At 38.3% G+C, this 72,089-nt stretch overlaps 2 protein-coding genes across 2 annotated transcripts; both read left to right on the forward strand.

Annotated features, from left to right (window-relative positions):
- The first annotated feature begins 28,807 nt into the window (after positions 1 to 28,807).
- LOC140760155 (caffeoyl-CoA O-methyltransferase 5-like) lies at positions 28,808 to 30,170 on the forward strand. Its single transcript, XM_073096991.1, has 5 exons — positions 28,808 to 28,986; positions 29,099 to 29,178; positions 29,267 to 29,411; positions 29,494 to 29,625; positions 29,711 to 30,170. The coding sequence occupies exons 1-5, from the start codon at positions 28,894 to 28,896 to the stop codon at positions 30,002 to 30,004; spliced, it is 744 nt and encodes a 247-aa protein (XP_072953092.1). The 5' UTR covers positions 28,808 to 28,893; the 3' UTR covers positions 30,005 to 30,170.
- A 22,502-nt stretch (positions 30,171 to 52,672) lies between these two features.
- Positions 52,673 to 53,974, forward strand: LOC140760312 (caffeoyl-CoA O-methyltransferase 5-like). Its single transcript, XM_073097234.1, has 5 exons — positions 52,673 to 52,833; positions 52,961 to 53,040; positions 53,119 to 53,263; positions 53,340 to 53,471; positions 53,552 to 53,974. The coding sequence occupies exons 1-5, from the start codon at positions 52,741 to 52,743 to the stop codon at positions 53,843 to 53,845; spliced, it is 744 nt and encodes a 247-aa protein (XP_072953335.1). The 5' UTR covers positions 52,673 to 52,740; the 3' UTR covers positions 53,846 to 53,974.
- The last annotated feature ends 18,115 nt before the right edge of the window (positions 53,975 to 72,089 follow it).

Raw genomic sequence — 72,089 nt, forward strand, 5'->3', positions numbered from 1 at the left:
GAATATTTACCCTTTCTTGTTTGATGTGGCTAGTGAGTATCTTAAATTTTGGGTCAAAATATTATTTAAGGTGGGCTGAGTTTTAATTCCTAGGGAGTTAGCTTGCATGGGGGGTGGTCGGCCTGGTATGGCGCATCTCTTCTTTGTTACCCCCACATCTCCTCTCAATCTCTCTACATCTCTCTTACTCACTCCCTTCCCTCCCCCACCCCATCGAGCCTCTCTCTCCTCAATTTTGTGTATTGTCATTGAACAAAGCTTACTGCCAACCATGTCGATGAGTTCCTCAATGAGTCCTCTTCCTCTCTACTCATTAATTTGGGTTGTATAGACCTTGTTTTCTCTTTTGCGGCTGCTCATTGCATAAGGTCAAGTGGAGAAATTGGCTGACTAATAGTTGTTAGTTGGTGACCTTTGGAGTCAAGGAGTTAGCCATGGCAGTGTGCCACAATTCAAACACTATCCTGACCACCGGGAAAGCTTTGATGAGCCTAAGCGTGTTGATAGGCTTAGCTCCAATTTGGACTACATGTCCTCTAATCATCAACCCTCCATAGACTTTGATATCCACCCTATCCCCTTCCTTGACTGTTCTCCCACTTGCTTAGCCCCTTGTCATGTTGCCCTATCGTTCCTCGACGTTTAAGCCATTGTGGTTCTATCCTTCATCTTCCCCCTTTTGTTGGTTATTATTCATTACTTAGTAGAAGTGGTTGTGCCTCAAGACTCCTCCATGACAACCCCTTCCATCTTCGCTCACTCGTTTTGGTTGTCCAAGAATAGGGACTCGCTAGCGTCTTTCTCCCTATTCCAATCTATGTGTTTGAGTGCATGTAAGTAGAAGGAAAGGGGGGCTGAACCCCTCCTTGGTGATGGGCTGCTCGAAGCCTTAGTGGTTGGGTTAGGCCAGCTTGAGCCCATGCCCTTGCGGGCTTAGCTAGCTTGGCTCAAGCCTAAGAGGGAACTATAGGCTAATGATACACTTAGGATTCTAATTAATTAGCTAAATTCAGCTCTGCGCAGTTTCAAAAAAATATTCGTACAATATTCTACGTATATCCAAATAATATCAAACTAGTTGGATAAGATCTCCAACCTCTAGATCTACAATTTTGATATTCATAACTTCTCCAGATTCAGAATCTATTTCTAACAAAACGAAAGCTTAATATGAGAGGTAATATCTTCTTATCATTTTTTCCCACACTTCCTTTTAGTTTTTTTTTGTTTTTATTAACAAAGAGACGAGATACCTTGAAATAAATAATTGTCCCGATGGAACCTTCTACCGGGGATTGACCATTGATACACGGCACAAACCATAAATTTTTTTAATTACTTATTTTATTGATTTTTATTTATTGTTAGGATTTGTTATAGTTGTTTAATTTAGTTGATGAGTCTCTAGGGTGAGCCTCTATATATATGTGGAGGAAACCTTGTAATGCCCCCGCCCGGCACGGCACGTGCACGCCCACGCGCCCACACGGCACGTGCGGCGCACGCGACAGGTCGGGCGGGGCCCGCCACGCACGGATACACTCCTGTGCACATACAATCATGACATCATCAAATAACACCTGCTAACATATCCATGATCACATAATCCATCACCAAATAAATCATACTCTTAACCAAATAAACCTGTTAGTATATGAATATCAAAGTCCACAATAATATACACTAGACCGTCACATAATCTGGCAGGACCCACACAGGCCACAACAAACCATCAAGATATAACTAAAATAACTAATACAAGGGTACACTATGATTCGACCTGTATTATACAAATCATCGTCTAATATAAAAGAGTACAAATATCAAATATTGGTACAACTCAATTTCTATATAAACTATCATCTATACCATCTCGCATCTATAGCTCACCTCATCATCGCTCTAAAATATCTTCTCAAGTCGCTATCACGTATCACAAATCTGAGGGGTTAGAAAAGAAATAAAGAGAGTCATGAGCAAAAGGCACAGTGAATAGACCTTACCCCGAATCAATGATGCCAAACAGAGAGTAAATCATGTACTGGATAATATGAATCAGAAAATAGTATGATGTCATGTATGAACATATATATATATGTATCCTCAATGACATATATATGAATGAAATCAGTTCTCATGAATGACCATATTATATCCTCAACCGAAATTATATAACATCACCGAATATAACACCATATCATGTATAACAATTATGATCCAATGATACTAGTCACAACAATGATGATGCATGATGCATGTAACGCCCCTCGCCCGGCACGGACACGTGCACGCCCACGCGCCCACACGGCACGCGCGGCGCACGCGACAGGTCAGGCGGGGCCCGTCACGCACATATACACTCCTGTGCACATACAATCATGACATCATCAAATAACACCTGCTAACATATCCATGATCACATAATCCATCACCAAATAAATCATACTCTTAACCAAATAAACCCGTTAACATATGAATATCAAAATACACAATAATACACACTAGACCGCTACATAATCTGGCAGGACCCACACAGGCCACAACAAACCATCAAGATACAACTAAACAACTGATACAAGAGTACACTATGATTCGACCTGTATTATATAAATCATCGTCTAATACAAAAGAGTACAAATATCAAATACTGGTACAACTCAATTTCTATATAAACTATCATCTATGCCATCTCGCATCTATAGCTCACCTCATCATCACTCTAAAATATCTTGTCAAGTCGCTATCACGTACCACATATCTGAGGGGTTAGAAAAGAAATAAAGAGAGTCATGAGCAAAAGGCACAGTGAATAGACCTTACCCCGAATCAGTGATGCCAAACAGAGAGTAAATCATGTACTGGATAATATGAATCAGAAAGCAGTATGATGTCATGTATGAACATATATATATATGTATTCTCAATGACATATATATGAATGAAATCAGTTCTCATGAATGACCATATTATATCCTCAACCGAAATTATATAACATCACCGAATATAACACCATATCATGTATAACAATTATGATCCAATGATATTAGTCACAACAATGATGATGCATGATGCATGCCAACTACTAGATAATCATATCGTGCCCAGAATTTTTTTTTTTTTTTTTTTTTATAGATTGGGTTGTTACAATGCATGCCAACTACTAGATAATCATATATGTCAGAGCCAGATATAATTCACATATCTCTCACTATCACAATTATCCGTCTCAACTCTGAATATCATCCACCATGCTGGACTACGGTACCCGGCCCCAAACTCGATACACATCATGTCACAAGCTCAGAGCATACCCTGTCATACGCTAAGAGTATCTCTGTAGATAAATCATACCCTGCCATACGCTAAGGGTATCTCTGAAGAAAGTAATCATACCCTGCCATACGCTAAGAGTATATCAATGATAGTTGTACCCTGTCATACGCTAAGAGTACAACTATCAGCCATCACCATACTCTGCCATACGCTAAGAGTATGTCCAGTACCAGTCCGGACCAGATACCGTTCCAGCCATCACATCACATCACATCACATCACATACACATGTACTTTTATGATTTCCTATACATGATAAATCATATGCATATATCCAGTACGACAACAGATCATACAACTCAGGAATTTAGGTGGTAAAGAAGTCGAGAGAAAAATGATGTAATGCAAACTCCAACCATGTATCTAACACATGCATACTCATGCTAATCTATCACATGCATACTCATGATAGAGATCATCCCGACATAAAACCATAATAGCATAATCATCTCCAATCATCTCTATATATCACCAATGTACTCATATCACAGATCAGTCTAATCAAATGCATGATAAAATATGCTTGACTGAAATCATCTCTATATAAAGTCATATAATCATGCTGGAAGCCAAAATTATGCATGTACATAATATGTAATATATCCTAATTTGAGAAAGGGATCTAGGGGATAAGACTACTCACCCTGATCAGAAGCTATAAACCACGCATCTCTCACGTCCGTTAGTTAACCGAGTGACCCTCATCTCTAGCAAAGTCCACGGGGTCTCAAATAAGGGGTTCGGGATCTGAAAATATTTAAGTAACATAAAGTTAGTTGTTTATCCCAATATAATCCGTTCGAGTAAAATATGATGAGTTATTAGATTTTAGAATTTCTACTTATTTTTTAATTAGCTATATTTTTAAATATAAATATAGATAAAAACCTAATTATAATTAAATTATATCTTGATTAATTAGGGACTATGTAGTCATTATCTTATTTGTTACAAAATAATAATGTATAATAAATTATTAGAATTATTTAAAATGTATCTCATGAAAATATTGGTATATAAATTTGATAATTATAATTTACAAATCTATATATTAATCTAATAGAGATATAAATAAATAATCATGAGTATTACTTATATTTATACCTAATTAATCATTGATTATACAAATTACAATTAATACTAATCATATTGAAGAGTATATTATTATTAAAATAATTAATGTCTAAATAATCTATTTGCATTAATTAAGAAAGAAAAACCTAAATAAATAACATCAAATAAATAAAGAGATAAATAATTAAGACACTGCTACAGTGCTGGGCTCGGCCCAGCACTGCCTGCTACAGTGCTGGGCCGAGCCCAGCACTGTGCAGAAAAAGAAAAGAAGGGTGGAAGCTGAGGAGGGAAAAGAAAAAGAAAGAAAGAAAGAAAGAAGAAGAAGAAGAAGAAGAAGAAGAAGAAGAAGAAGGGAGGAGGGGAGGGAGGTGCGGACCCGGAATGCAGGGAGGGCACCGGCAGCTGGTGGCCAGCCAGCTGCCGGCCTCTCGCCGGCGGCTCGGCTCCGACGGGCCCGAGCTCAAGGTAAGAAAGAGAGAGAGAGAGAGAGAGAGAGATAGTGAGAGAGAGAAGAAGAGAGAGGAAGAGAAAGAGCTCACCGGCGCTCGTGGAGGTGGCGGCGGCGGCGATAGTCCGGCCTCGGCGAGAGAGAGAGAGAGAGAGAGAGAGGTTTAGAGAGAGACCAAACGGGAGAGAGAGATTTAAAGAGAGAGAGGGAAGGCGGTGAGGGCGGTTTGCGGCGGCGCCGGGGCCCGCCGCGGCTAGCTGGTCGCAGCCCATTGGCTGCGGCAGCGGCAGCGGGCACGTGGCGCCCCCACCACGCAAGCTGCATGCGCAGCTTGCATGGGCACGAGGCCGGCCACAGTGTGGCCGGTCGCGTCGTGCCCAAATTTTTTTTTTTTTTTTTTTTTTTAAGATTGGGTTGTTACATTTTCCTTCCCCCCTTATAAAAATTTCGACCCCAAAATTTAAATCACATTGGTATTGTAAGAAAATCTACAAATCTAGTTCTATTACCTTCCCATCAAATCGACAACTGTATAATCTTACTGTTTCAAATCTATAACTTATACCACCACAAGTAGCTCTCTTACAAAATTAAATTTTCTAGATCTAAGCCATATTCTACTCCAAAATACCTCAAGCTATACCAATTTATCACTTTTCCTCCTAACTACAATAATACACATCGTAATGCAATAATCACTTATGGTAATATGATACAACCTATTTAGGTAAATTATCTTCAATCTGTTGAATATACACTCCGATCCCAAACATACTCAATGGATTATTCCTCAATACAATCACTAATACCAAGTAGAACGATAAATACAAGTTATTTCAAAACATCTGAAATACTTAACTCATGCTTCTCTTCCTAAATAAATAATCTCACTAATCTAAACATACTCAGCATCATCCGATATCCTCATAAAATTTAGGCGATAGCACAAACTCTCTTATTTAAAGTGCACTGCTCATATGCTTAAACTATTATACAAATTACTAGGTAAATCAATATAAGAGATCATACCTATCCATATAAGACTACAATATCAACGTGTATTCATAATACATTCTTCAGAATAACATACAGTGCATCAAATCCGACCTATCAATGTAAATCCTAATGCAACCTCAATCGAAATTTATATCCTCTTCTAATTCTCCACATTATCTTCCTTCTTAATCTGCAATATCTAAAAGGATTTAACTATCTCAAGAAACATACATGATAAACTTTATAATGATCTTTCTATCAATCACTTCTATATCCAAACTATTCATTCCTCGATTCATATAATTCCAGTTTAATCATTATTTAGTTAATTACGATCACTACTAGTATATCCACCAAAATATCACTTAATGATAATGATATTCAGATCCAGAGACTATCTACTGAGTTCTACGAAGTAATCTAATAATCTCTTCAATATCTCGATAGATATAATATTCAATTCAAAATATTAATCCATTGCCACACAAATATTTGTTAATCCATCATACTTGATCTTTTAAAAAAAAATACAGAAACACATCTTAAACAAATCCATAAAATCATTATAAATGAACTAAAGTTACTAAAATTAACCTCCTGAATTCATAATGCTATTATGATCTGCTAATAAACTAACTGACACTAACTGATTCCTATAGATTAGAAGACATCCAACAATATAGATAACAACATTCTCACATCCTTAACTTTGCAATTCATTAAACGATCAAATTTCCACAAACTATAATAGAACCAATCATGAAATCATTATCTTCCAATGAAATGTCTTTATCTTAAGACTTAAATGTAAACTTGTAAGTCTTTACAATCATTAAATCAATCTAATTATTCAAAAAGGCTCGCTCAATAACCTCTAGTAATAATCGAGCATGTAAGCCAATGGTTAAACAATTTCTAATATAATCACTTTCCTATACATCATTATCTGTTTATCATCTAGCAGTATAATAAACATCCATCGATACATTGTACATGAAATATCATAGTCCTCTATATTCCTTTCATTATCGTCCTATGAAGCAATTAGTTCAACTTCCAAACCATCTCTCAATCATAACAAATAATCAAGTCTATAGGCTCTATGAATAACGCTATCAAATTAGCTCACCAATTAGTATCATTGAAACAACTAACATGTCAAAACACATAATATCTCAGTTTAACATCTATACTAACATATCTCATTCCTAATTAAACCACTTAAACCTCTTATTTCTTCAAAAGTCTCAATTTAATAATCTATCACATCCTCTATACAAAGTCCATTATATATACTGCACAATTTAATCGTATAGAATCATCAATATCCCTCTACAACATCATTAATATCACCTAATAATCATAATAAAATAAGTCTGTATACTTGTAATTAAAATTCATCACCCAACATACACGATCTTCAAGTTAAAATATTCTTATCCTCTAAATCAATTTTCAAAACTAAACTAATAACCATAATATAGTTTCACTGCCATACAAGATATATCCTGAGACTATCAACTTTAGCAACTATCATCACCCGATATAATTCCTTTCATTATTATTCTTTCAATCTACTCAAATTCACACAGTCAGCAACTTCTAAACTAAACCTACTATCATGCCATCCAGAAAGATATACATTACTTCTCAGTTACTAACACCACTCACAAACTAATAACTGTATCCATGACATATTTCTTATACCCGTTACCCTATTTGGTAATTAACTCAAAAGTTTAAATGAGACGTTAATCCTCTAACAATATTGTTAGTTACACATATCCCTACTGAATCACTCATCTTATCGATACAATCAAAATTTCATACCTACTAACACAAACATCTTGCAAACATAATTTATCATACTAGTCATCCGAAAATTATATTCTATATACAATCTATAATCATCTATATCACAACACATAATTTCTTTTCCACTATACAAAATCATCATATGTTTTACTCATCCATCCACCATCCATAATTATAACCTTCATAAAGATCAAAATAGTCTCTCTACACATATATCTCTTTACATCAATCTCCTAATATCAAATATATCCATAAAAGATCAAAAATCCAAAAATATGCTATATCTGCTCAGAATAATTTCAAATCTACTTATAATAATTCTTCTGTACAAAATTCATATCTCCACATATTTACAAATTTCTACACTTTATCACAATATATGAACAACTCCATATATCCAATATTATGCTCCACAGACTATGACACCTCAATATCAATATTAATGCATGATTTTAATAATACCTCTTCCTATTCATTAGTCGCTCAGATAACTTCTCAATATGCCGAGCCCAGCACTGTGCAGAAAAAGAAAAGAAGGGTGGAAGCTGAGGAGGGAAAAGAAAAAGAAAGAAAGAAAGAAAGAAAGAAGAAGAAGAAGAAGAAGAAGAAGAAGAAGAAGAAGAAGAAGGGAGGAGGGGAGGGAGGTGCGGACCCGGAATGCAGGGAGGGCACCGGCAGCTGGTGGCCAGCCAGCTGCCGGCCTCTCGCCGGCGGCTCGGCTCCGACGGGCCCGAGCTCAAGGTAAGAAAGAGAGAGAGAGAGAGAGAGATAGTGAGAGAGAGAAGAAGAGAGAGGAGGAGAAAGAGCTCACCGGCGCTCGTGGAGGTGGCGGCGGCGGCGATAGTCCGGCCTCGACGAGAGAGAGAGAGAGAGAGAGAGAGAGAGAGGTTTAGAGAGAGACCAAACGGGAGAGAGAGAGAGATTTAAAGAGAGAGAGGGAAGGCGGTGAGGGCGGTTTGCGGCGGCGCCGGGGCCCACCGCGGCCAGCTGGTCGCAGCCCATTGGCTGCGGCAGCGGCAGCGGGCACGTGGCGCCCCCACCACGCAAGCTGCATGCGCAGCTTGCATGGGCACGAGGGTGGCCACAGTGTGGCCGGTCGCGTCGTGCCCAATTTTTTTTTTTTTTTTTTTTTTTTTTAAGATTGGGTTGTTACAAACCTTATGGATGATGATGAAGAATGCTATTGGATTAATGATTTCTTGCCTCCTATCTTCTCTCTAGACTTCTCCCTTCTCCTTCTTCACCATCCTTTCACATCTATTGTTGGCAAGGTTTCTCCTCGCTTCTAATCTTCCTTATCTGTTAAGTCATCCCTCTTCTTTGGGATCTCAACCACTTCTTTCTCTTCGTCTACTTCCCTTAATCGCTTCCACAATCTACTCTCATCTCCATATCCATCCATAATCATAACATCCACTTCACCCGTCATCACCACCATCACCCATTTATTCCATGTTTTTGTTTCTGCTACCGTTTGAATCTGCGAAGGGCATAAATATGAAAGTTGTAGATTAGGAAGCTACGGATCCAACCCAATTAATTTTATAATTTTCTAACTACCGGAGAATATCTGAAGAATATTTTTCCATGGTTGCGCGAACTGATTCATGTAATACATTCAGATCTTGAAAAATCTTAGCGTAGCGTATCTTTGGTTCCAGATCTCATCAATTGGTATCAAAGCATAACAGCTAAGCATAGCTCGGGCCCAAGAGTGGGTTGTGAGTTGGGCCTAGCCTGAGCTTATCACTAGTTACTCTGCTCTTGGTTTTCTTTATAATTAGATATCACTATTTGTTTAGCTCTTGGTTTTCTTTATAATTATCTTTTAAATACTAACAATTAGTAATAGCTTAGTATTTTGCCTTAAATCTCCCAAGAATTAGCGCACACCCTTAAATAGACTAGAATAGAGTAGAGTATTCTTGTCACCAGAAAAAAATAGTGATTCTAGGCAATTGGACTAATACCATGTCACTAACACACATGTAATACCACAAACAGTGTGATCTCTACATCTCGATGGTACTCGATACCTCCCTAAATTAGGGTAAAAGGCAAGAAATTTATATTAGGGTTAAATAAATTTTACCATTTGATACTTATGCTCAAAATCACTTTACCTCCCTCTACTTCAAAAAGTTTCAAACCAATCTCTATACTTACATCTAAATTGGTACCGTTAAATTTTCTATCTAAATTAATGTGGAGCGCCCAAATAATTTTAGAAACTAAATGGCAGGATCAGTTCCCTCATTTTCTAGTTTTTTATGGTAAAAAATGCAGTTTTCTCTTTTATATAAGCATTTCTTTCTCTTTGAAATCCAATTTTCTTCTTTTGTTTTTTTTTGACCCATGGCTATTTTCATGGTCTCCTCGCAATCTCAAAACTCTACTTAGGAAAGAAGATAAAGTTGCCCAAATAAAAAGTAACTAGATCAAAACTCTATGATACGATTTGGACTTCACTGACGTCGTCTCGAGTATGGATTCACTTTAGGAGTTTCTTTGTTTCTTGTTTTAATATTTAATTTCCAAGAACATAAGTTTTCTGTAAGTCGCGTTCGAACACGGTTGTGAACGAGGTTGTTAACGGGTTGTGAGAGTGTGCATTATGCATTCGAACGCACTGTGAACGCCTACATCGCGTTTGCAAATCTAGAAAAGTGGGAAATAGGCGTGTTCGATCACGCATTCAAACGCCTGCAGGGTATTCGAACGCCTGCAACGTATTCGAACGCCTGCATCGTGTTTGCAAATCCAAAGAAGAGCGAACTCGGTGCGTTCGAACGCGGTCTGGCGCGTTCAAACACAGTCGCGAAATTGTATTGTTTAGGGTTAATTTTGTTAGGTTTTTATTTGTTGGCAATTGTGTACAAAATATTCTAAGTGTAATTTTTCATGTATATGAGCTTTACACAAGTCTAGAATATCTCTGGTTTGAAGAATTGCAAGATTAGTGGTGAAAAGCTATTGAGTTCACACCGCGTTCACAACCGCGTTCGAATAACCGCGTTCGAATGCGGTGCGTTCACAAACGCGTTCGAACGCGGGTACTGCGTTCACACAGACCGAGAGTAGCATTCACAAATGCGTTCGAACGCAACCTGAAGAATTCAAGCTGTTGCGTTCGAACACACTTGGGCCCGTTCGAACGCACCTGAGATTAAGTCAGGCCGTTCGAACGCACCCGGGTCGCGTTCGAACGCACCCGGGTCGCGTTCGAACGCACCTATGAAGTTTGCAATTTATTAGATTTTCGTGAGTACGGATAAGACTTGGATTTGGCTCTATCTTGAAGATCATATATAAGGATTGTGATGCCCTATCTCTAGGGTAGTTGAAGAAGCATTATTAAAGGAGATTTCTTGAGGCTACATCGGTTCTTCAACAAACAAGGTTCTTCTCATTTACAAGAATTTAATCTTTCGTCTTAAGAGCTATCTAGACGAAAGATCAATCTCGAGGGCTATTGAGATTGGACTTCAATCACAAGAAGCAGTGAATCGTGGGTTCCAGCGATCAAGACTGAGAGGAACAAAGTCGTTTGGATCGACGGGTTATTTTGTGAGTCAGTCTTGTAATTGCTACTATCATAGTGATTAGTTTTGATCCGAGTTTGGATCTGTGGTTTTTTTCTTGTTTTGGATTTTTCCACGTTAAAATGTTGGCGTTCATCTCTGCTTTCATTCTTAATATTTCTTCGGATTTTTACTTAAGCGAACGAGCGATATCATTGCCTAGTGTTTAGATACATACGTGTGTTTAGGGATTTTTCAATTGGTATCAGAGCAGGTTCTCTCACCCTTTGAGAGAGATCATATAGGCATGGATTTTCATAGAGATGGACCCTCATCTATTAGACCTCCTATTCTAGATGGATCAAATCATGGATATTGAAAAGCTAGGATGAGAGCTTATTTGAAGTCTATAGATGAGCGAGTATGGATGACCATTGTGAACGGTTGGAGTCCACCAATGTACATGGTGAATGATGAGTTTATTGAGAAACCGATTGAGTCATGGGATAAGATAGATTATGAAAAAGTTGGCTGGAATAGAAAAGCAATAAATGCAATTTTTAGTTGTGTTTCCTCGAAAGAATTTAGAAGAATTTCTACTTTTGAAATAGCAAAAGAAGCCTGGACGATCTTAGAAACAACTCATGAAGGAACTATGGCTATGAAACTTTCAAAACTTCAGAGGTTGACTACTAATTTTGAAACCCTACGTATGGAGGAGAATGAAACATTTGATGAGTTCTATGCAAAGCTGAGTGATATAGTCACCTCTAGTTTCAACCTAGGAGAGAAAATTCCTGAAAACAGAATTGTCCGTAAGATCCTTAGGTCTCTTCCAGAAAGGTTTCAGGCAAAAGTTAGAGCTATTGAGGAAAGTAAGGACATCAACTCTATGAAAGTTGAACAATTGGTAGGAAATCTACACACATTTGAGTCCAGTCTTTCAAAAGCGAGAAAGTCCAAAGGGATGGCTCTATCCACTATTGAACAAAATTTAGAGGAGCCTGATGATGAAGGTGATTTAGATGTTGAGATGTTGGCTATGTTTGTCAAAAAGTTCAATAAATTCTTTCGGAAGCCAACCAAGTTGAATGCTGAAAATAAGTGGTAGCAACAACAATGTCAAACAGAAAAATAAGAATTCTGAGAATAAAGTTCAATGTTTTGAATGTTCTGGTTTTGGACACATCGCACAAGAATGCCTTAATCGTCTTAAGAGAAAGGGTAAAGCTATGAAAGTTACTTGGGATGATTCTGAGAAAGACGAAGAAAACTTTGTAGCCTTTGCCTCTTCTCTGCTTAATACCGACTCTGTTGTTGATACTGATAGTACAGATGATTTTGATATGCTACCAACTGAGGAAGATGAATCTGAAATTCAAAAGGCATATAATGACTTGTACCTGGAGTCATTTAAACTCAAGAAAAGCAATCTTAGACTACTTCAACGACTCAAGGTAATTGAACCAGAAAGAATTCAATTTGAGAAGAAGTACAAATTGGAGCTTGAACGTGTCAAAGACTTTTCTAAACAACTTGACAATGCGAAAAATAAAATGAAGGCTGATGAAATTGAACTAGAGCGATTGCATAAGGAAGTTACATTTCTAAAAGGAAAGAATAAACTGGACGAGATTCTAAAAGCTCAGATCTCTGGAAAAGATAGGTATGGTGTTGGATATACTAGTAATTCAAATAATAATAAAATTATTTTTGTTTTTGTATGTATACAAAAGGAAGAATACCTAAAGCCATCAATCGCATTTTCAAAGCAATCCTGGATGAATCCTTCTAAACTGAAGTTGAATCTACAAACTGGTGAATCTTCGACGGTACCAAAGGTAAACTCTAGTCACACTCCTCGACGAAAGGTGAGTAGAAAAGGGTTTGTTCCGACATGCTATCATTGCGGCATTCTAGGGCATATTCGATCCCATTGCAAATTTTTGCAAAACCCTAGAAGTGCTTTCATTTATGAGATGAAAACAAAGGCCATATGGGTCAAGAAAAGTGATTTGAAATGTTATGTTGTGCATACAACCTTGAAAGCCTTAAATTCTAATTTGTGGTATTTAGATAGTGGCTGTTCAAGATATATGTCGGGTGACAAGTTTTTATTTTCTAATCTCGAAAAACATGAATGGAGAGTTGTGATATTCGGAGATGGTAATTCATCCATGGTAATAGGTAAAGGAAAGGTAAGTACTCTAGGGATTCCTAGTCTCAAAAATGTTCTTTATGTTAAGGGCTTGAAAGCAAATCTACTGAGCATCAGTCAATTTTGTGATGAAGATTATGAGATAAAATTCTCTAAAAATGATTGTACTATTCTAGATCATGATGGTAATATTATAGGTTATGGATCTAGAACATCTGATAATTGCTATGTCGTTGGAACTTCACATAAACTGAAATGTAACAGTGCCTCTTTCGATATTGCAGATCTATGGCATCAACGTCTTGGACATGTGAATCACAATGAATTATTTACTCTATCCAAACATGAAGTGGTAAGAGGAATACCTAAGATGAAAGAAATGTCAAAAAGAGTGTGCGGTTCATGTCAAATTGGAAAACAAATTCGTATCTCACACAAGAAGATAAATGCAGCTATCACTGACCGTGTGCTACAATTAGTTCACATGGACTTGATGGGTCCAACAAAATCGGAAAGACTTGGAGGTAAGCGCTATATATTCTTAATGGTCGATGATTACTCTAGATATACCTGGGTTGCCTTTCTACGTGAGAAGTCTGAAACCTTTGAAGTTTTTAAATCACTATGCTTAAGATTGCAGAATGAAAAATCTACAACCCTAGTTAGGATTCGTTCTAATCATGGTAGAGAATTTGAAAATAAAATTTTTTCTATATTTTGTGATTCTCTTGGTATTCAACATGAGTTTTCAGCTCCTATAACTCCACAACAGAACGGGATTGTTGAAAGAAAAAACCGAGTTGTGTAGGAAATGGCTAGGGTTATGCTTCATGCTAAAAATGTTACTCAAAGATTTTGGGCAGAGGCGGTCAATACAGCGGTACATGTGATAAATCGTGTTTATCTAAGATTAGGTACAAAAATAACTGCTTATGAAATCTGGAAAGGTAAGAAACCTAGTGTTAAATATTTTCGAGTTTTTGGTAGTAAATGTTATATCTTGCGTGATCGAGAATATTTAACTAAATTTGACACTAGAAGTAGCGAAGGAATCTTCTTGGGGTATTCGAATAATAGTAGAGCCTACAGAGTATTTAATCTTAACACTTCTACTGTTATGGAATCTGCTAATGTTATGATAGATGAATCCACAACCGACTTAACTGAAACTACTCCTATTTCTGTTTCTGCAGATATATATTACGAAGAAATAGGAAAGGAGCTTGATTTGGAAATTGAGAATCATGACGAGGACAAAGTTGAAATGAACAAAAATGACTGCAACGTACTGGAACCATCTGCCAGAGTGAAATCAAATCATCCACTGTAACAAGTGATCGGAGACGTGAATGAACCAATTAAGACAAGACGACAAATCCAAAGTGAGGTATCATTTACTTGTTATACATCTTCTTTTGAACCTAAAAATATGAACGGGAGTCACATTTGTTTGCTGTGAAACGTATCATAAAATATGTCAGTGGCACAGTTGATTTAGGTATCTGGTTTACTTATGACTCGGGTGCTATCATATCGAGATACACGGATTCTGATTGGGCAGGTTCATGTGATGATAGAAAAAGTACTTCAGGTGGATGTTTTTATGTTGGAAACAATCTGGTTGCTTGGCATAGTAAGAAACAAAACTCGATATCTTTATCTATTGCGGAGGCTGAGTACATTGCAGCAGGGAGTCGTTGTTCTCAGTTACTATGGATGAAACAGATGGTCAAGGATTATGGCATTGAACAAGATACTATGGTGCTTTATTGTGACAATATGAGTGCTATTAATATATTGAAAAATCCTGTTTAACACTCGCGTACAAAACATATTGATATCCGACATCATTTTATACGCGAGTTAGTTGAAGACAAAACATTAGCACTAGAACATGTTGAGACGGAGAAACAGTTGAGCGATTTGTTTACAAAACCTTTGGATTTATAGAGATTTGAGTATCTTCGTACTTCTTTAGGGATTTGTGCTTTGGACTGATTTTATTGAGATTTATGTTCTTTTTAGTTTGCAAGTTTTTTTCGTTTCATATTTTTTAGGTTTTCTTTTACTCTAAAATTTTCTTTGGTTTTAGTTTCAGATTTGCCGAGAGTTTTTGTCATAAAAAATTGATGCAGTCCTAGATTCAATAATATACTCTTGACATAAAAATATGATTTTTCTCTTGATTATGAGTTATTATAGTCAATTTTGTCATCTTGTAGTATATTGTATCAATTTTGATTTTGTCACTCCCTCAACTTCTATTATAATGAAACTAATTTTAATGCACTCATAACATATGCGTATTCTTAAGTGAACATGATATCATGAATTATTTTTTTAAATAGCTCACTATTAACCTTGATTTGCACAGTTTGACCTCATGCTTAGTCATCAAAAATTTGTTCATAAAAGATCAATGAAAAGGGCTACAATGAGTTAGTGTGAAAGCCGTCTTGTTTAGAGTCCAATTTGACTCAGTATATTATTTGCAAAATTAAAAAAAATGACATATGTGAATTTCTTCCTGCACATTATTGATTTGTACTACAAGAAAAGGGCTACCTACTCATGTGTGAAAGCCATCATTGCACATATATGTTTCAGTATAAAAAAAAAATACAGGAAAAATTCCTGTTATGTTATGGAGAATAAGTCGAAAAGTGCAAAATTTCAATACTAAGTCGGTTTAACTACTGTGTTGCATCATTGTTTATATAGGAAAGTTTGTTTAAGAAGATTGGTTCATGTTATCTATGCTCATCTTGTATTTGCATATGCATATCATTATGATCAATCAAGATTAATTTAATTTTGAGTGATGCATTCGAATTGATTATAATATGTTTTTGATGATTTGATTGATCTGTGTATGACTTATTTCATTTGATTATCATATTCTATGTCTTGAATATATTTTGAAATTCTAGAAGTGCATCTCCAAAAAGATTTTTGATTTGTTTTAGTTTAAAATAAAAAATAAAAAATAAAAAATAAAAAATAAAAAATAAAAAAAGTGGGCGTTCGAACGCAGATTTTTGAGTTCGAACGCGATGACTGGCGCGTTCGAACACGTAGACTGGTGCGTTCGAACGCACTCGTGGGTTCTTTAAATACTGCGTCCGAACCCAAGGGTTTCATCTTCCATTTTCCAAACCCTAAAAACCCTTCATTTTTCCCTTCTCAAATCTTCAAGATCTTGGTGTTTTTCATCGAATTTTTCACTTCAAATCCTTTTAGAGGGTAGTTCTCCTCCGGATCTAGCATCTTTCGACCAAATCTTTGAGTTTTTCTTCACTTTTGCAAGGTATGATCATCCATCATTTTTCCTATTTTTTATTCAATAAACATGCTTGATCTTGATTGATTCTGTGCGTTTTCACGTTTTGATCACGTTAATGTTAACACCTTGATGTTTCTTGTGAGATTGAACGTGATATCTTTGAGTTTTCAAGAGAAAGATGGGTTTCATTTAGGGCCTTCATGGTTTCTAAAATTTTTTGAAATTCTTGCTTTTTTTTTTGGTTGCTTTGGGCTTGTATTGAATCTTGCAACTTGTTTCTTTCTCAAGAATGCCTAAAAAAGTGACAGTGACCAAGAAACCAAGGCCGCCTTCGTCACTGTCTTCGGCTCCAAAATTTTCTTCATCAACGGCTGTCGGGCGCTACAAACACAATTTTGGCACTCGTCCTGTTATCTGTGAAAGACCCGTGGTTATTTCTGATTTTTTTGAATTGGGGATTGAACAGATCTTTACTGAGCGTGGATGGTTATCTGTGTGTCGGATGAGCGGGACTACTTATGTGGAAGTTGTTCGGGAATTTTTTAGTAATGCCACGGTTTTAGATCGCTGTATACGTTTGACTGTTCGTGGTGTGTCTGTATACTTGGACTCATATGTTATTCGTGCTGAACTTCATCTTCCTGATGGTTAGTTCCAGTATCCAACGTCTGCTCCACTTCCTGATGTCAATGAATATGCTGGTACTGTACTGATCAAAGGGGAACTTTGGAAGGGAAACATGATGCCGCATGCGAAGCTGACATCCGTGGCTCACATGCTTCACCTTTTTTGTCTGTACAATGTCACCCCTAGGACTCGACATTCCAGTATCAGTCTAGATCGTGCATTCCTTCTTCATGCGATGTTATCTAGAGTCTCTATTGATTTGGCTGCCGTGATTTATGATTCGATTCTTACAGCTGCATAGAAAGAAGCACCTCATGAGGGGTTACCGTTTGGCATCTTTATTACAAATTTGTGCACTCAGAGTGGGGTGCGTGTGGATGTTTCGGAACCTTCCCTTACTTCGCAAAAACCATTGGATCGGATTACTCTTAAGCGGAGTCAAGCTCACGACCAGTCGTCTCCTCTCAAGCCATCCTCTTCCGCCGCTGGTCGTTCATCGCACCTCGACAGTTCTGATGATAGCTCTGACGATGACTCATCTCACACTGAGGGGGAGTTACCACAGTACTCTGACCATTTCGATCAGTTTAGTACTCAAGTGCAGGATCTCCATTCGGCAGTGAATGATTTACGAACTGAGCAAGCTCGTCAGGGGACTATTCTTGACTCTGTGTTGACGATTCTTCATTGTCAGTTTCCTCCGAGTTCCTAGTCTTTGGCATTTGTGTCAAAAAGGGGGAGAGTGTCTAGGTGTCTAGGTGTGTAGGGGGAGTATGGGCATAGGAGGAGTTTATTAGAGTCGGAGTTTATGAGAGTCTTTAGAGTCTTAGTAACTGTGAAACTTTGTGTGTGAATTGTCTACTTAAGTACTTTTGAACTTATGCTCCATTGATAACTTGTGTTAGGATTGTTTATTCCTTTCAAGTTATTTTCACTTGATCTTGGATTGGTATATGTTTATTTGCAGGGATTGATGTGCAAAATATTCTAGACTTGTTGATTGCTCAGTTTGAAGTCTTTGTAATATCTTGTAACATAGGTGTTTTGTCACAAATTGCCAAAGGGGGAGATTGTTAGGTTTTTATTTGTTGGCAATTGTGTACAAAATATTCTAAGTGTAATTTTTCATGTATATTAGCTTTACACAAGTCTAGAATATCTCTGGTTTGAAGAATTGCAAGATTAGTGGTGAAAAGCTGTTGAGTTCACACCGCGTTCACAAACGCGTTCGAACACGGGTACTGCGTTCACACAAACAGAGAGCCGTGTTCACAAACGCGTTCGAACACGGGTACTGCATTCACACAGACCGAGAGCAGCGTTTACAAACGCGTTCGAACGCAACCTGAAGAATTCAAGCTGTCACGTTCGAACGCACTTGGGCCCGTTCGAACGCACCTGAGATTAAGTCAGGCCGTTCGAACGCACCCGGGCCGCATTCAAACGCACCTATGAAGTTTGCAATTTATTGGATTTTCGTGAGTACGGATAAGACTTGGATTTGGCTCTATCTTAAAGATCATATATACGGATTGTGATGCCCTATCTCTAAGGTAGTTGAAGAAGCATTATTGAAGGAGATTTCTTGACGCTACATCGGTTCTTCAACAAACAAGGTTCTTCTTGTTTACAAGAATTTAATCTTTCGTCTTAAGGGCTATCTAGACGAAAGATCAATCTCGAGGGCTACTGAGATTTGACTTCAATCACAAGAAGCAGTGAATTGTGGGTTCTAGCGATCAAGACTGAGAGGAACAAAGTCGTTTGGATCGACGGGTTGTTTTGTGAGTCAGTCTTGTAACTACTACTATCATAGTGATTGGTTTTGATCCGAGTTTGGATCCGTGGTTTTTTTCCCGTTTTGGATTTTTCCACGTTAAAATCTTGGCGTTCATCTCTGCTTTCGTTCTTAATATTTCTTCGAATTTTTACTTAAGCGAATGAGCGATATCATTGCCTAGTGTTTAGATACATACGTGTGTCTAGGGATTTTTTCAAATTTTAAGTTGTTTGGTTAGCCTCTAAAAGAGATGTGGATGGCAACTAGAGATTATTATTGAAGAATTGAGTTTTGCCTTACCTCCTTCGTCTTCTTCGCTCCCGTTCCCTCAATCCCTGGCTATGCCGCTTCTAACCTCTCTCGACCAGCCAATCACCCTTGACCTCTCCTCCTTCTTCTTCCAATCTATCCAACACTGCCCTAACCCTTCCATCAACCATAACCCCGCCACCACCACTTTTCACTGGTGCCACCCCATTAACGCCGGTCCTCCACTAACCACCATCATCTAGGATCTCGTGCCTCCATGCACGGATCCTAATCAGGCCCCTTGACGTTCGTCCACTAATCGGACGATATATCGAGATCCCCACATTTGATTCGTCTGAAACTTGATTTGTTGGAAAACTTTTTTCTGGGGCTACAACATATCCAAATTTCACGCGATCCGATTGTAACGCCCCCGCCCGGCACGGCACGTGCACGCCCATGCGCCCACACAGCACGCGCGGCGCACAAGACAGGTCGGGCGGGGCCCGTCACGCACAGATACTCTCCTGTGCACCTATAAACATGACATTATCAAATAACACCTACTAACATATCCATGATCACATAATCTATCGTCGAATAAATCGTACTATCAATCAAATAAATCTGTTAACATATGAATATCCAAGTCCACAATAATAAACACTAGACCGCTACATAATCTGGCAGGACCCATACAGGCCACAACAAACCATCAAGATACAACTAAACAGTTGATACACGAGTGCTATAAAAATCTGACATATACTATATAACTCATCATCTGATACAATAAGGTACAAATATAGCAAACAACGATACAACTCAATGTCTGGTTAAACTATCTTCCATACCGTCTCGCATCAATAGCTCACCTCATCATCACTCTAAAATATCTTCTCAAGATATCTCAGGTCGCTATCACGTACCACAAATCTGAGGGGTTAGAAAAGAAATAAAGAGAGTCATGAGCAAAAGGCTCAGTGAATAGACCTTACCCCGAACCAGTGATGCCAAACAGAGAGTAAATCATGTACTGGATAATATGAATCAGAAAGCAGTATGATGTCATGTATGAACATATATATATATGTATCCTCAATGACATATATATGAATGAAATCAGTTCTCATGAATGACCATATTATATCCTCAACCGAAATTATATAACATGATGAAATTACCATATAACATCACCGAATATAACACCATATCATGTATAACAATTATGATCCAATGATACTAGTCATAACAATGATGATGCATGATGCATGCCAACTACTAGATAATCATATATGTCAGAGCCAGATATAATTCACATATCTCTCACTATCACAATCATCCGTCTCAACTCTGAATATCATCCACCATGCTGGACTACGGTACCCGGCCCCAAACTCGATACACATCATGTCACAAGCTCAGAGAATACCCTATCATATGCTAAGAGTATCTCTGTAGATAAATCATACCCTGCCATACGCTAAGGGTATCTCTGTAGATAAATCATACCCTGTCATACGCTAAGGGTATCTCTGAAGAAAGTAATCATACCCTACCATACGCTAAGGGTATATCAATGATAGTTGTACCCTGTCATACGCTAAGAGTACAACTATCAGCCATCACCATACTCTGCCATACGCTAAGAGTATGTCCAGTACTAGTCCGGACCAGATACCGTTCTAGCCATCACATCACATCACATCACATCACATCACATACACATGTACTTTTATGATTTCCTATACATGATAAAACCATAATAGTATAATCATCTCCAATCATCTCTATATATCACCAATGTACTCATATCCCAGATCAGTCTAATCAAATGTATGATAAAATATATGCTCGACTGAAATCATCTCTATATAAAGTCATATAATCATGCTGGAGGCCAAAACATGCATGTACATAATATATAATAAATCCTAATTTCAGAAAGGGATCTAGGGGATAAGACTACTCACAGTCTGATCAGAAGATACAAACCACGCATCTCTCACGTCCGTCAGGTAACCGAGTGACACTCATCGCTAGCAAGGTCCACGGGGTCTCAAATAAGAGGGTTCGGAGTCTGAAAATATTTAAATAATATGATGTTAGCCGTTTATCCCATTTAGAATTCATTGGTGTAAAATATAATAACTTATTTGATTTTATTAAATAACTTGATATACCTTATATATATATAATTATGATAACCTTATTCAATTATATGGCAATTATTACTTTTACTTAACTAGTTACTAATCATACATATATTAATCATTATTCATAAATATAAAAATGATTATCTGAGTTCAGCATTTTATTGCATAGAGAATAATATATAATAATAATGATAAGTTGCTAGAAACACATTGTATACTCAAATGTATTAAATATATGCATATATAAGCATACATAAACATTAATAGAAACTTATAAAATTTAATTATTTTTAATAAAACTAACTATATAAAATATAAGATTATTATCTATATGATTACATGTATTAATCTAATAAACAGTGGTTATACTATATATAATCATATGCAAGTACTTATAACTATAATTAATAAATTATTATACTAATAATACTTAACTAATACTTATGCTAGAGAGTATAAATTATTAAAATAATCTATCATCCAGATAACTGATTCACCTAAATTTTAAAAACTAAATCGTATAATTAATATAAACAAATTAAAAAGGGAGCAATCCCTTGTCACAGTGCTGGGCTCGGCACTGTTTGCTACAGTGCTGGGCCGAGCCCAGCACTATTGCAGAAGGGAAATAGCTGAGGAAGATGAAGAAGAAGAAAGAAGAAGGAAGAAAGGAAGAAGAAGAAGAGGAGAAGAAAAGAAAAGAGAAGAAGGGAAGAAGGAGGAGGGAGGTGCGGACCCGGGCCGGCGGGGAGGGCACCGGCAGCTGGTGGCCAGCCAGCTGCCGGCCTCTCGCCGGCGACTCGGCTCCGACGGGCCCGAGCCCAAGGTAAGAAAAAGAGAAAGAGAGAGAGAGAGAGAGAGAGAGAGAGAGAGAAGAGAGAAGAATAGAGAGGAGGAGAAAGAGCTCACCGGCGCTCGTGGAGGTGGTGGCGGCGGCGATAGTCCGGCCTCGGCGAGAGAGAGAGAAAGAGAGAGAGAGAGGTTTAGAGAGAGACCAAACGGGAGAGAGAGAGAGAGAGATTTAAAGAGAGAGAGGGAAGGTGGTGGGGGGGGCGGTTTGCGGCGGCGCCGGGGCCCGCCGCGGCCAGCTGGTCGCAGCCCATTGGCTGCGGCAGCGGCAGCGGGCACGTGGCGCCCCCACCACGCAAGCTGCATGCGCAGCTTGCATGGGCACGAGGCCGGCCACAGTGTGGCCGGTCGCGTCGTGCCCAGAATTTTTTTTTTTTTTAGATTGGGTTGTTACACCGATGGTGGAATCTTTCGAGATCTTATTTCAAAGTTCCATGCTAGATCTAGTCCAGATCAGAGAATTGGAAGAGATCGAACCTTAGCCAAAGGGGAGATTATATCAAGCTTGGTATCAGAGCCACCGTTCCTCGGACAAGTACTTCCTATGACGACTACCAAAGCCATGGCTGCACGACGAGATGATGAAGAAGAAATTCTCCCAATAGAGGAGGGGGAAACGGTTGCGGGGACTACCACCCACGGAACCACCCGATCTAATCGAAATACGGAAGAACCTAGTGTTCAAACCATGTTGGGGTCTCTTTCCAAACAAATGGCCATCAACAACCAGATGATGATGGAGATGATGCAGGAATTACGGGTGACGAGGGAAGCCATGGCGAACGGGAACGCACCATCGACCCCACGACGTGAGTCTACTTCCATGAACCCACCGCCACCGGTTCAACCTTTGCAACCACAAGAGCCGCTGCTGCCACCACCCTATGGGCAGAGGCAAGCAAGGATGGTTCCACCAGGCTCAGTTGCAGGTGAACCCATCCGACGAGAGAACCACTATGGAGATCACCTTGGAGATCAAGATCCATGGGCGGGTCAATACAATCTGGAACCACGGCGAGAGGGATCATCAACCCTTCATGGTGCATCCTCCCCTGGTTAGACAAGGACTTGGACATGATCCGGAACGAGACAATGGCATCCATGGACAAGTCGTGCGTCTTGAATTTCCTAAATTCAAAGGTGGCGACCCGATTGATTAATTGTATAGGGCGGAGTAATTCTTCGCATACCAAGGTACGGTAGAAGAATACAAGGTGACGCTTGCGAGCTTCCACCTTGAGGATGTGGCACTTCATTGGTTTCGGGCAACCAATGCCATTGAGGCTATTGAAACTTGGGCTGACTTTTGTGCCAATATCACACGGCGATTTGGAGCGTCGGGGTATGAAGACTTTGATGCTCTCCTCTCAAAGACGATGCAAAAGACCACGATTGGGGCATACCAAGAAGAATTTGAGAGGATAAGTAGCCAATGTCATCCACCATGGACAGATCAGCAACTTTGCAGCACCTTCATCTCCGAGCTGCAGGGAGACATACAAGCCGATGTGAGGGCTTTAAGGCCTAGAACCTTAAAGGAGGCCTTCAAAGATGTGGTGCTTATGGAAGACAAACATAGGGCCATGAAGATACACATGAAATAGAGTTGGACGAGCCAAGAGAGCCGCAATCAAGCTCAACCAACCATAGCGGCGGGAAATATTACTAAAGTATCGAGAACCCCTGCTGCGATGGTGCCTCCTCGAGCACCCTTGAAGCCATCCCAAGATGTGAAGTACATACCTCGAGGTCTGAGACGAGCACTCACACCTGCTCAAGTGGAGGAACGAGGGGCGAAAGGCTTATGCTTTCATTGTGATAAGAAGTTTGTGCCCGGGCATCACTGCGCTAAACCGATGGGATTGGTGATGCTAATTGATGGATTAGAGGAGGCTGAGGATGAGTTTGCAACTAAAAATGAAGGTGTGGCTAGACATCAAGGAGAAGAAGCTGAGGAGTAACCCGTGGAGGACATGATAGCCGAAATCTCCATCCATGCCTATTCTAGGACAGCTGCACCAAAGACCTTGCAGGTGAACGGTGTAGTCAAGAAAATTACAGTGAAAATCTTGATTGACACCGGGTCCACCTGCAACTTCATTAACAAAAGGCTCCTTAGGAAGATTGGGCTCGAGTCGAAACCCACAAAAGGGTTTGACGTGACGATTGGAGATGGCACCACATTGTAAGCGGATTTTATTTATGGAGGTGTGGAATTGAAGGTACAAGGCCAAACTTTCACATTTGACCTTTATCCGTTGGCCTTGCGAGGTGTCGACATTATTTTGGGGACTTAATGGCATCAAAGCTTGGGGCCCATAACATTTGATTTTTCAAACCTCACACTAACATTTCGGAGGAATGGACAAAGGGTGCTACTGAATGGAAATCAACCGCGACAAGAACCGACATTGCAACCACTTGTGGGCTTTCCTTGTGCAGGGGACTGAGCTCTACTATTGCAAATGGCTGTTGCTGAACCAAAACATCCACCACCAAGGAAAATAGCCGCTAACATGCAAGAGCTACTACAGGAGTTCCAGGATCTCTTCGAGGAACCCTAAGGACTGCCGCCAACCCATCAGCACGACCATCGCATCCAGATCATTCTACGGGTTGAACCAACAAATGTTCGACCCTATCGGTACTCGCATGTCCAGAAGGAAGAGATTGGTAAATTGGTGGTGGAAATGCTCGAGTAAGGGATTATTCAACCGAGTAGAAGTGCTTACTCGTCGCCGGTGCTGCTGGTTCGGAAGAAAGACGGGAGTTGTTGGTTTTGCGTCGACTACCGAGCCTTGAATGCAATTACTGTCAAGGACCGGTATCCAATACCGGTGATCGAGGAGTTGCTGGATGAGCTCATAGGGTTGACCTACTTCAGCAAACTTGATTTAAGAGCGGGATACCATCAAATCCGCGTCGACCTGAAAGATGTGCACAAAACGGCGTTTCGAACTCATGATGGCCACTATGAGTTCCGAGTTATGCTGTTTGGGCTCACCAATGCACCGGCCACCTTCCAAGGACTGATGAATGACCTTTTCCGGCCACTCTTGCATCGGTATGTGCTCGTCTTCTTTGACAATATTTTAGTGTATAGTAGGAATTGGAGCGAGCACTTGTGACGTGTACGGGAGGTATTAAAAATCTTGCGACAAAACTAGTTAAAAGTCAAGATGAGCAAGTGTCTTTGGGGAGAGTCACGAGTGGAGTACTTGGGGCATATAATCTCAGCAAGAGGAGTGGAAGCCGATCCAAGCAAAATCAAGAATATGGTGGACTGGCCGATTCCTACTAATCAGCGGGAATTGAGGGGATTCTTTAGGTTGACGGGGTACTACTGGTGATTCTTTGCCAACTACGGCAAAATTGCTGCCCCGCTGACCTCCTTACTCAGAAAAGGTGGGTTTCATAGACGGGCAAGGCGACAGAGGCCTTCGAAGCCTTGAAGACAGCTATGTCTACCGCTCCGATTCTAGCACTATCGGATTTCAGCAAGTCCTTTGTGGTGGAATGCGACGCTTCGAGTGAGGGCATTGGAGCAGTTTTGATGCAAGAGGGCAGACCCATGGCATATATGAGCAAGGCATTGTCAAACCAGTCGCGACAGCTATCCACCTACGAGCATGAAATACTGGCAATTCTACATGCCGTCACTAAATGGCGACCCTACCTAATTGACCAACGGTTTACTATCCATGCGGACCAGCGTAGCTTACCCTACTTCATGGAGCAACATGTGGACACCCCAGCCCAACAACGGTGGGTTACGAAACTCCTTGGGTATGACTACGAATTAATCTACAAAAAGGGGATCGAGAATCGGGCGACCGATACCCTTTCACGCCAACTAGACACAAGTGAGCTTGCCTCTTTTTCAACACCAACATTTCCTCTATTTTCAGATGTGTGAGGAACCAATGCAGAAGATCATACCGTGGAGGAGCTTGAGTCAAAGTTCAAAGATTGCTTCCCAAATTTCAAACCTTGAGGACAAGGTTGCGGAAGCGTGATGGATTGATACAATTCGGACTTCACCGACGTCATCTCTAGCATGGATTCACTTTAGGAGTTTCTTTGTTTCTTGTTTTAATGTTTAATTTCCAAGAACATAAGTTTTCTGTAAGTCGCGTTAGAATGCGGGTGGAGTGAGTTCGAACACAATTGTGAATAGGTTGTAAGAGTGTGCATTGTGCGTTCGAACGCCTCGTTCGAACACACTGTGAACACCTGCATCGCGTTTGCAAATCCAGAGAAGAGCGAACTTGGCGCGTTCGAACGTGGTTGGGCGCGTTCGAACGCGATCGGTGAAATTATTTTGTTTAGGGTTAATTTTGAGTTGTTTGATTAGCATCTAAAAGGGATGTGGATGTCAACCAGAGATTATTATTAAAGAATTGAGTTTTGCCTTACCTTATTCGTCTTCTTCGCTCCCGTTCCCTCAATCCCCGGCGACGCCGCTTTTAACCTCTCTTGACCGGCCAATCACCCTAGACCCTTAAGGGCGGCCCTCTCCTCCCTCTTCTTCAAATCTATCCAACACTTGTCCTAACCCTTCCATTAACCATAACCCCTCCACCACCACTTTTCACCGGTGCCACCCTATTAATGCCGGTCCTCCACCATCATCTAGGATCTCGTGTCTCCATCCACGAATCCTGATTAGGCCCCCTGATGTTCGTCCACTAATCGGACGATATCTTGAGATCCTCAATCTGATTCACCTGAAACTTGATTTGTTGGAAAGCTCTTTTCCGGGGCTACAGCATATCTAAATTTAACGTTGTTCTGACAACGAAATCTTTCGGAATCTTATTTTAAAGTTCCGTACCAGATCTAGTCCAGATCAGAGAATTGGAAGAGATCGAACCTTAGCCAAATGGGAGATCGTATCACTCTATCAATTTTGCATAAGAAATCAATGAGGTATTTTGGTCATTTGGCCGCATGTTGTTAATTTAGATAGAAAATCTAACAGTATCACTTTGATGATAAGTACAAGGGCTAGTTTAAGATTTTTTGAAGTACTCATATAAAATAATTTTAAGTATAAGTATAATGGGGTAAGATATATTCGACCTTATAGGGCCTATGCTTGATGTTCTAATCTATGGATCCTGGATAATCAAGCACAATGTTTGTTAGACTTAGATGACGATTGGATTGTTGACTGACGAGAGTCAAATCTTTTAGAATATTTAAATTGGACATTGACTGTCGTCGTAATATAAGCTTTGTAAGAGTTCACCTAGTAGAGCATTGGATGTATTTATTTTCCTATAGTGTAATATTTTATAAGGGGTTATGTGTTTTTCTCCCTTACTATATTTTACTTTCAGCATGTACTATTGTATTTAGAGACTCTACTGCTTTTGTATTATTGATAGACATATTGCAACTTGTGGCTATTTCTGCTATTTTGATTAGTTGCGGTGTTCATTGTATGTTAGGGGTTTTGTATTATTGATAGACATTGACTGTGGTCCTAATGAAAGCCTAGTAGAGCATTGTCGTCGTTATCATCGTTGTCGTCGTTATAATGGAGCCTATTTATTTTCCTATAGTGTAATATTTTATAAGGGGTTATGTGTTTTTCTTCCTTACTATATTCTATTTTCAACATGTACTATTGTATTTAGAGACTCAAACGCTTTTGTATTATTGATAGGCTTATTCCAACCTGTGGGCCCTACTTTTATTTCTACTATTTTGATCAGTTCTGGTGTTCATTGTATGTTACTAGCCTTCTCGGCCTCCGCGTGAATCTTATGTGAGGGCAATCTCACGTGAGAGGCAAGTGACAGGTTAAGGATGTTTAAGATAAACTCCATACGGAATAAAGAGGAGGAAGAGAAAAACATATTAGACAACACAATACTTGCAAGCTTACAAGCTACCAAGCTACCAAGCTACCAAATAGAATATTATTTCTTACTAAAAAAAACTATTTTTTTAATATTTTAAACTTTAACTAATTATTTTTTTTAAACATAATATTTTCATCTAATATCATTAAAGTCAAAGGGTATTTTGGGTATCATATCAAAAGTTATATTTATACTGTTAGTCTAATTTATAATTAAACACTATATTTTCTTAACCTAGTTCAAACTATCTGCTACATTTTCTTAGCCTAACCGTGTTCCAGACGTAAAACGATTGAAACCAAACAGACCATACAAGTCTATTATTAAATCGAGAGTTTTGCCCCCATGTAGCTACGCAAAGCTTAGGCTCAGTTCTTTTTCCGTCAATTTATCGTCAACGTAACATCGTTGTCGTCGTTATCATCTTTGTACGTTTATGCAACGCCGGTCAGCTCCGTTCTTCCCCAACGAAATATCAGTGGAAAATAGGGTGCGGAGAACGACTTTTGTCTTACTAGCTAACTAGAGTTTAGTTAGATGGCTTTGAGCAGACGTAGTATGCTCAACGAAAGTTCTAACTGGTAGCCAGAAACTCGGTCAAATAAATAGCTCTCCTTCCCCGAAAGATATCTCTGTCTGCATTATATAAATCCCCTGCCTCCCCCTCTCTAATCCTACCAATAACGAGAGCTATTTTTAAAGAGAGAGAATTTTATTTAGCACAGAGGCTGATGGAAGCAAAGATCAAAGCAGAGGGATTGGATCCACCGACTGACAAAGATAATGGACCCAAGAGCTTACTCCAAAGTGAAGCTCTTTATCAAGTACTATTGTCTTTCTACTCTCTTTTAATTATATCGATGGAATTAAACTTCCCTTGATTCTAATATCTTTAGTTTGAAATTTTAATATTATTATTCTCTCATGTAATTTTAGTACATACTGGAGACGAGTGTGTATCCTCGCGAGCATGAGTGCTTGAAGGAGCTCCGCGAGATCACCTCCAAACACATATGGTACTTCTCATTTGATATGATCGTTTAAACTAATTCGCTGGACACGAAACGAAGAAAATTTTTACAATTAACGTGGAAATTCCAACAGGAGTCTCATAGCCGTCTCCCCTGACGAGGGGCAGTTCTTGAGCTTGCTTCTGAAGATGATCGGCGCCAAGAAGACGTTGGAGATCGGCGTCTTCACCGGTTACTCCCTTCTTGCCACCGCCCTTGCCCTCCCCGACGACGGCAAGGTAATCAATCTTACGGCCTTCTTATGGATTGAAGCAATATAATTTAAAACTAATTATGTAAAATAAATATTTTCGGTCACAGATCCTGGCCTTGGATATTGACCGGCGGAACTACGAACTGGGGCTTCCTGTAATACAAAAGGCCGGCATGTCACACAAGATCGATTTCCGCGAGGGTCCTGCGCTGCCCGTCCTCGACAAATTGCTGGAAGATGTGAGATTCTCTGCCATCCATTCATTTATGGAAACTTGAATTTTATTGCGGCGATTGACGTGTGTTGAATGTGAGTGGAGCGCAGGTGGAGAACCATGGGACGTTCGACTTCGTGTTTGTTGATGCGGACAAGGACAACTACCTCAACTACCACGAGAGGCTGCTGGATCTGGTGAAGGTGGGCGGCGTGATCGGGTACGACAACACGCTGTGGTTTGGGTCGGTGGCGCTGCCTCCCGACGCTCCGCTTCCAAAAACACTAAGCTTTTACCTGCCCTTCGTCAAGGAGGTCAACAAGGCTCTCGCGGCCGACCCTCGTGTTGAGATCTGCCAGCTGCCGGTCGGCGATGGCATCACTCTTTGCCGGAAGATCAAGTGATCGTAATCTACACGTTATTGTTCGTCCTACTTAATAAAGACACAATCTGTCTGTCTTTCTACCATGTTGTGCTTCATTTTTTTGATTCGTCAATGTTAGGTATTAATCATTGGATCATAAAATTCATATTAAAACAATGAGTAGAAAGAGATTTGATTTGCAGAAACATACATGAATCTATTGGTGGAGAAAAGTAAGCATGAGATATCCTTGTGATAGTCTTCCAAATCTATTCTTAATGAATATCACAAGATTTTTAAAAAAAGATGAGATATGTGAGAAAAAAATCGCTAAGCTAAAAGTGGGGATCATTGCCACTTAAAGTGAAAACTACCATTTAGCAAATATAGTTTTCTTTGTTTCTAATTTTACCCCCCATAGAAAAAGAAATTATATGATGGTATCTGCTCATAAATTTCATGACACTTATACTCTTAAGCCAATTAATAATTAATTAGATCACTTAATTTTAGACATTTAAATGATAGCCTACACATTTTAATTATTTACATATATCCCAATTATTAAAAATAATATAAATTAATCTAATAATCTCCCACTAGGCTATATATGTAATCTAACAAATGTGTTTAACTTTATGAGCTCAATAATTTACTATCATTATCTTAGAGTATATTTGGACAATCTCGTCAGTCAACTGTATTGGTATAGTATCAAAGCAGTCTTCGTTATATTAATCGAAATTGGATCCATCAATGGTGACATATACCAACATAACTAAATGACATAGATCAATCATAGATGTGTAGTATAGAAATTGCATGCAATGTGATCCATCCATGCCTATTTCCAACTTGTCCTACTTTACTTTATTGAGATCATTATTTAAAAAAAGAAAAACTTAATTGAGTGCAATAAACTCAATATTTTATTTTTGAAGAAAATAATCCAAATATATAGAAAATATTCAAAATGTAAGATAAATGAATAAACAAAAAATAATACAAATTCCCACTAAAACTACATATCTTCAAACAAAACAATAGCCATATGAGTAGTTTTCTTTTTTTTCTTTTTTTTTTTGAATCAAGGAGCTATATTACAACTAATTAAAAGGAGATCAATTACAAAATCTCTTATCCTACCGAAGTAAGCCCTCTAGCTCCTCCAGCAAATGAAAATCACTACCACACCATGCGCCTGGCCACTAACATACCCTTCTTGCTAACCCAATCTGCAGTTGCGTTCCCCTCCCTGAGGATATGCTTGAATGACACCCTTCTGAACTGCTCAGTTAATAGCTTATATTTTGCTACCATGCCTTGTAACTTCTAAGGCGTTGGTCTTTTGCCCATTTAGCATGTTCATCGTAGCCTCCGCATCCAGCTCTATAATGACCTTGTCCCCTCTACCCCGAGCTTCTTGGAGGCCCGTTATAATACCCATATGAGCAGTGTGCTCATGAAAAGAACTTGGGTGATAACCATATTATAAGCGGATCCACTATAATGGGGCTTGTCCCAATATGCTCTATAGATATCTATTCACTCTGCACTCCTTTTTTTTTTTTTACAAGTAAAAACTTAATATCAATATACTTTGATTTTGTGGAGATCATGTTATTATTGAAACTATTGACTTATTGTGACAAAATAATTTGAGTAGTCTTTCAATACCCTCCAAATTGCGTAGCATAGTGACAAAATTCTGCATCCATATTCTGTTATTGGATGCCTCATAACATGCTACAAAACTATACTGCTATGGTGGATGAAGCTATGAGTGTTTGCTTGATAGACTTCCAAGAAATAGCTCTACCAGCCAATAAGTCAACATAGCTAGATGTGGATCTACTACTATCTTAGTATCTGGCAAACTCTAAGCCAGAATACTTAATGATCTCTAACTGATCTGATCTACTATATGTGAGCATTCACTCTTTTGTTTTCTGTAAATACCTCATAACCCGCTTGGTTGCTTTTTCAATGATCAATACTAGGGTTACTCTAATATCTGCCTAATATGCCAACAATGTATGCAATATCTGAACGCGTATATACCTGAGCATATATTAGACTCCCTATAATTGAAGCATAAGGAATTTTCTACATTTCCTATCTCAAATATTGACCTATTTGTGGGATAATAAAACTTGTAACTCCTTGATCGCTCAGCATAGCCAATAAAATAGATGCTTACTGTTTTGGAATTCAATTTCCTTCAATGTGGCATATAAGACCTCGCTCAGCTAGACATCCCCAAACATGTAAGTACTTTAGACTAGATTTTTGGTTGGTCCAAAGCTTATTATGCGTTTTTGTAGCCATTTTAGTTGGCGCTCGATTTAGGATATAAGCTATTGTTTTGAGAGTTATACCCTAAAGTGACTCTAGTAAAGTAGAATGACTAATCATACTCCTTACCATATTTTTATATGTCTAGGTTCATCTTTCAGATACACCATTCATGCGAGGTGACCCTGGTATGGTGTATTGTGGACTATCCCACATACCTCTAAGTATTTATCAAATGGTTCTGGACGTTGTTTGTCTAATCCATTATATCCCCTAAGTTCATCCGCCAAGTCTATGTTCACACTAATGAACATTGGTTGACTCGGTCCTGCCGTGGTTGCCCCAAAGGAATCGGTCTCATAGTTAAAGTTATCATGGATTGAGTCTTCCCTTGTCTATGTGTTCTCTATTAATTTCCTTGTTGATGCCATCTTCCTTGTTTCCACCATTAATAGAGGTCTGAGGTTCACCTAGCTTTGATACTAATGATAGGCTACGAAATGATTCCTTTAAGATCTGGATTGATTGTAGAAAGCAGTCCATGTAACTAAAGGAAAATATTCACCAAATATTATTCTATAGTCAAAAAATTATGAAAGTAAGTTAGATCGATCCATAACTTTCGTATCTACATTTTTTATATTTATAGCCTTCTCAGATTCGAACTACAACTGGGACAAAAATATGATATAGTGGGAATGAAGGTGGTAGTGATGGATGCAGTAGATGTTAGGGTTATGGATGGTAATGGAGATGAGGGTTGATGGTTGACGTTGTTTAATGGATAAAGATGAAAGGGAAGAAGTGGTCGAGATCTCAAGAAAGAAGGAGGACTCAACAGACGAGGGAGATTAGAAGTTGGGAGAGACCTTACCAACGATAAAGATGGTAGGTTGGTGAAGAAGGAGGAAAGAGATTAGGGTAGAGAGAATAGAGAGAGGATAGAGGAGGCCATAAACCAATATTCATTAAGCATTATGATTTTGGCTGCCATCCATACCTTTATAGAGTCTAGCCAATAAGCCAAAATAATAATTATTAATCTTAATTCTAGTGGACTCCCACCGAAATCATTGCCAACTCGGGTGGATTCGGACACCTTGATAAGGCATCGACAACACTAGTTTTGGTCCCCCTTTTATACACCAACTCGTAGTCATATCCAAGTAGTTTGGACACCTAGAATATTTTGTATACAATTGCCAACAATTAAAAAACCTAACAATCTCCCCCTTTGGCAATTTGTGACAAAACAACTAGATTACAAGATATTACAAAGAATTCAAAATGAGCATTCAACAAGTCTAGAAGATTTCGCACTTCAATCCCTACAAATAATAAAAATATACCAATCCAAGATCAAGTGAAAATAACTTGAAATGAATAACAATCCAAACACAAGTTATCAAGCAAGCATAAGTTCAAAAGTACTTAAGCAAAGTTATTATGCAGTAAACATAGACAAGTAAACTCTAATAAACTCCCCCTATGCCAACACTCCCCCTACACCAATAAACTCCTAAATTTTAAACTCACGTCTAAACTCACACATTCTCCCCCTTTTTGACACAAATGCCAAAGACTAGAAACTCGAAGGGAACTGACGATGAAGAATCGTCAACACGGAGTCGAGGTAGGTGATGAAGGCAGCCTTAGTTTCTTAGTAACTGTAGCTTTTTTTTTAGGCATTATAGAGAAAGAAAAAAGTCGCAAGATTCAACATATGCCCAAAGCATACAAAAAAATAACAAGAAATCCAAAAATTCTAGAAACCATGAAGACCCTAAATGAAATCCATCTTCCACTTAAAAATGCTAAGTTATCACGTTCAATCGCAAAAGAAACATCAAGGTATTAATTTTAACATGATCAAAACTCGAAACTACAAGAAATCAATCAAGATCAAGAGACTTAATTAAATAAAAACTAAGAAAATTGAGGAATGGTCATACCTCACAAAAAGTGAAGAAAATCTTGAAGTTTCGGCCAAAAGACTTTAGATCTGGAGGAGAACTACCCTCTAAAGAAGTTTGAAGTGAAAAATTTGATAAAAAAGATGAAAATCTTGAAAATTTGGGGTTTTTTTTTTAAAATCAGTAAAAATAAAAAAAATCTTTTTGGAGATGCACTTCTAAAAATTTCAAAATAGATTCAAGACATAAAATATGACAATCAAATGAAATAAGTTATACACAGATCAATCAAATCATCAAAAGCATATTATGATCAATTCTAATGCATCACTCAAAATTAAATTAATCTTGATTGATCATAACAATAAGTATATACAAGTTGAGCATAGATAACATGAAACTATCTTCTTAAACAAACTTTCCTATTTAACCAATAATGCAACACAGTAGTCAAACCGACTTAGTATAAAAAATTTTACACTTTTTGACTTATTCTCCATAACATGACAAGAATTTTTCCTGTAATTTTTTTTACTAAAACATATAGGTGCAATGATAGCTTTTATACATGAGTAGGTAGCCCTTTTCTTGTAGTACAAATCAAACAATGTGCAAGAAGAAATTCACATATATCATTTTTTTTAATTTGCAAATAATATACGAGTCAAACTGGACTCTAAACAAGACAGCTTTCACACTAACTCATTGTAGACCTTTTTATTGATCTTTTATGAACAAATTTTTTATGACTAAGAATGAGGTCAAACTGTGCAAATCAAGGTTAATAGTGAGCTATTTAAAAAAATAATTCATGATATCATGCTCACTCAAGAATACACATAACGCACGTTATGAGTGCATTAAATTTGGTTTCATTATTATAGAAGTTGAGGGAGTGACAAATTCAAAATTGATACAATATACTACAAGATGACAAAATTGACTATAATAACTCATAATCAAGAGACAAATCATATTTTTATGTCAAGAGTATATTATTGAATCTAGGAGTACATCAATTTTTTTTTATGACAAAAACTCTCGACAAATCTGAAACTAAAACCAAAGAAAATTTCAGAGTGAAAGAAAACCTAAAAAAAACGAAACGAAATAAAAAGAAACTTGCAAACTAAAAATAACACAAATCCCAATAAAATCAGTCCAAAGTACGAATCCCTAAAGGTGTACGAAGATACTCAAATCTCTGTATATTCAAAGGTTTTGTAAACAAATCTCCCAACTGTTTCTCTGTCTCAACATGTTCGAGTGCTATTATTTTGTCTTCAACTAACTTGCGTATAAAATGATGTTGGATATCAATATTTTTTGTACGCAAGTGTTGAACAAGATTTTTTGATATATTAATAGCACTCATGTTGTTACAATAAAGCACCATAGTATCTTGTTCAATGCCGTAATCTTTGACCATCTGTTTCATCCATAGTAACTGAGAACAACAACTCCCTACTGAAACATATCGAGTTTTGTTTCTTACTATGCCAAGCAACCAGATTATTTCCAACGTAGAAACATGCACCTGAAGTACTTTTTCTATCGTCACATGAACCTGCCCAATCAAAATCCATATATCCCAATATGATAGCACCCGAGTCATAAGTAAACCAGATATCTAAATCAAATGTGCCACTGACATATTTTATGATACGTTTCACAGCAAACAAATGAGTCTTCTTAGGTTCAGACTGAAACCTAGCACACACACCGATACTAAATGCAATGTCTGGTCTACTAGTAGTTAAGTACAAAAGACTATCAATCATGCTCCTATATAGTGTCTGATCAACACTTTTTCATAAAGTGTCTTTTCTAGTTTGGTAGTTGTACTCATATGAGTTCTAGCATGTTTTGCATTGTTACATTTCAGATTATATGAAGTTCTAATAACATAGCAATTATCAGATGTTCTAGATCCAAAACATATAACATTACCATCATGATCTAGAATAGTACAATCATTTTTGAAGAATTTTACCTCATAACCTTCATCACAAAATTGACTGATGCTTAGTAGATTTGCTTTCAAGCCCTTAACATAAATAACATTTTCAAGAATAGGAACACCTGAAGTACTTACCTTTCCTTTACCTATTACCTTGGATGAGTTACCATCTCCAAATGTCACAACTCCCCCTTCATGTTCTTCGAGATTAGAAAATAAGGATTTGTCGCCTGACATATGTCTTGAACAGCCACTATCTAAATACTACAAATCAGAATTTAAAGCTTTCAAGGTTGTATGCACAACATAACATTTCAAATCACTTTTCTTGACCCATATGGCCTTTGTTTTCATCCCATAAATGAAAGCACTTCTAGGTTTTTGAAAAAATTTGCAATGAGGTCGAATATGCCCTAGAATGTCGCAATAAAAGCATGTTGGAACAAATCCTTTTCTACTCACCTTTTGTCGAGGAGTATGACTAAAGTTTACCTTTGGTGCTGTTGAAGATTCAACAGTTTGTAGATTCAACTTCAGTTTAGAAGCATTTATCCAAGATTGTTTTGTAAATGCGGTTGATGACTTTAGGTATTCTTCCTTTTGTATACCTGCAGAAACGAAGACAGTTTTATTATTATTTGAATTACCAGTGTATCCAACACCATACTTGTCTTTTCCAGAGATCTGAGCTTTTAGAATCTCGTCAAGTTTGTTCTTCCCTTTAAAAAATGTTACTTCCTTCTGCAATCGCTCTAGTTCAATTTCATCAGCCTTCATCTTATTTTTTGTATTGTCAAGTTGTTCAGAAAGGTCTTTGACACGTTCAAGTTCCAATTTGTACTTCTCCTCAAATTTATTTATTTTCTGGTTTGATTACCTTGAGTCGTTGAAGTAGTCTAAGATTGCTTTTCTTGAGTTTAAACGACTCCAAGTACAAGTCATTATATGCCTTTTGAATTTCAGATTCATCTTCCTCAGCTGGTAACATATCAAGATCATCTGTACTATCAGTATCAACAATAGAGTCAGTATTAAGTAGAGAAGTAGCAAAGGCTACAAAGTTTTCTTCATCTTTTTCAGAATCATCATCAGTTTCATCTGAGTCATCCCAAGTAGCTTTCACAGCATTACCCTTCCTTTTGAGACGATTAGGGCATTCTTGTGCGATGTGTCCAAAACCAGAACATTCAAAACATTGAATTTTATTCTCAGAATTCTTATTTTTTTGTTTGACATTGTTGTTGCTCACACCTGTATTCGAACTCATATAATTCTTCTTTTTTACAAAGGCTTTGCTTTTCTCAAGTTTTTCAGCATTCAACTTGTTTGGCTTTCGAAAGAATTTATTAAACAATTTGACAAACATAGTCAACATCTCAACATCTAAATTACCTTCATCATCAGACGCCTCTAAATTTTGTTCAACTGTGGATAGGGCCATCCCTTTGGACTTCCTTGGTTTTGAAAGACTGGACTCAAATGTTTGTAGATTTCCTACCAATTGTTCAACTTTCATAGAATCGATATCCTTACTTTCCTCAATAGCTGTAACTTTCGCCTGAAATCTTTCTGGAAGAGACCTAAGGATCTTACGGACAATTCTGTTTTCAAGAATTTTCTCTCCTAGGTTGAAACTGGAGTTGACTATATCACTTAGCTTTGCATAGAACTCATCAAATGTCTCATTCTCCTCCATACGTAGAGTTTCAAAATTAGTAGTCAACCTCTGAAGTTTCGAAAGTTTTACAGCCATAGTTCCTTCATGAGTTGTTTCTAAGATCGTCCAGGCTTGTTTTGCTATCTCATAAGTAGAAATTCTTTTAAATTCTTCCGAGGAAACATAACTAAAAATTGCGTTTATTGCTTTGCTATTCCAGCCAACTTTTTCATAATCTGTCTTATCCCATGACTCAATCGGTTTCTCAATAAACTTATCATTCACCATGTACATTGGTGGAGTCCAACCGTTCATAATGGCCATCCACACTCGCTCATCTATAGACTTCAAATAAGCTCTCATCCTAGCTTTCCAATATCCATAATTTGATCCATCTAAAATAGGAGGTCTAATAGATGATGGTCCATCTCTATGAAAATCCATGCCTATCTGATCTCTCTCAAAGAGTGAAAGAACCTGCTCTGATACCAATTGAAAAAACCCCTAGACTACACGTATGTATCTAACCTTTAGGCAATGATATCGTTTGATCGCTTAAGTAAAAGTCGGAAGAAATATTAAAAACGAAAGTAGAGATGAACACCAAGATTTTAACGTGAAAAAACTCAAATAGGAAAAAAACTACGGATCCAAATTCAGATCAAAACCAATCACTAGAATATTAGCAGTTACAAGACTGACTCATAAAACAACCCGTCGATCCAAATGACTTTGTTCCTCTAAGTCTTGCTCGCTAGAACCCACGATTCACTGTTTCTCGTGATTGAAATCCAACCTCAGTAGCCCTCGAGATTGATCTTTCATCTAGATAGCCCTTAAGACGAAAGATTAAATTCTTGTAGATGAGTGGAACCTTGTTAGTTGAAGAATCGATGTAGCCTCAAGAAATCTCTTTCAATAATCTTCTTCAACTACCCTAGAGATAGGGTTTCATAATCTTTATATATGATATTCAAGATAGAGCCAAATCCGAGTCTTATCCGTAGTAATGATCTTCAAGATAGAGCCAAATCCGAGTCTTATCCGTACTCACGAAAGTCCAAGATTTTCAAACTTCATTGGTATGACTTGATCTCATCAACTTTGCTTTAATAATTTTGCAATTCTTCAAACCAGAGATTTTCTAGACTTATGTAAAGCTCATATACATGTAAAAAATACACTTAGAATATTTTGTACACAATTGCCAACAATTAAAAAACCTAACATTATCAATTTTTTTATCACTTACTTAGTATGTAACAAGTTTTATTTAGCTTAGTACGAGGTCAATGATGTATTCGGAGGTGACAATACAACAGAGGATCAAACTATTAAATAGAGACTAACTTATCTAGATATAATTATGTAAATATCAACTCTATAATTATTAGGACATATAAATCATGAGATAGAATAAATCAACCTTTAAAATTATAAGCACTTCAAAATTATAAGATAAAAATAAAATAGAAAATAACCTAAATAGAAGAGAGGCATCCCCTAGCCACGTGAGTATGATTAGCTACTCATAGTAGATTCCTTATTTATTTATTTCTCTTTTCTCTCTTTCTTTTTCCTTTCTCTTTTCTATCTTTTTCTCTCTTTTTTGGTACTTTTTCTGATATATATTTCAATGCCTCTAACCCTCTATTTATAAGAAATTTTAAAAAATAACTGTTTACAGGATTTGCTGCAAGGTAGGTTGTAGGAACACATTGCGACTGGCTAGATGGGCGACACACGTGTCGTGCTGGTGACACAAGGTGACGCGTGGCCCACTAGCATGTGCGCTACTCATGACCTCAGCAAGCGGGATTTGCTGTAAAGCAATCTGTTGAAGTCGATGCGTCTGCTCGCGTAGCAGTGTGTGAATAGGCGTCGTGTTTGCTGGCATAGCTAGATAAGGATCAGATCCGCTACTTGGGCAGAATTTTATGCAGAGTCAACTGCAAAGTTTTGGTGCATCCAAAATCTGATTTTTAATGTTTCTATCATCTAAAAACTTAATTTTTGCAAATCTAGCACTTGTAGGCTAGGCACAACTTCCCTAAACTTCATTTTAGTAATAAAATATATCAAGAATTTAGCATTTTATAAATTGAAAAAAATTAATTTAGAGAAACCTGTTTACACAACTAAAAAGACATTTATGTTATAACAATTAAGCTAGTATTTTTAATATTATAAGGGCATTTTTTTGCACTTATCACACTCCCTAATCAGCTTATTGTTGACTCTAGCAATTCAAGCATAAAAAAAACTAGGAAAACTCCCCTAAATAGTTTTTAAAGAAAATTATAAAAAGAAAAAACTATTTATGCCACTTTCTAGGAAACATGATTGCATTTGACAGATGCAACAAGCCGTTAAACTCTTAGGGTACCCTAGTGGACAAGTGTTGTCTCGTGAGGGTTTTCACAAATGCTACCCACAAACATTTAAAAACATGGAAATTTTTTTTCAGAAATATAGACTTAATGCAAGATAATAAGATCATAAACTCATAAGCATGTGATTAGTAAAAAGATAATTTCCTATTTCCAAGTATAGCAATAGTTAAAGTAAAGAGGATAACAACTTCTTTCTTTTTCTTCTTTTTTATTTTTCAATCATACCATTCAATGAACACTTTTTCCTTCTTGAGACAACTATGCTATGTAGTTTAGTAGAATTAATTTAATATTTCTAACGTTGAATAACCTTCCCTTTTGACTCAAATCTTACCACTTTTTGATGTGGCGAGGTTGAGTTTAATTGGTAAGACATTAGTTTATTATTATTATTATTATTATTACTATTATTATTATTATTATTATTATTGATATATATAAAGAAAATTAATTAAGTCAAACTCTAGGTTAAATTCCTTTTAAGTTAGCATGATCCTTTAAACATATGATGTGAAAAGTGCGTGAATCACAATATTATTCTTACTTCAACAATTAACTATGTTATCAATAGGAAAAGTAAATTTTTTGCATAATGATACACATGTGTATTTTGAATAGATATAATCAAGTATATAGAAATTAAATGATAATGCATTGAGAACAAAAATATGGTTCTAGGAAAATTCAATACTCAACATACACATTGTTTTCTCCCTCCCAAACTTAAATATTGCATTTTTCTCAATGTAATAAAATATAAAGAATAAGGAACAAGTAACTGAAATAGAATGAAATCACCTGAGATGTTAGAGCAGACTTTGAGAGCTCAAAATGTAAACGAGGCAAGGCTTGTAAAGAGGGTCTACAAGAAAGACACACTCATCTTCAAGTACTAATGTGTTGATAATTGGTTTAAGCCTTTGACTATTGATTTTGAATATGTGTCGATACACCTTATTAGGGTCTTTTCATATTACATTAGTTATTTATTTTTATTAAAATAAAATTTCTGTAGGTCACGTTCAAACGCGGAAGGGGTCGCGTTCGAACACCCTTGCGAACGTCTGCATCAGATTTGCAAAAACAAAGAATGCAAAATATGCGTTTGAAATCCTTCCACCTCTATCGTTGGCAAAGTCTCTTCTAACTACTAATCTCGCTCATCTATCGAATCCTCTCTCTTCTTTGGGATCTCAACCACTTATTTTCCTTCATCTTTATCCCTTAACCACATCCACCATCCACCATCCACCTTCATCTCCATAATCATCCATAACCTTAACATCCACTCCACCCGTCACCACCACTATCACGCGCGTTCTTTAATGTTTTTATTCCAGTTGCAGTTCAAATCTGCGAAGGGCATAAATACAAAAGTTGTAGATCACGGAGTTACAGATCTAATCCAATTGATTTAGTAATTTTCTGACTACAGGAGAATATTTGGTGAATATGTTTTAATAGTTGCACGGACTAATTTATGTAATAAATCCAGATCTTGAAGGAATCGTTCCGTAGCTGATCTTTTGGTACCGTAAAATCATCAAATTGGTATCAGAGCCTATCAGTTTGGTACCGTAGAACCCATCATATGCCCATCTTTAGAATCTTCTACTTCTATTGTGCCATTTTCAAAGATGCGCTTCATGATGAAGGATCCATTCCACCTAGACCTCAATTTGTTGGGATGTAAATACTGTTAAAATTATGTAGAACTTCTTGATCCTATACAAGTTGTCTTCTTAGTATTTTCTTGTCATGGAAGGATTTCATATTATCCTTTGATATTTTAGAGTTCTCATAAGCATCAATATGCAACTCCTCTAACTCAGTTACTTGGAGTTTACATATATTACTTGCTTCAGTCGGGTTAAAGTTGATCAGCAACCTGTGTGATTAATGATTCGAGTCTCTGATTCTTTTATTCTATTCCTCTATGAATGAAAGCATAGTTTATTCTAAGAGATTCCTTTAAGAGGGTTGAGGTTGGTAGGTGCAGAATAAGGGTGATATTGTTGTGGCGGTTAAGGTGTAGGTTGTTGCTAAGAATGTTGCTTATTTCTCCAACTAAAGTTGGATGGTTCTTCCAACCTAGATTGTAAGTGTCTGAGTAAAAAGAGTAAGGTTTTATGTAAATTCCAATATATTACATTGCTATTCATGTGTATTCCTCATTCCAGAAAAAGTTGAATAATTCTTAGTAAGGTACAGCAAAAGTGGCCATTACCTCTTTTATTTTGAGGGCTTCTATCTCTTTTGTTAGACCCTCAATTTTAGCCCAAAGGCTATCTTCTTTTCAAAGATGAAAAACCACTTCACTTGAAGGAGTGGAGGTGAGTCTAGGCCTACTAGTAATTTTAGTAGCACTTGGGCTAGTCCAAGTATGAGCTATTTCAGCAAGCTCATTTAGATATTTGATACGCTCTGATACCAAATTGATAGGCTCTGATACCAATTTGATGAGCTCTGATATCAAATTGATGGGCTCTAATACCAAATTGGTATGCTCTGATACGAAATTGATGGGTTCTTGTACCAAAAGATCAGCTACGGAATAATTCCTTAAGATCTGAATTTATTGCATGAAGTAGTCCGTGCAATTATGGGCAAATATTCGTAAAATATTCTCCAGTAGTCAGAAATTTATGAAACAAATTGGGTTGGATCCGTACCTTCTTGATCTACAACTTTCATATTTACGCCCTTTGTAGATTCAAACTGTAATAGACACGAAAATATGCAATAACGTGGGTGATGATGGTGGTGACGGATGGAGTGGATGTTAGGGTTATGGATGAGTATGGAGATGAGGGTGGATTGTGGAAGTGATTAAGGGAAGTAGACGAAGGGAACGAAGTAGTCGAGATCCCAAAGAAGAGGGGTGGCTCGATAGTCGATGGAGATTAGAGGTTAGAAGAAACCTTGCCAACGGTAGAGGTGGAAGTATGGTGAAGAGGGAGGAGGGAGGAGTTTAGAGAGAAGATAGAAAGCAAGAAATTAAGAATCTAATAGCATAATGAAGTTGGCTGCCATTCACATATTTATAGAGACAAGCCAACAAGTCCTAAAACAATATGAAACTCTAATTCTAGAGGATTCTCGTCAATCGTATTCGAACGGGCCCAATCGCGTTCGAACGCACTTAAAACGCTCCATCTCTGAATGTGTGAACGCGATACAGGCGTTCGAACACGGGCGTTCAAACGCACAATATGCGTTCTCCGTATTTGTGAACTTGATTCAGGCGTTCATAAGGGCGTTCGAACGCAACCCCTCTTGCGTTCGAACGCGATCTACAAGAATTTTATTTTAATGAAAATAAACACCTAATGTAGTAAGAAAAGATCCTAACTAAGTATATCAGCCCACCACGCTTCCCTCACCTTGCCCTCAAGGTGAAAAGTCAGGAAAACGCTCCATGATATTAGTTTCCAACTCCCGTGTAGCCTCATCAGAAGAGAGAAGAAGAGAGAGGAGGAGAAAGAGCTCACCGGCGCTTGTGGAGGTGGCGGCGGCGGCGATAGTCCGGCCTCGGCGAGAGAGAGAGAGAGAGAGAGAGGTTTAGAGAGAGACCAAACGGGAGAGAGAGAGAGAGAGAGAGATTTAAAGAGAGAGAGGGAAGGCGGTGAGGGGGGGTGCCGGTTTGCGGCGGCGCCGGGGCCCGCCGCGGCCAGCTGGTCGCAGCCCATTGGCTGCGGCAGCGGCAGCGGGCGCGTGGCGCCCCCACCACGCCAGCTGCATGCGTAGCTTGCATGGGCACGAGGCCGGCCACAGTGTGGCCGATCGCGTCGTGCCCAGAATTTTTTTTTTTTTTTTTTTTTTTAAGATTGGGTTGTTACATTTTCCTTCCCCCTTTATAAAAATTTCGACCCCGAAATTTAAATCACATTGGTATTGTAAGAAAATCTACAAATCTAGTTCTACTATCTTCCAATCAAATCGACAACTGCATAATCTTACTGTTTCAAATCTATAACTTATACCACCACAAGTAGCTCTCTTACAAAATTAAATTTTCTAGATCTAAGCCATATTCTACTCCAAAATACCTCAAGCTATACCAATTTATCACTTTTCCTCCTAACTACAATAATACACATCGTAATGCAATAATCACTTATGGTAATATGATACAACCTATTTAAGTAAATTATCTTCAATCTGCTGAATAGACACTCCGATCCCAAACATACTCAATGGATTATTCCTCAATACTATCACTAATACTAAGTGGAACGATAAATACAAGTTATTTCAAAAACATCCGAAATACTTTAACTCATGCTCCTCTTCCTAAGCAAATAATCTCACTCATATAAACATACTCAACATCATCCGATATCCTTATCAAATTTAGGCGATAGCACAAACTCTCTTATTTAAAGTGCATTGCTCATATGCTTAAACTATTATACAAATTACTAGATAAATCAATATAAGAGATCATACCTATCCCTATAAGACTACAATATCAACGTGTATTCATAATACATTCTTCAGAATAACATATAGTGCAACAAATCCAACCTATCAATGTAAATCCTAATGCAACCTCAAATGAAATTTATATCCTCTTTTGATTTATAACATTATATTCCTTCTTAATCTGTAATATCCAAAAGGTTAAATCCAACTATCTCAAGAAACATACATGATAAACTTTATAATGATCATCCGATCAATCACTTCTATATCCAAACTATTCACTCCTCGATTCACATAATTCCAGTTTAATCATTATTTAGTTAATTACGATCACTACTAGTATATCCACCAAAATATCACTTAATGATAACGATATTCAGATCCAGAGACTATCTACTGAGTTCTACGAAGTAATCTAATAATCTCTTCAATATCTCGATAGATATAATATTCAATTCAAAATATTAATCCATTGCCACACAAATATTTGTTAATCCATCATACTTGATCTTTAAGAATACATAAACATATCTTAGACAAATCTACAAAGTCATTGTACATGAACTAAAGTTACTAAGATTAATCTCCCGAATTAGTAATGCTATTATGATCTGCTAATAAAATAACTGGCACTAACTAATTCATATAGATCAGAAGACATCCAAAAATATAAATTATAACATTCTTGCAACCTTAACTTTGTAATTTACTAAAAGATCACACTCTCACAAACTATAATGGAACTAATCATGAAGTCATTATCTCTCAATCATGAAATCATTGTCTTCCAACCAAATGTCTTTATCTTAAGACTTAAATGTAAACTTGTAAGTCTTCACAATCATTAAATCAATCTAATCATTCAAAAAGGCTCGCTTAATAACCTCTAGTAATAATCGAGCATGTAAGTCAATGGTTAAATAATTGCTAATATATTCACTTTCCTATACATCATTATCTATTTATCATCTAGTAGTATAATAAACATCCATCGATACATTATACATGAAATATCATAGTCCTCTATATTCCTTTCATTATCGTCCTATGAAGCAATTAGTTTAACTTCCAAATTATTCATCAGTCATAACAAATGGTCAAGTCTATAGGTTCTATGAATAACTCTATCAAATTAACTCTCCAATTAGTATCATCAAAAACAACTAACATGTCAAAACACATAATATCTCAATCTAACATCCATACCAACATATCTCATTCCTAATTAAACCACTTAAACCTCTTATTTCTTCAAAAGTCTCAATTTAATATTCTATCACATCCTCTATACAAAGACCATTATATATACTGCACAATTTAATCGTATAGTATCATCAACATCCTTCTACAACATCATTAATATCACCTAATAATTATAATAACATAAGTCTGTATACTTGTAATTAAAATTCATCACCCAACATACACGATCTTTAGGCTATAATATTCTTATCCTCTAAATCAATTTTCACTGACATACAAGATATATCCTGAGACTATCAACTTTAGCAACTATCAATCACCCTATATCATTCCTTTCATTATCATTCTTTCTATCTAATCAAATTCACACAGTCAGCAACCTATACATTACTTCTCAATTACTGACATCACTCACAAACCAATAACTGTGTCCATGTCATATTTCTTATACCCATTACCCTATTTGGTAATCAACTCAAAGGTTTAAATAAGATGTTAATCCTCTAACAATATTGCTAGTTATACATATCCCTACTAAATCACCTATCTTATCGATACAATCAAAATTTCATACCTAGTAACACAATATATGAACAACTCCATATATCCAATATTATGCTCCACAGACTACGACACCTCAATATCAATATTAATGCATGATTTTAATAATACCTCTTCCTATTTATTAGTCGCTCAGATAACTTCTCAATATACCAATATCACCAATTATTTCTATCCATATGGACAAGTATCAAAACTTAATAATCTTAACATCACAACCTAGATTCCTATATCAACCAATTTATATCAAACTCATCGAGATTGACTACTAGGGTAACCCTAAAATAAACCGACAACTACTATCTTGATGGTTTGCTAGATCATCCTAAAACCTAAGCTCTGATACCACCTGAACTATAACGCCCCCCGCCCGGCACGGCACGTGCACGCCCACGCGCCCACACAGCATGCGCGGCGCACAAGACAGGTTGGGCGGGGCCCGTCACGCACAGATACTCTCCTGTGCACCTATAAACATGACATTATCAAATAACACCTACTAACATATCCATGATCACATAATCCATCGTCGAATAAATCGTACTATCAATCAAATAAATCTGTTAACATATGAATATCCAAGTCCACAATAATAAACACTAGACCGCTACATAATATGGCAGGACCCATACAGGCCACAACAAACCATCAAGATACAACTAAACAGCTGATACACGAGTGCTATAAAAATCTGACATATACTATATAACTCATCATCTGATACAATAAGGTACAAATATAGCAAACAACGATACAACTCAATGTCTGGTTAAACTATCTTCCATACCGTCTCGCATCAATAGCTCACCTCATCATCACTATAAAATATCTTCTCAAGATATCTCAGGTCGCTATCACGTACCACAAATCTGAGGGGTTAGAAAAGAAATAAAGAGAGTCATGAGCAAAAGGCTCAGTGAATAGACCTTACCCCGAATCAGTGATGCCAAACAAAGAGTAAATCATGTACTAGATAATATGAATTAGACAGAGCATCATGTCATGAATGAGTATATGAATGTATCCTCAATAATACATAAATGAAAAGTAGATAACATGTCATAACTGATAAGAATACATAATCCTCGACAATGAATAAATAGGTCACCACGTCATATAATCATCATAACTTTCTCTCTCAAATATGACACATGATGCATGCCGACCATGACAATACTATGAAATCAAATGCAATCATATATGATTAATATTGACTACTCGATAATCAGGTAACCGAATGATAATGAAATCATATGCATTTCTCAACATCATAATCATCACCGACATCTCGGTATAATATCATCATACTAGACCACTGTGCACAGTCAACACCCGGTACCCGGTCTCAACATCATGCCCAAAGGCTCCGAGCATACTCTGCCATCCGTAAGGAGTATCTCAAATATAACCATACCCTGCCATCCGCTAAGGGTATCAACATCCATCCAGACCGGGCACCCCACATAGTTGATAGAACCCTCGTGAGGATAACTCGCCACATATGCCCTAGCGAACGGCATGTGTCCGATTGTCTGTGTGGAACAGGAATCAAGAGAAAAATGATGCAATATAGTCTCCAACCATATATCTAACACATGCATACTCCCGCTAGTCTATCACATGCACACTCATGCTAGAGATTATCTCGACATAAAACCATAACAGTATAATCATCTCCAACCATCCTTATTTATCATTATCATACTCATACCAAAGATCAGCCTAATTACATGCATGATAAAAATATGCTCAACGGTAATCATTTCTAGATAAAGTCATATAATCATGCTGGAGGCCAAAACATGCATGTACATAATATATAATATAACCTAATTTGAGAAAGAGATCTAGGGGATAAGACTACTCACAGTCTGATCAGAAGACACAAACCACGCATCTCTCACGTCCGTCAGGTAACCGAGTGACACTCATCGCTAGCAAGGTCTACGGGGTCTCAAATAAGAGGGTTCGGAGTCTGAAAATATTTAAATAATATGATGTTAGCCGTTTATCCCATTTAGAATTCATTGGTGTAAAATATAATAAATTATTTGATTTTATTAAATAACTTGATATACCTTATATATATATATATAATTATGATAACCTTATTCAATTATATGGCAATTATTACTTTTACTTAACTAGTTACTAATCATACATATATTAATTATTATTCATAAATATAAAAATGATTATCTGAGCTCAGCATTTTATTGCATAGAAAATAATATATAATAATAATGATAAGTTGCTAGAAACACATTGTATACTCAAATGTATTAAATATATGCATGTATAAGCATACATAAACATTAATAGAAACTTATAAAATTTAATTATTTTTAATAAAACTAACTATATAAAATATAAGATTATTATCTATATGATTACATGTATTAATCTAATAAACAGTGGTTATACTATATATAATCATATGCAAGTACTTATAACTATAATTAATAAATTATTATACTAATAATACTTAACTAATACTTATGCTAGAGAGTATAAATTATTAAAATAATCTATCATCCAGATAACTGATTCACCTAAATTTTAAAAACTAAATCATATAATTAATATAAACAAATTAAAAAGGGAGCAATCCCTTGCCACAGTGCTGGGCTCGGCACTGTCTGCTACAGTGCTGGGCCGAGCCCAGCACTATTGCAGAAGGGAAATAGCTGATGAAGATGAAGAAGAAGAAAGAAGAAGGAAGAAAGGAAGAAGAAGAAGAAGAGAAGAAAAGAAAAGAGAAGAAGGGAAGAAGGAGGAGGGAGGTGTGGACTCGGGCCGACGGGGAGGGCACCGGCAACTGGTGGCCAGCCAGCTGCCGGCCTCTCGCCGGCGGCTCGGCTCCGACGGGCCCGAGCCCAAGGTAAGAAAAAGAGAAAGAGAGAGAGAGAGAGAGAGAGAGAGAGAGAAGAAGAAGAGAGAAGAAGAGAGAGGAGGAGAAAGAGCTCACCGGCGCTCGTGGAGGTGGCGGCGGCGGCGATAGTCCGGCCTCGGCGAGAGGGAGAGAGAGAGAGAGAGGTTTAGAGAGAGACCAAACGGGAGAGAGAGAGAGAGATTTAAAGAGAGAGAGGGAAGGCGGTGAGGGGGGGGGGGGGCGGTTTGCGGCGGCGCCGGGGCCCGCCGCGGCCAGCTGGTCGCAGCCCATTGGCTGCGGCAGCGGGCGCGTGGCGCCCCCACCACGCAAGCTGCATGCGCAGCTTGCATGGGCACAAGGCCGGCCACAGTGTGGCCGGTCTTGTCGTGCCCAGAATTTTTTTTTTTTTTTTTTTTTAAGATTGGGTTGTTACATGGCAGTATCGAGTTAGCGCGATAGTGCATCCACCGCTCTATTTTCCGTTCCGTTTTTTTATTGAATTTCATAATTATACCTTAGCAAATTTGTGACCCATCGCTGCTGTGCCGGAGTGTGTATGCGTTGTCCCATAAAGTATTAAAGGCTCCTTTGATCGATTCGGATAATGAATCGCCTACCGATCAATTAAAGCCTCAACTTTATCACCGCATATAGAATTGCCAACATCTCTCTCTCTCATAAGTTGATAATTGCTGAGGATTTTATGATAAAGCCTTGCTAAGATAGGCAATGGGACGTCCTTCTTGCATTAATACAGCTCCTATGACGACACCCGACGCATCACATTCCACAATGAATTCTTTAGTGAAGTTTAGTAATGCTAGAACGGGTGCCGTCGTCATTGCTGTTTTTAATTTTTCAAATGCCGAAGTGGCTTCATCCGTCCATCGAAAAGAGTCCTTCTTCAACAAAGAAGTGAGAGGAGCAGCGATCTTACCATATCTGGTGATAAAGCATCAATAATATCCGGTCGGCCCCAAAAATTCTCTCAATCTGGTGGTAGTAGTAGTAATAGGCCAAGCGATCATGCATGCAACCTTTTGTAGATCCGTCGCTACACCATCCGCTGAAATGATGTGGCCTAAATACTCCACCCTTGGTACTCCCCATAGGCACTTAGACTTCTTGATCTTTAATTGGTTTTGCTTCAACAAATTCAACACGTCCTCCAAATGCCGCCAATACTCCAATTCAGTCCTGCTATACACCAAAATATTATCAAAAAATACCAAGACATACATTCGCAAGAGAGGCCAAAATATATCATTCATGAGGCCTTCAAAGGTAGCTGGAACATTGGTGAGACCAAAAGGCATCACTTGAAACTCGTAATGCCCGTTTGGAGTCCGAAATGCAGTTTTGTGAACATCCGACCGGTGAACTCTAATTTGATGATACCCGGCCCTCAAGTCAAGCCTACTAAATATAGTTGCCCATGCAAGCTCGTCCAGCAACTCCTCGATAACCGGAATGGGATACCGGTCCTTGACGGTAATAGCATTTAGTGCTCGATAGTCGACACAAAAATGCCATGTCCTGTTTTTTTTCGCACCGAAAGCACGGGGGATGAGTATGAGCTATGACTTGGTTGTATGAGGCCTTGCTCCAACATCTCGGCTACCATATTTGAGATAAATTCTATTTCCACATGTGGATACCTATATGGCCTCACGTTCGCTAGTGCAGCCCCGGATACAATATCTATGCGATAGTCCGCTGCTCTCTTCGGTAGCAACTCTTGCGGCTCCTCAAACAGTCCAGAAAAGCTATCTAATAAATTAGATAATTCAATGGTAGTACCTGAACTCGTTTGAGGCTCATCTCCTGCTGGTCCTTAATGAAAAAGATAAGCTAAACCATACGCACAAGGCAACCCCACCATAGGCTGCATCGCAGGATTCGGTGAAGACCAAATACCATCAAGCCACACATCTTTGTTTCCTTGTTTATATTTCATCCACATACTCCAGAAATCAAATGTGACGGGTCCCAAACTCTATAACCACTAAGCACTAAGGACAATATCCGTTCCTCACAGCGCCAACGGATACAAGTCCACAATGATGTCGTGTCCTTGTACCCGTATACCGATCCGGCGACACAAGTTCTCCACCCTAAGCTTCATGTCGTCTCCAATAGCAACGTCAAATCCCGTGGTCGATTCGGCATCTAAACTCAATCTCCTCACTAGCCTCTCGTCTAGAAAGTTGTGTGTACTCCCTGAATCGATAAGGATGTGCACACAATGCTTTCTAACAAGTCCGTCTACTCGTAACGTCCTCAGCGCGGAAGTACCCGAATATGCATGCATCGATATTTGAAAGCGGACGTTCGAAGTCGCCCAACCGCGTTTAAACGCACAATATGCGCTCTTTGTATTTGCGAACCTGATACAGGCGTTCACAAGGCGTTTGAATATAATCTACATGAATTTTATTTTAATAAAAATAAATACCTATTGCAATAAGAAAAAATCCTAATTAAGTATATTATTCTAATAATGTTATTAGTGGCCTTTTAGCAAATCTAGCTAACTGATCCCTATACCTCTGCATAAATTGTAGGATAAACCTCTATTTTCACTTTTTTTTGAAACAAAAGGGAAAGGCAGACAAGACATGTAAACTAAAAGCTTAGAAAGAAAAACTAAAACTTAGAAAGGGACAGACCGATATGTAAACTAAAAAAGAAAAGGACGTGCATGTAAATTAAAAAGGAAAATGACTGGTATGTAAATAAAAAAGAAAAAGAAAAAGACAATGTAAACTAAAAACTTAGAAAGAAAAAGTCTGGTATGTAAATAAAAAAGAAAGAAAAAGTCTAGTATGTAAATAAATAAAAAAAGAAAACGACAGAATTTAAACTAAAAACTTAGAAAGAAAAAGACTGGTATGTATATAAAAAGGAAAAAGATTGGTATGTAAATAAAAATGAAGAAGACCATTGCGTAAATAAAAAAGAAAAAGATTGATATGTAAATAGAGAAAAGGAAAAGATAATAATAATAATAATAAGTAATGTTACTGATCAAATCAGGACTGATCCGGACATAAAATATTATAAAATTTAGTTGATGATAGCGATAGAATTCAGTAGTTCTGGTTTCACGACTACTATTAAATCTTAAGAGTTTTTTCCAATGTTATTCAAAGCTCAGTCATGTACTATTCGTTTTCATCGTTGTCATTACTACTCTTCCCCAACAAAATAACAGTGGAAACCACGGTCCAGAGAAACGACTTTTATGTTACTAGCTAACTTTAATGAATCCAAATTTCAACGACTTTTATGTTACTAGCTAACTTTAATGAATCCAAATTTCAAAGGCTATGCGAAACGAAAGTTCTAATAGGTAGCCGGAAACTTGGTTAAGTAGCTCTCCTTCCTCTACAAGATATCACGTCTGCATTATATAAACCCCCAGCCTCCCACTCTCTGATCCCACCAATAACGAGAGCGTTTTTAAAGAGAGAGAATTTTAGCACAGAGGCTAGCTGATGGAAGCAAAGATCAAGGCAGAGGGATGGGAGCCACAGGATACCAAGGAATTGGGATCCAAGAGCTTACTCCAAAGTGATGCTCTTTATCAAGTACTATGTCTTGCTACTCTCTCTCTCTCTCTCTCTCTTAGTTACAATGATGGAATTAAACTTCCCTTATTTCTATTATCTATAGCTCAAAATTTTATTATTATGTTTGCATGTGACACAATTGTAGTACGTACTGGAGACGACTGTGTATCCTTGGGAGCCTGAGTGCATGAAGGAGATCCGCGAGATCACCGCCGAACACCCATTGTACTTCTTATCATTTAAATTATTTCGCCCGACATAAAACGAAGAAAACATTTATAATTAATATGGAAATTAAAACAGGGGTTTCATGTCCGTCACCCCCGACGAGGGGCAGTTCTTGAACTTGCTGCTGAAGATGATCAGCGCCAAGAAGACGATGGAGATCGGCGTCTTCACTGGTTACTCTCTTCTAGCCACCGCCCTTGCCCTTCCCGACGACGGCAAAGTAATCAATCTTACGCCTACTTATGGATTGAAGCACTATAATTTAGAACTAATATCTAAATAAATTTTTGCGGCAGATCCTGGCCTTGGATATTGACCGACAGAACTACGATCACAGCCTTCCTGTAATCCAAAAGGCCGGCGTGTCACACAAGATCGACTTCCGCGAGGGTCCTGCTCTGCCCGTCCTCGACAAATTGCTGGCAGACGTGAGATTCTTTGCAATCCATTCATTTATGGAAACTTGAATTTCTAGCGGCGATTAACGAGTCATCTTGAATATGAGCAGGTGGCGAACCATGGGACGTTCGACTTCGTGTTTGTTGATGCGGACAAGGACAACTACCTCAACTACCACGAGAGGCTGCTGGATCTGGTGAAGGTGGGCGGCCTGATCGGGTACGACAACACGCTGTGGTATGGGTCGGTGGCGCTGCCTCCAGACACTCCGGTGCCGAAAATAATAAGCTTTTTCCGGCCCTTCGTACTGGAGATCAACAAGGCGCTCGCCGCCGACCCTCGTGTTGAGATCTGCCAGCTGCCGGTCGGCGATGGCATCACTCTTTGCAGGAGGATCAAGTGATCCTAATCTACACGTTACTGTTCGTCCTACTTAATAAGACACACTGTATCTTTCTACGATGTTGTGCTTCATTTTCTATCGCCATTTTGGGCCCCTTTATACGATGTCGTGCTTCATTTCGCAGTGCTATTTTTAGCCTCACCAAATTTATTTATAATTTTGCCTCACAACCCATTTTAACTTTCTCTAGCATCACCCCATGTTTTAATGAAAATACCAAAATTACCCCTACACCAACTTTGATGATATCTTCTTGCATTAAATGTCAGGAGATGCTATTTATAAAATTCGAAAAATCTAATTATCTCTTCTCTCTTGCGAAAAGATATACATCTTATGAATACTATTTTTGAAATCCTTATTCTCCAAATTGCAAACCATCCAAAACCTTGATATCTTCCTTGCTAGTGAGAGCTCTCCCCTACTCGAACCACATTGCCTTTTCAATATTTATGACCTGAAATTCAAACATGTTAGGATGACTCTAACACATGTTGTTTTTCCCTCTCTTTTGTATTCATGATTATTTTCTTCGCATTTGTTGTTAGCATAGTTATAACATCCGCCACCAAACACATTATGTGACCTGCTAGTCAATGTTTCAACACAATATATAATTTCACAAATAATATAAATAAGAAGGCTATAACACCAAGGCCACAACAAGCTCAAAATACATATACATAGCAAAATAAGACAAAACCCATATAGGAGCTACAAGTCATTTAACTTTGTTTACATAAATTAATTAAGAATAAGAATAAGAAGACTCAATCTAGTCTTCACTAGATCTGTAACGAACTCCAGCTCATCTACTAATTTGAAAATATTTTTACCAGAAAATGGTGAGTATAAACCTCAGCAAATTTCTACTTCTATATTTTAAAAGTAATACAATAAATGGTGTAACAATAAGTAAATATGAATATGCACATCATGATCAAATAAAATGCCAGTACCATATACCCGCTAGCATCACCTCTCTCATTTCTCTCTCTCCCTCTAAATCTCTTTTTTCTTCTTTCATCTATACTTATATTTTTATAATTATATATCACCCTCTTATTATTATTTTTATAATTATATACTTAAACTACTTTTATATGAAAAGAACAACCATTCTATTCTTAACTAGCATTTCATAATAATGATATATTTATATTACCAGAATTATATCTATAATTAAATATAGATATTTAATAAAATATAAAAAAGGGGAGTTCTAAACCTAATAAATTATCATATTTTATATGAATTAATTTTAATTGGATAAACGGCTACTTTCATGCGACTTAAATATTTTCGGATCTCAAACCCCTTATGTGAGACCCTGTGGATCTAGTTAGCAATGAATTGCCTTTCGGTTGGTAGATGTGAGGTATATGTATTTTTGTGTCTTCTAAACAAACTGAGTAGTTTTATTCTTTAGACGTCTTTCTCAAATTAAGATATATTATATAATTATGTATATGCATGTTTTGGCCTCTAGCATGATTATATAACTTTATCTAGAAATGATTTCTGTTGAGCATATTTTATCATGCATTTGATTAGGCTGATTTGGGATATGAGTATATTGGTGATATATAGAGATGATTGGAGATGACTATACTATTATGATTTTCTGTCAAAATGATCTCTAGCATGAGTATGCATGTGATAGACTAGTATAGAAATGCATGTGTTAGATACATGGTTGGAGACTGCATTGTATCATTTTTCTCTTGGCCTCTTTATCACCTAAATTCTTGAGTTACACGTGTTACGATCCTTCCTCGGCTATAGGCTCTGATACCAGATTGATACGAACCCTCTTTTGGTGCTATGACTCTGATTCAAGATTAATACGATCTTGCACGGAACTTTGAGATCAGATCCCGAAATATCCCGCCGTTGGATCGCTGTGAAATTTTGATATGTTGTAGGCCCGGAAAAGAGCTTTCCAACGGATCTAGTTTCAGGCGAATCGGAGATGGGGATCTCGAAATATCGTTCGTTTAGTGGACGAACGTCAGGATACTCTGTTTTTGGATTCCGTGGATGAAGGCACGAAATCCTGGGTAATGGTGGATTGTGGAGGGCCGGTGTTGATGGGGTGGCACCGGTGTAAAAGTGATGGTGGAAGGGTTATGGATGATGGAAAGGTTAGGGATAGCGATGGATAAATTGGAAGAATGGGGAGAAGAGGGCCACTCCTAAGGGACTAGGGTGATTGGCCTGTCGAGGGAGATTAGAAGCGGCGTCGCCGGGGAGATTGAGGGAACGGGAGCGAAGAAGATGAAGGAGGCAAGGCAAACTCAATTCTCAATAATCAATAATAATTTTGGTTGCCCTACACATACTTTTATAGGCTAACCAACAACTCAATCTTATCCTAAAACACAATCTTATCCTAAAACTCAATCTTATCCTAAAACACAATCTTATCCTAAAACTCAATCTTATCCTAAAACTCAATCTTATCCTAAAACTCAATCCAAACTCGAGACGACGTCGGTGAAGTCCGAATCGTATCAATCCACCACGCTTCCGCAACCTTGTCCTCAAGGTTTGAAATTTGGGAAGCGATCCATGATGTCTGTCTCTAGCTCCCATGTAGACTCGTCAGTAGGTTTGCCCAGCCACTCAATCAGCACTTCAGTCTCTAATCTGGATCCTTGGCGTCTTCTCCTACGACTTAGGACTCGAACCGGCTCATTGGAGCCATCTTCCTCCATTGGTTCGGGTAAGGTCGAACCCACTACATGGTTAGGCCCGATCTGGGCCTTCAATGCCGAGACATGGAAGACGGGATGTATCCTGGTTCCTTCAGGTAGGTCCAATCGGTAAGCTACTGGACCGATTCGTTGTAGCACTCGGTACGGACCATAGTACTTGTATCCCAACTTTTGGTTCAAAATTGGCCTCAATGTGGATTGTCGATACGGTTGAGCTCGAACGAACACCAATTGATCCACCTCAAATTCTCGCTCACGTCTGCCTTTGTCATGCGTTTGCTTCATGCGGTTTTGTGCTGTGGCTAGGTGAGTCTTGAGCCGTCTCAATGTTTCATCTCGATCAGCAAGCTCCAAGTCAAGCTCAGTCCTATCCGTCGCCGCGAGTCTATCGTAGGCACGCAAGACAGGGGGAGTGCGCCCATAAACCGCCTCAAATGGGGTCATGCCAATGCTTGAGTGATGAGCGGTATTGTATGACCACTCAGCCCAGGGAAGAAATTTGACCCAATTCTTTGGTCGATCCGCCACAAAGCATCGCAAGTATTGCTCTAGTCCACGATTCACCACCTCGGTTTGGCCATCCGTCTCGGGGTGATAAGCTGAACTAAGATTGATTTGAGTCCCTTGCAATCTGAAGAACTCGGACCAAAACTCACTTATGAAGATGCGATCCCGGTCTGACACGATCGTCCTAGGCATCCCATGCAAGCGTGCCACTTCCCGAACAAAAATTTCAGCAACCCTTTTTGCTGAAAACGGGTGAGACAATGTTATGAAATGTGCATACTTGCTCAATCTATCCACCACAACAAACACCACCGATTGTCCTCGAACTTCCGGCAGCCCCTCGATGAAGTCCATGGAGATATCCACCCAAATACGCTCTGGTATAGGTAGTGGTTGCAGCAGCCCGCTAGGCTTGAGTGCCTCCGATTTGACTCGTTGGCAGATTTGACATTCACGCACATACTTCTTCACGTCCGTCTTCATCCCAGTCCAAGTACAGTTTTGGGCCAGCCGCTTGTAAGTACGTAATACCCCTTCATGACCTGCTATAGGAGTATCATGGAAGTGTGCCATCAATAGCCTCCGTAGCTCTTCGTTTCGGGGTACCTTGATTCGCCCGTGCTCTAGTACTAACCCATTGCGCTCCTCGTGCTCGGGGTTGCTTGAGGGGTTCTCTCTCAACTCCTCCATGAGTCGGACCAGATCACTATCCTCTGCACTGGTTCTCCGTAGATCTGAAAAGAAAGGAAAAGTGGATGCCGAGAAAGAAGCGAGCTCCCTTTCTTTTGAAAGTTCAAGCAGCGGTTTACTTCCATCCAACAACACTCTCTGATCATCTCTCCAAAAGGTCAATGTGAGGCTTATAAAATCAAAGGTCACGGGCCCCAAGCTCCGAAGCCATTGGGTCCCTAAAACAATATCGGCACCTTGCAAGGCCAACGGATAAAGATCCAATGTGAAAGTTTGGCCTTGCACCTTCAATTCTGCACCTCCACAAATAGAATCTGCTCGCAAAGTGGTGCCATCTCCAATAGTCACATCGAACCCCTCCGTGGGTTCCGACTCGAGCCCAATCTTCCTAGGGAGCCTCTTGTCAATGAAGTTGTGGGTGGACCCAGTGTCAATCAAGATTCTTACTGTGGTCTTCTTGACTACTCCGTTCACCCGCAATGTCTTTGGTGCCGCCGTCCCCGAATAGGCGTGGAGGGAGATTTTGGCCATCGTGTCCTCCGCGTGATGTTGCTCCTCAACTTCTTCTCCTCGATGTCCAGCCACATCTGCACTTTCAGCTGCCATGGGTGGAAGATCGTGGCCTTCTCCTTTGAGTGGTAGCTTGGCAGGGAGCTGCAACGTCATCGCTGGTGATGAAGCTGTCGTGGTCGACTGTCGATTGACCGAGGAGAATGGTAGAAGATCGCTGGAGGCCATATGCGATTTCTTCTTAGTTGCCGACTCACTATGGTTGCAAAGGGAGCTAGTGAAAGGCGGCCCAAGTGTCGAAATTCGCGATTTCGGATCATCTCCTTCACCACTGATGAGGATTCCTGATGAGGGATATCCAGCGACCAGGTGTGGGGTAGCCAGCACTTCGCGGTTTGTCGACGAGGTCTCCGGTGCATGGGAAGATGTGGAGGTTCCGAGGGCTGCTACAATGGTTGAGGATCTCATTGTAGCCGGTGGCAGTTCGTTGCGGCTGACCATGGGTCGAGGTGTAGAATCTCGATCTTGCCGGATAGCCGAACTCTCCCCTATTTTTGTGATGAGCGGGAAGGCCGTGGAGGATGTTGGGTATGTTGTGGAGGGTTCCCAATGCTGTCTTGTGATTGCCTTGCTTGTCGAAAAAGGTTTCGTCCATGCCCGTATTTCCTGCATCATCTCCATCATTATTTGCTTGTTGATGGCAATCTGTTTGGAAATAGACCCCAACATGGATAGAACGCTAGGTTCTTCCGTATTCCTATTAGATCGAGTGATCGTCATTGGAAGCGCTTGTCCGAGGAACGGTGGCTCTGATACCAGCTTGATACGATCCTTCCTCGGCTATAGGCTCTGATACCAGATTGATACGAACCCTCTTTTGGTGCTATGACTCTGATTCAAGATTAATACGATCTTGCACGGAACTTTGAGATCAGATCCCGAAATATCCCGCCGTTGGATCGCTGTGAAATTTTGATATGTTGTAGGCCCGGAAAAGAGCTTTCCAACGGATCTAGTTTCAGGCGAATCGGAGATGGGGATCTCGAAATATCGTTCGTTTAGTGGACGAACGTCAGGATACTCTGTTTTTGGATTCCGTGGATGAAGGCACGAAATCCTGGGTAATGGTGGATTGTGGAGGGCCGGTGTTGATGGGGTGGCACCGGTGTAAAAGTGATGGTGGAAGGGTTATGGATGATGGAAAGGTTAGGGATAGCGATGGATAAATTGGAAGAAGGGGGAGAAGAGGGCCACTCCTAAGGGACTAGGGTGATTGGCCTGTCGAGGGAGATTAGAAGCGGCGTCGCCGGGGAGATTGAGGGAACGGGAGCGAAGAAGATGAAGGAGGCAAGGCAAACTCAATTCTCAATAATCAATAATAATTTTGGTTGCCCTACACATACTTTTATAGGCTAACCAACAACTCAATCTTATCCTAAAACACAATCTTATCCTAAAACTCAATCTTATCCTAAAACACAATCTTATCCTAAAACTCAATCTTATCCTAAAACTCAATCTTATCCTAAAACTCAATCCAAACTCGAGACGACGTCGGTGAAGTCCGAATCGTATCAACACGATTTGTTGTAGTACTAGATAAAATACATATGATCTATCATTTAGAAGGAAAGCATGTAATCTGATTAATAGGATAGTTGATAGAAAACGTGAGGATATATACCCGAGTGGGCACGAGGGATAAGGCATGCTTGGTGGATGATTGATCGCTCGATGTAATCTCGATCATGCGGCCTTAGGTCCAAGGTCATTAGTCTGAGTTACATAATTTATTGTAGTACTAGATAAAATGCATATGATCTATCATTTAGAAGGAAAGCATGTAATTTGATTAATAAAATAGTTGATAGAAAATGTGAGGATATATACCTGAGTGGGCACGAGGGTTAAAACATGCTTGGGGGATGATTGACCGCTCGACGTAATCTCGATCATGTGGCCTTAGGTCCAAGGTCATTATGATAGGTTCTATGCTATCAAAAGATAGGCTCTGATACCAAATTGATGGGTTCTACCCTACGAAAAGATAGGCTCTGATATCAATGATAAGGCTACGAAACGATTTGTTCAAGATCTGGATTTATTATAGGAAACAGTCCGCACAACCGAGGTAAAATATTCACCAAATATTCGCTCGTAGTCCGAAAATTACGAAACCAAGTAGAATCGATCAGTAACTTCCTGATATACATTTTTTATATTTATGTCTTTCACAGATTCGAATCCAATAGGGACGAAGTTACGATTTACTGTGGAATATGATGGTGGTGACGGGTGGAGTGGATGTTAGGGTTATGGAGGATAATGAAGATGAAGATGGATGATTGATGTTGTTTAAGTGATAAAGATGAAGGGAAAGAAATGGTTGAGATCCCAAAGAAGAGGGAGGACTCGACAGATGAGGGAGATTAGAAATTAGGAGAGACCTTGCCAACAGTAGAGGTGGTAGGTTGGTGAAGAGGGAGGGGGAAGATTAGGGTAGAGAGAATAGAGAGAAGATAGAAGGCAAGAAATTAATAATCGAATAGCATAATAATTTTGGCTACCATTCACACCTTTATAGAGGCTAGCCAATAAGCCTTAATAATAATAATTAAACCTAATCCTAGTGGAATCCCGCTGATTGCGTTCGAACTCGCCCAATAGCGTTCAAACGCACAAAAAACGTTCTCTGTATATGCGAACGCGATGCAGACGTTCGAACACGATGTTTGAATGCACCTAACCGTATTCGAATGCACCTTTTGCATTCTCTATTTTTGTGAACATAATGCAGGTGTTCACAAAGGCGTTCGAACGCGACCACTTCCGCGTTCGAATTTGACCTATATGAATTTTATTTTAATAAAAATAAACAACTAATGCAATAAGAAAAGACCCTAACTAAATGTATCACATTAGTTTGTGTGCGTAGTAGCCGTTTACTAGGGCATATGTGGTGAATTATCCTCACGTAGTTTCTATCAGCTAAAAGGGTGTCCAATTTGGATGGATGTTGATACCCTTTATGGATGATAGGGTATGATTATGATTAAGATACCCTTTACAGATGGCAGAATATGCTCTGAGCCTTCGAGCATATTAATTAAGATAATATGCTTATATACTTTCCCTACAATAATCTATATTAATTCTCTAACAAGAGCAATTAATATAGATACACCCAAATCACCGACTCAAATTGCTAAAATTAAGTTAAGCAAGTATACGTGATCACACTAAATCCCAATTAGAGTTACCTTCTTTTATGTGTTATTTATAATTGTACTCTCAGGCCACTCTCATGCCACAACCCTTAAGAGTCTTCACTGGTATGCTTCCTTTTCTTGTCCTTAGTAGACTCCACAACATTTGCCTTTGACACGTACTGTCTTCTAATTTTTTTTTCAATAGTATGATTTTTTTCTTGTATCTTTAATTTGATAGTAAGTTTTTCAAATATCATTTCTTTGCGCTTGTATTTTAGGTAATTTTTGAAATCCCTCCAAGACGATAGCTACTTTCAGTAATAGCTATTTTCAATAATAGCCGCTACTTGGAACGATTAATTAATCACCATTCCTTCAGCATGGATCTCATAAATTATCACTTGAAGATGTTGTATCTAGTTAATCATTGGTTAGTGTCAACTATCTCATACTCAAGAAATTTATCAACTACAAATTTCTCTACATCGGTATCTTCTGTCTTGCATATTGATACACTTAGTTAGAGTCTTTTCTTATTGCATTAGTTAATTATTTTTATTAAAATAAATTTTCTATAGGTTGCATTCGAACGCGATTGAGGGTGCGGTCAAACGGCTTTGCGAATGCTTACATCAGATTTGCAAAAACAGAGAATGTGAAATATACATTCGAACGTGAAATGCGCATTATAATGCGGTCGGGCGCATTCAAACGCCTACATCGCATTCGACGGGAGTCCACTAGAATTAGGGTTAATAATTGTTGGGTAGCCTCTATAAAGGTGTGGATGATAGCCAAAATCATTATGCTATTGGATTATTGGTTTTTTGCCTCTCTATTTTCTCTCTACCCTAATTTTCCTCCTCCCTCTTCACCAACCTACCACCTCTACCGTTGGCAAAGTTTCTCCTAACTTCTAATCTCTCTCGTCTATCGAGTCCTCTCTCTTCTTTGGGATCTTGACCACTTTTTCCCCTTTATCTTTATCCCTTAAAGAATATCACCCATACACCTCTATCTCCATTATCATCCATAACCCTAATATCTACTCCACCCATCACCACCACTATCATCCGCACTATAACATGTTTTTGTCCCAGTTGTAGTTTGAATCTACAAATGGAGTAAATACAAAAAACATAGATAAGAGAGTTAAGGATCGATTCCACTTGGTGTCACAATTTTCTGACTACAAGGGAATATTTGGTAAATATTTTTTCTTAGTTGCATAAACTGTTTCCTATAATAAATCCAGATCTTTAAGGAATCGTTCCGTAGCCTATCATTAGTATCAGAGTCAGGCGAACCTCAGACCTCTATTAATGGTGGAAATAAGGAAGATAACATCAACAAGGAGATCAATGGAGAACACACCAACAAGGGAAGACTCAATCAATGATAACTCTAACCGTGAAGCTGATTCTTTTGAAGCGACCATGACAGGACCGAGTCAACCAACGTCCATAGGTGTGAACATGGGCTTGACGGATGAACTTAGGGGCATGTTCTAAACATTGCTGGATAGGGTTGACACAATGCAGATGATCATAATGCATTAAAGGAATATGTCATAAACCGATCGGCTTCATCATCTCCTTGATGAAGATCGGTGCCTCAAAAAGGACCAGCGGTGGGACTACACCGAGCTGATACCCCACAAGTCCAGGTGTGACATGTTAATGTCAATGATCCTTTTTACCTATTCCTACATATCATCCCATACCTTCAATACACAACCCAAGACCGGCAATGGTGGAACCTAAGAGGCATACGACACCGGTGTGCTTTATCGATTAAGAGGATTGGAACTTAGAGGATGATGTTGATCCCTTTAGAGATGGTGATGGACATGCTCGAGAATTTAGAGAAATAGATCAACAAATACAAAGATTCAGACCTAAATCGAGGATCTATTGTGAACCTAACAATGCTATCCGAGGAAGAATCGCACGCTTGGACTTCCCAAAATTCCAAGGCGGTGATCTAATGGATTGGGTGTTTCAAGTGGAACAATACTTTGATTATCAAGGGACAACGGAGAATACAAAGGTCCAAATGGCAAGCTTTCACCTCCAAGGAATGACATAGCATTGGTATAGATAGTCTATTCATGGTGGAGGATTTACCGGTTATGCTAACTTTTGTAGGAGGATTATACGGAGATTTGGCACAGTGGTATATGAAGATTTTGCTGCCACATTAAGGAAGATGGTTCAGAGGACAACCGTTTTGGAGTATCAAGCTAAATTTGAAAGACTTAGCAGTCATTGTGAACTATCTTGGTCCGAATCGACATTGATGAGCACATTTGTTTTAGGACTGTGAGATACACCTTGTTAGAGTCTTTTCTTATTGCATTAGTTGTTTATTTTCATTAAAATAAAATTCCTATAGGTCACGTTCGAACGCGAAAGGTGTTGCATTTGAACGCCCTTATGAACGCCAGCATTAGGTTCGCTAATACAGAGAATACTTGGATCGCGTTCGCACATAAAGATAATACCTTTTGTGCATTCAAATGCGATTGGCGGGATTGCACAAGGATTAGGGTTAGTTATTATTATTATGGCTTGTTGGCTAGCCTCTATAAAGGTGTGGATGGCAGCCAAATTCATAATGCTATTGGATTATTGATTTCTTTTCTCCTATCTTCTCTCTATTTTCTCTACCTTAATCTCCCTCCTCCCTCTTCCCTAACCTTCCACCTCTACTGTTGGCAAGGTCTCTCCTAACTTATAATCTCTCTCGTCTGTCGAGTCCTCCCTTTTCTTTGAGATCTCGACCACTTATTTCCCTTCATCTATATCTTTTAAACAATATCGACCATCCACCGTCATCTCCATTACCTTCCATAACCCTAACATCCACTCCACCCATCACCCGCATTATATCATGTTTTCGTCCCAGTTGTAGTTCAAATCTACGAAGGGCATAAATACAAAAATTATAGATCAGGGAGTTACGGATCTAATCCACTTTGTTAATTTTCTGACTACGGGAGAATATTTGGAGAAAAATTTTTCTTGGTTGCGCAGACTGCTTCCTATAATAAAATCTAGATCTTAAAGGAATCATTCCATAGCCTATCTTTTGGTACCACAGAACCCATTAGAGATATAGGCGGATGTTCGTGCTCTTTGTCCTACCATTTTTTAGGAGGCCTTTGAGAAGGCCGTGAGGATGGAGCAAAAGCACAAAGCTCTCAAGATGGCAGTGAAAACAAGTTGGGGCAATCGAGATGGGCGGTTTGTGCCTAGAACGTCAGTTGGAAATTCTATAGGGTCAAAGACAGCAGCTGCTAGTACTAGACCACGACCACCTTTCAGACATTCTTCTGATGTTAGAGGCACAAGACCCCCCGTTCGAACTCTCACACCTACTCAAGTAGAGGAGCGAGGAGCGAAGGGCCTTTGCTTTCGATGCGATGAACATTTCACCCTCGGTCATCAATGTTCCAAACTGATCGGGAGTGTGATGCTCATCGATGGTCTCAAGGAGGACGATGAGGTTGTTGGTGATGCAGAGTGTTCATAAGAGGTCCATGAGGAGGCTATAGAGGAGGGCGCAGAGGAAGATTGTTAGGCTTTGATACCAAATTATTAGGCTCTGATACCAAATTGATGGGCTCTGATACTAAATTAATGAGCTCTGATACCAAATTAATGAGCTCTAATACCAAATTGATAGGATCTGGAACCAAAAGATCGACTACGGAATAATTTCTTAAGATCTGAATTTATTGTAGGAAGCGGTCCATGCAACCGTGGGAAAATATTCATCAGTTGTTCTCTGGTAGTCATAAAATTACGAAACTAATTGGGTTGGATCCATAACTCCCTAATCTACAACTTTTGTATTTATGCCCTTCGCAGATTCGAACTACAACTGGGATGAAAATGCGACTCCACCTGCGTTCGAACGCGACCTATAGAAATTTTATTTTAATGAAAATAAACACCTAATGCAACAAGAAAAGATCCTAACTAAGTGTATCAAAGATATCTAAGCTGAAATATCGATGCATGCATATTCGGGTACTTTCTCTCTGAGGACATTACAGGTGGACGGACTCGTTAGAATTATTATGTGCACATCCTCATCGATTCCAGGAGTACACATAACTTTATATACGAGATGTTAGTGAGGAAGTTGAGCTTGGATAATAAACTGACAGTGGGGTTTGATGTTGCTATTGGAGATGGCATGGAGCTTGGGGCGGAGAGCTTGTGTCACTGGGTCGGTATACGGGTGCAAGGACACAACATCATTGTAGACTTGTATTCGTTGGCGCTGCAAGGAGCGGATATTGTCCTTTACACTCAGCGGTTGCAAAACTTGGAACCCATCAATTTTACTTTTCGGAGCATGTGGATGAAATTTAAGGAAGGAAACAAAGATGTGCGGCTTGATGGCTTTCGGTCTCCGTCGATTCCTGCGATGCAGCCGATGGTGGGGCTACCTTGCGCAAGTGATTTGGCCTATCTTCTTTAGTTAGGACTAGTAGGAGACGAGCCTCAAATGAGTCTAGATACTACCATCAAGTTGTCTAATTTATTAGATAAATTTGCTGGACTATTTGAGGAACCAAAGGAGTTACTACCAAGACGAACGATGGACCATCGCATAGAGATTATACCCGGGTCTACACCAGTGAATGTGAGGCCCTATCGGTATCCACATCTGCAAAAGGTAGGCGATTCATTATCCGAACCGATCAAAGGAGGCTTCCATATTATGGGACAGCATATTCATACTTTGGCACAACAGAGATTGGTCACAAAATTGCTAAGGTATGATTATGAAATTTAATACAAGAAAGGAATAGAAAATATAGCAGCGGATGCACTATCACGCCAACCCGATAATACCGAGCTTGCAGCCTATTCTTCTCCCACTTTTCCTTTTTCTTGACGAGCTGAGATATGCATGTACATCTAACCCCGATATTTTGATATTGCTACAAGAGGTGTTGGATGATCCGGAGCACCATCTAGAGTTGGAGAATCGAGATAGTTTGCTGCTGGACCGTGGATGCATTTGGGTGCCTGCAAATGATGGATTGCGGTAGAAATTGTTGGAGCACTGCCACCAAACTCCAGAGGCTAATCATGAAGGTGTCTTGACGACTTATAGGAGGATATCTCAAAGTTGCATGTTGCTAGGATTGAGGCGGGATATGAGGAGTTTTGTCCGTACTTGTGAAGTTTGTCAAAGGACTAAGGCAACCACATTGAAACTGGCCGAATTACTACAGTCTTTACCTATATCGGACCATGTTTGGGAAGACATTTCTATGGATTTCATAGAAGGTATTCCACTGGTACGTGGTTATTCCATTATCTTTGTAGTGATTGACAGATTGAGCAAGTATGCAAACTTTTCGGTATTGTCATATCCATTTTCAGCCAAGTCAGTGGCTGAAAATTTTGTTAGAGATGTTACTCGATTATATGGCATGCCATGCACGATTGTCTCGGATCGTGATCGTGTATTTATAAGCGACTATTGGATGAATTTTTTCAGATTGTAGGGGACTCGATTGAACTTTAGTTCGGCCTACCATCCACAAATGAACGGCCAAACCGAGGTGATCAATCGAGACATTGAGCAGTACTTAAGGTGCTTTGTTGGAGAGATGCCGAGACGATGATTGAAGTTCTTACTGTGGGCGGAGTGGTCTTACAACACTACCTACCACAGTAGCATTAGCATGACCCCGTTTGAGGTGGTGTGAAGCAAGTTTATAATTCCAGCCATAGGGAGCAGGAGTTCGACATCGACAATTTGGTGTTCATGAGGGTGCAACCGTATTGTCAGGTGACCTTCCGTCCGATGTGAAACCAAAAGTTAGCACATCGTTACTTCGGTTCATTTCTGGTGTTAGAGTGTATTGGTCCGGTTGCATATCGTTTAGAGCTGCTGGAGGGGTCGAGAGTGCATCCTATTTTCAATGTTTCATTGTTGAGGGAGCAGATTGGAGATCATAAGATCGTTGGATCAGTTCTATCGGAGCAATTGGAGGAGACAAAGATCATAGAGCTAGTTCATATAGTTGCTAGGCGTCAGCGACGTCATGGTACCAGATTAAAGATGAAGATTCTAGTCGAGTGAATTGACAAGCCATCAGATGAGGCGACACGGGAGTTGGCGACTTTACACCTTGAGAACAATGCGGGGGAAGCATGGTGGGCTGATACACTTAGTTAGAGTTTTTTCTTATTGCATTAGTTAATTATTTTTATTAAAATAAATTTTTTGTTGGTCGCGCTCGAACACGGTTAGGGGCACGTTCAAACGGCTTTGCGATTGCCTGCATTAGGTTCGCATAAATAGAGAACGCAAAATACGCACGCGTTCGAACGCCGCCATCGCATTCGCATCAACAAAGAACACCTTTTGTGCTTTAGAGCGCAATCGGGTACGTTCGAACGTGATCGGTGGGAGTCCACTAGAATTAGGGTTAATAATTATTATTTTGGCTTGTTGGCTAACCTCTATAAAGGTGTGGATGGCAGCCAAAATTATTATGCTATTGGATTATTAGTTTCTTGCCTCTCTATCTTCTCTCTACAATAATCTCCCTCCTCCCTCTTCACCAACCTACCACTTCTACCGTTGTCAAGGTTTCTCCTAACTTCTAATCTCCCTCGTCTATTGAGTCCTCCTACTTCTTTAGGATCTCAACCACTACTTCCCCTTCGTCTTTATCCCTTAAACAATATCACACATCCACCCTCATCTCCATTATCATCCATAACCCTAACATTCACTCCACCCATCATCACCACCATCATCCACACTATATCATGTTTTCGTCCCAGTTATAGTTCGAATCTGCAAAGGGCATAAATATGAAAAATGTAGATCAGAGAGTTACAGATCGATTACAGTTAGTTTCGTAATTTTCTGACTATAGGAGCATATTTGATGAATATTTTTCCTCGATTGTGTGGATTGCTTCCTACAATAAATCCAGATCTTAAAGGAATCATTCCATAGCCTATCACATATCTTGTCTAAAGATTTCCATAATTCCTTAGACATTTTTAGTGAATTATACACGTTATACAATGAGTTATCTGGTCTGTTGAGGATATAGTTTCGGCAAAAGAAGTCAACAAGCTTCCATGCATCCACTATAGCAACTACTTGCTTGCCGATTAGTTTCCTCTATTCGGAGTTCAGACACATCTTCATGTAAGAATTTAGCCAAGTTCAAAGTGGTCATATAAAACAGTATTTTTTGCTGTTATCTCTTAAATTCTGCACCACATAACTTTTCAGGTTTTTCTCCATATACTGTAGACACTAGAGGAGCACTAATAGGGGAAATAATACTCTTTACTATTTTAGCCACCTAAATGAATGAAAGAAAAATTAAAATTCAATCAAAAGAAAAGAACACTAACAGGATCAAATTAACAACTAGAGAATTTTGTCTTAAGATTGTTGGCGGTAACAATCTGATTCCAGAAAGCTACAAAAAAACCTGACAAAAAATAAGTAAATAAATTAAATAAACTTACAGATTATAAATTGTAAAATTCTGTATAGTCAAGTTTAGTGTTGGACACCATCTCCTTAAGACCAATTTGCCTTCTACCAAATATTTCTAGAATAGTGGACATCGGTCTCCTAGCATATAACAACTGCCTTACACTCAAAAGGAAGCAGTTATTCGAAGAACTTAAATTGTACTGTACTCTCCCTCAAATATAGACTAATTACTCGAGTAAGATTTGAAAAAGAGTTGAACCAAATTGTGTTTTTAATAAATGCAGATAGATGGCATATTTATAGCAGTAAATAGACATGAATTGGTTTTAAAAAAATAGTATCCAATACCAAATTTGACTATAAAGAATTTTACATTCTGTAATAAGTAAGTTTATTTAATTTATTTACTTATTTTGGATTGAATTTTTATGATTTTGAGAATAATATTATTACTGCTAACACATGCTTTCCCTTTGGATATTTATTGCTATTAAATGAGGAGATACATATAAAATAAGCATCAAATTGGTCACTCTTGGTGAGGTATAGCTTTAGATATAACGTGTATAGCTTCATTTGAATATCATGAAGGTTTTAACTTTTAACTTATGCTTCATTTCGTGTGTATAGCTCCTCCAACCTAATTGACACTTGTTGTTCAACCACTACTCAGCCCAACCAACGCCATTGCCTTTGATCTGATCAGCTCTCACAGCCCAACCACTATCCTCGCATTACATATTGAAGTTTAAAATTCTATTTCAGCAAAATATACGTATTGTAGTCATATATGTGCATTGCTGACAAGTATATCTACATTATTGACAAATATATCTACACTGCAGACACATTTGTCGCACTGTCGACATTTATGTCTACATTGCTTATATATATATATATATTACTATTGCAGTAAGAGATATATTTTGATAATAATCTAATTTTTTTCTATATTTGCTTATAGGATAAGATTAATCTTGTTACTTCTAAACTGTAGCCCATGAAGACAAAATAATTCGAAATTGACATACTACTAAAAGAAGTCCACAAGAATACTAATGTGCTACTAGGATGAGCGAGAAGAAGCCCATGAAGACAAAATAATTCAAAATTGACATACTACTAAAAGAAGTCCACAAGAATACTAATGTGCTACTAGGATGAGCGAGAAGAAGAGAGATGAAAGGTAAAGGTCGTAATAAGCTCTCTTCCAAAGATAATATACATCCAAAGATATCTAATGCATGGGACAATTTTTTTGAAGAATGTATTGGCGGTAACAATTTGTTTCCAAAAGTCATAAAATATTTAATCTAAAATAAGTAAAATAGGTACCCTTTTTGGGGCACAAAGCCCATAAGAAGTTTGACACTTATATACTATACTAACATTTCTTAAGTGTCCAATATAGTACTAAACTTACTCTCTTTATTTTCCATTGCCTTGATACCCACTTTAAAACCAATTTTTATTCACTTCACTTCATGAATTTGAATAAGTGAATATATAACTATAAAATACTCTTTGAGCTAAAATTAATTTCAATATTAATCTATCATTAATAATGTGTGGTCCCCACTTAAAACTTAGCTCAAAGTTAATATAAATTCATATCAAATACATGATATTTTCAATAATTCCCCACATGAATGAATTGGTTGTAAATGCATATGAAATACAGATTTGATTGAGAGTATAATAAAAGGTTACCAAATTAGGATATGTAGCTTTTGGCTTTGAACCTTCCCTAGTGAAGTATTATCGAATTTATTTGCTAATTAGTGAACATAATATCTTGAACTATTCAACTTTTGTATAAACTAAGATAATCACCCACACAACTTCTTTTCAACACAGTCGGCCCTAGACGCATTAGGTAATTCTTTGAACGCCCTAGAGATTTAGTCTAGTCATCTCATATAAACGGCTCACTTCACACTCACATATGTGACATCTTATTAAGAGTATTCTGTCATACTCCACTAAGATTTCCAAAGTATAAGAGTGATTAAAAGCATTGCTTAACCTAAACTTAGTACAAGTTTATCACTACGTTCTTATAGGAAAAGGTATAGGATAATTTCTTAGTGATTTCAAAGAATGTCCCCACAACTCCATTGTCACTTTGAACCTAAATCTTAGGATCAGTCAATTAGGTTAGGTTGTCATTGTGTCGTTATTCTAAGTGGTAGGCTTTAAACCCATTTCCTTCGATGAACAATACACTTGATCTAATTTGCACACCTTTCTCTCTTGTCGTGGGACCACAAACTCTTCGAGTTGTTCCATATGGATTTCTTCATTTAATTCAGCATTCAAGAATGTAGTTTTCACATCAATCTGATGTATGTGCAGATTATATAATGCTGCAGGAGTAACTATTAATTGGATAGACGTTATTCTTGTTACTGGTGAATATGTATCAAAGTAATCTATTTCCTATATTTGTCTATATCCTTTGACTACAAGTCTTACCTTGTATTTGTCAATTGAACCATCCGCTTTTATCTTCCTTTAAAAGATCCATTTATAACTCAAAGGTTTACACCCTGATGGAAAATTCATCAATTCCTTGGTATTTTTTGCAAAATGCATTCTAACTTTATTATCAATAGCTTCTTTCCATAATAGAGCTTCAAGTGTAGACATTACTTCCTTATAACTCTAAGGTTCTCTTCCTTACAAATATGTTAGAAAATTAGGACCAAAAGATGTAGAAGTTCTTGCTCTCTTACATTGTCTAAGTTTATTATCATTTCCTTCTTACATGGACTCTTGGTCTTACTCATCTCTCTCTATATTTTTAGAAGTTCTTTTAAGAGAACCTACTTATGATGTAGATTTATATGGAAATAGTTCTAATATAGATTTATTAACATAGCATTCATCATCTCTTTCAGAGTTTTATTCTTACGTTCAGTAATATCATTTTCTTGTGGAGCGTAAGTAGCCGTTGTTTAATGAATAATTCTATTTTCTGCACATATGTGTGCAAATGATGACTTATATTCATCACCTCTATGACTTCTTAGCATTTTAATCTTTCTACTAATTTGGTTCTCAACCTTAGTTTTGAAATGTATAAATATTTATAATGCCTCATCTTTTGCTTCT

The sequence above is a fragment of the Typha angustifolia genome, chromosome 5, assembly GCF_048772165.1.
Source record: "Typha angustifolia cultivar Huaian chromosome 5, ASM4877216v1, whole genome shotgun sequence".
Taxonomy (NCBI): Eukaryota; Viridiplantae; Streptophyta; class Magnoliopsida; order Poales; family Typhaceae; genus Typha; species Typha angustifolia.

Coding starts and splice junctions, on each gene's coding strand:
- LOC140760155 (XM_073096991.1), top strand. CDS start 28,894: ATGGAAGCAAAGATCAAAGCAGAGGGATTGGATCCACCGACTGACAAA. Junction 28,987..29,098: donor AAAGTGAAGCTCTTTATCAA/GTACTATTGTCT, acceptor ATGTAATTTTAG/TACATACTGGAGACGAGTGT. Junction 29,626..29,710: donor TCGACAAATTGCTGGAAGAT/GTGAGATTCTCT, acceptor AGTGGAGCGCAG/GTGGAGAACCATGGGACGTT.
- LOC140760312 (XM_073097234.1), top strand. CDS start 52,741: ATGGAAGCAAAGATCAAGGCAGAGGGATGGGAGCCACAGGATACCAAG. Junction 52,834..52,960: donor AAAGTGATGCTCTTTATCAA/GTACTATGTCTT, acceptor ACACAATTGTAG/TACGTACTGGAGACGACTGT. Junction 53,041..53,118: donor ATCACCGCCGAACACCCATT/GTACTTCTTATC, acceptor AAATTAAAACAG/GGGTTTCATGTCCGTCACCC.